The sequence below is a fragment of the Sorghum bicolor genome, chromosome 3 (assembly GCF_000003195.3).
Source record: "Sorghum bicolor cultivar BTx623 chromosome 3, Sorghum_bicolor_NCBIv3, whole genome shotgun sequence".
Classification (NCBI taxonomy): domain Eukaryota; kingdom Viridiplantae; phylum Streptophyta; class Magnoliopsida; order Poales; family Poaceae; genus Sorghum; species Sorghum bicolor.
The window spans coordinates 10,958,750-11,014,688 of NC_012872.2; the positions used below are offsets into that span (position 1 = coordinate 10,958,750).

The 55,939-nt window shown below is 45.5% G+C and overlaps 4 protein-coding genes across 7 annotated transcripts; 2 read left to right on the plus strand and 2 right to left on the minus strand.

The window, feature by feature from the left end:
* Positions 1,106 to 2,710, plus strand: LOC8085822 (transmembrane protein 136). Its single transcript, XM_002455357.2, has 3 exons — positions 1,106 to 1,566; positions 1,812 to 1,952; positions 2,070 to 2,710. Exons 1-3 carry the CDS (start codon positions 1,294 to 1,296, stop codon positions 2,418 to 2,420), a joined length of 765 nt encoding a protein of 254 aa, XP_002455402.1. The 5' UTR covers positions 1,106 to 1,293; the 3' UTR covers positions 2,421 to 2,710.
* On the minus strand, positions 3,022 to 8,322 carry LOC110433885. Its single transcript, XM_021456844.1, has 7 exons — positions 7,954 to 8,322; positions 7,319 to 7,461; positions 5,848 to 6,119; positions 5,403 to 5,557; positions 5,045 to 5,307; positions 4,139 to 4,201; positions 3,022 to 3,425 (listed from the first exon to the last, which is right to left on the minus strand). Exons 1-7 carry the CDS (start codon positions 8,219 to 8,221, stop codon positions 3,168 to 3,170), a joined length of 1,422 nt encoding a protein of 473 aa, XP_021312519.1. The 5' UTR covers positions 8,222 to 8,322; the 3' UTR covers positions 3,022 to 3,167.
* On the plus strand, positions 13,315 to 34,896 carry LOC8085824. Of its 4 annotated transcripts, XM_021456743.1 has the most exons (19): positions 13,319 to 13,528; positions 14,430 to 14,495; positions 15,053 to 15,156; positions 15,244 to 15,282; positions 15,394 to 15,456; positions 16,196 to 16,273; positions 16,480 to 16,545; positions 16,660 to 16,702; positions 17,971 to 18,019; positions 20,646 to 20,739; positions 20,810 to 20,862; positions 21,923 to 22,007; positions 23,426 to 23,522; positions 23,605 to 23,697; positions 29,274 to 29,340; positions 29,657 to 29,723; positions 29,811 to 29,864; positions 29,976 to 30,118; positions 34,328 to 34,896. In XM_021456743.1, exons 2-18 carry the CDS (start codon positions 14,453 to 14,455, stop codon positions 30,108 to 30,110), a joined length of 1,230 nt encoding a protein of 409 aa, XP_021312418.1. In that variant the 5' UTR covers positions 13,319 to 13,528; positions 14,430 to 14,452; the 3' UTR covers positions 30,111 to 30,118; positions 34,328 to 34,896. The 4 variants fall into 4 exon arrangements, with proteins under 4 accessions (XP_021312421.1, XP_021312420.1, XP_021312418.1 ...); XM_021456745.1 differs by lacking the exon at positions 16,196 to 16,273 and having other exon boundaries at positions 13,318 to 13,528; XM_002455359.2 differs by lacking the exon at positions 14,430 to 14,495.
* LOC8085825 (peroxidase 9) lies at positions 31,458 to 33,736 on the minus strand. The gene is made up of 4 exons (XM_002457564.2): positions 33,243 to 33,736; positions 32,860 to 33,051; positions 32,487 to 32,652; positions 31,458 to 32,065 (listed from the first exon to the last, which is right to left on the minus strand). The coding sequence occupies exons 1-4, from the start codon at positions 33,504 to 33,506 to the stop codon at positions 31,644 to 31,646; spliced, it is 1,044 nt and encodes a 347-aa protein (XP_002457609.1). The 5' UTR covers positions 33,507 to 33,736; the 3' UTR covers positions 31,458 to 31,643.

Here is a 55,939-nt window from a genome sequence, read left to right on the forward strand (position 1 = left end):
TATGGGGATCAGATAAATACCGTACATCCGTATACCCAATTATGCTAAGATCTTGTTTTTTCCGAAAATACAATCCAAGATCAATAGTACCTAAGAATTCTTTATACACCACTCAAATGCCTTTTGGTTGGGGCCGAACTGAACCTTGCTAATAGGTTAACAACAAATGCAATTATGGACTCTGCTTCGTGCGATGACTATAAACGTCCCCACCTGTAAATGAGAAGGACTTGACAGGAAAATGGAAAAACGTAAATGGAACTGATTCGACGAAAGATTTCGTGGCAAGAAATTTTACCTTTTTATATTATTAGGAATAGATAAAATTCACTTAGTTTCATGTTTTGTGCATAATTAATTAGCAACTTTTATGTTTTATTTATGTAAAATAAAATTGCTAAATAACACATTTTACATTATATTTCTTTATTATAGCTTTTCATAGCTCCAGAACAAGACAACCGCTAAATATAATAGTTTAGCCCACTGTTGTATTTAAAATTTAAACTAGGTACATATGAATTATTTGCAACAGTGCATTTATGTTGCTATTCCAATTATTATTGTTTTTCTTGAAACTAAACTAGCCACACGTCGCTATCTGGGCCAGTGTTACAGATTACTAGCCATATATTAAAAAGAAAAAAAACTCCCGCTCGCAATAAATGGTTTTTATATAAATATAAAAAGGCATATGTTTTGCACGACTGCACGAGGGAAGAACAAGTGAGAGGTAATGACACGTCCAGTGCACCAACGAGAACCAAAACGAAATAAGAATTAATTGTTGCTTTCCTCTGATGTCTTAAATCACCTGCAGCTGCGTTGCGTATTTGCCGCTGAGGCCTTGTTTACTTCTGGTAAAAAGTTCTTGGTATTATAGTATTTTTATTTTTATTTAGTAATTTTTATCTAACTATAAATTAAATAGGTTCAAAAAGTTTATCTATAAATTATAAATAAACTGTATAAATAGTTATTTTTTTATTAATATTTAATATTGTAAAATTTGATATATAATAGAAAATCTTGAAAAAAAAATAGATTTAAAGAATGCCTCGGTCCGTCCTATACCATCCCGTACGTCCCCAACCGCCCCCATTGATGAATCCACCGGTGAATCTATCACTCCGCCACAGTCAGTGCCCCTATATAGCTCCACCGCTGCATCCATGTGTTCGAGTCTGTATACCTGTCAGCAGTCACGCTACCACCGTGATCGATCGTGTCACACAGTTCCTCCCAGATCCCTCTCTCGGTTAGGAGTAGGAGCTAGTAGGCGGGCAGCAGGCTATGGAGTCTGAGTCGTCGGCGGCCATGGCGATGGAGGAGCCGGGCGCCGTCGTCAACGGCAGCACCGTGGTGAGCTGGGTGGCGTCCGGGGTGGTGCTGTGGTCGACCGCCTTCTTGCTGGTGCGGGCACTGTTCCCCAAGCGCTCCTACGACTTCTGCAACCGCGCCGTCTCCACCATGCACGCCGTCGCCGCCGTCTGCCTCGCCTGCCTCTCCGTCGCCGACTGGTCCTGCCCCGTCTGCCCGCTCGCCGCCGCATCCTCCCCGCGCCAGGTATACCTTTTTTTTCAGTTCTTTTCCGTACATAATATATACGGTGTGCGAACGTACGTCGGTACGTGTACGCCCATACCGCCGGAGTGCCGGACGTACGCCCTGGCCTCCGCCTTCCTCCTGAACGAACACGGCGGCTGGCTGGCTGGCTGGCGGCCACAACCACCGCCGGCGATCTTTTTAACCCCTCATGATAATTAAGGCGATGACAGTGGCGTCTCACAATAGTAAATACTGACTGGCAGATGAAGGCGCTGGCGGTTACGCTCTCGTACATGGTGTACGACGCGGCGTGCTGCCACTTCAACGGCGACACGCGGCTGGACAACATCGTGCACCACCTCGTCAGCATCGTCGGCATCGGCGCCGGCCTCGCCTACCAGAGGGTGAGTGGCGACATGCAAGTCACACATGCATTTCGTCGTCGTCGGTAGGCCGCCGGCCGGCGGCGGTTTGTTGAGCTAACAGTAACTAACAACTAACGAGGCTGTGTGGCCGTGCAGTGCGGGACGGAGGAGGTGGCGTGCCTGTTCGTCACGGAGATCTCGAGCCCGCTGCTGCACCTCCGGGAGATGCTCAAGGAGTTCGGCGTCCGGGACACCGACCTCAACCTCCTCGTCGACGTGCTCTTCGCCGTCACCTTCTCCGTCGCCCGGATGGGCGCCGGGCCCTACATCACCTACGTCACTGTGACGGCCGACAACCCCGTCCTCATCAAGGCCATGGCGTCGGGGCTGCAGCTGGTGAGCGCCTACTGGTTCCTGCGGATCCTCAGGATGGTCAGGTACAAGCTCGGCAAGAAGAAGCAGCCGCTGCCACCACCGCCGGCCAAGCTCGCCGCCGCCGCCAACTGATGTCAAGTGACCGCGCCGGCGGCGACCTTCACGAGCTACGTATATTGTTATTGTATTCAAAAAGGCCCAAGCTGACAACGGAAGGGAGTTGAACTCGATCGAGACCGCGTTGTTCTTGCCTCTGATGAAGAAATTTCCATTGGCAAGGATGTCAGCAAAGGGGCGTGCATGTACTCTAGCAACTGTTATTAGCGTACCAATTGTGCAATGAATTCTGCTGAATCTAGCAGCTGCACCGCAAACAAAGTACTGTACAGCAGTAAATCGATTGATGTGTTGCACTGTAACCACGTCAAACCTCATCAACAGCATCGCCGCATCGCGCGAGCGCGCACCAACGAACGGTGAAGTCGTACAGGTACAGCAGTAAAAATATTTAAAGCGTCGGTCCTATCCCTAGTAGTAAACGAAGAGAAATGAATGTAAAGTGGACCTTGTTTAGTTCTAAAAAATTTTGCAAAACAGGCTGTTGGCAAATATTTTTCAATCATGCACTAACTAGACTCAAAAGATTTGTCTCGTCAATTTCGACCAAACTGTGCAATTAGTTTTTATTTTCGTCTATATTTGATACTCCATATATGCGTCTAAAGATTTGATGTGATGAGAAATGTGAAAAATTTTGCAAAATTTTCAGAAGCAAACAAAGCCTAGAACAACTGATGGAACAGACTGTGTAATCTACAGTGTACCTCCAGCCTGAACCACGTAGCCGGGTAAATTCTAGTTTAACATGTTACCGCAAGCTCAAGACCTAGAGCGTTCCTGTGATTTCTGCAGAACTTCCTTCAACACCGCCGCGATCCTCTCAGCCATGTGGTGCTCCATGAACATTTCCTTCACCCTGTCATAGCCCTTTTCCCCCATGGAGACCCTTTGCTCGGCATGGCTTGCGAGTCTCACAATGTTCTTTGCAAGAGGCGTCACGCCCTCCTTCCCAGCAGGATGCAGAAGGCCAGTCGAGCCGTCCAGGACGATTTCCGTGGTCCCTCCAGCAGCCGTGCCCTGATACAGCAAGGTGGTGGTGAGGTCATTAATCAAGTCAGGTCAAAAATTGACGGTGCGCGACTGAATGCAGGCCATAACAGCAGATGGCGGGCTGGCTTAATGTGAGCTCATGATTGTTTTCAGTGGCTCCATACTCAGGGCGTCCGCAATGGTGTTCAAATCGCTAGCTATTTGATCCTAGGAAGAATGTTATTGGCTCTCAATGATAATTTGCAAATAGCTAGCTTAAAAAGTCGCTAGCTATTAGAAAGTCACTAGCTATAGTGGAGAGTATTGTGAGAGAGTTATTTCTAGAAGATTGTGCTAGATTAGCAATTTATGAGTCGCTAGCTATTAGGAAGTCGCTAGCTATTTGATCTCTCTCCTCGATAGCCAATGAGAGTGCTACTTTTTTATTATTTTTATACATCATCTCGCTAGCTATTTGTAAAGTGCTATTGAGAGCCAATAAAATTCCTCCTAGCTAGCTATTTGATAACCATTGCGGATGACCTCATGATTCACAACAATAACTCTGGTCTTCATATTCAGAAGATCAGTGGTTGGCGTTTCAAAATGCTGCAGCATGGTTGGTTGCCTAGTAGAAAGATTGGCCATTGATACTCCAAAGAAGTGTACATGGCGCGCCCACTAGATGGCTTTGTCTGCCCCTGTCTGTCCCCTGTCTGTACTGACAAGCACAAGTGGAAGAGAGAGGAAGGAGGGTTTACCAATACTGGCAACTTGAATGCCATTGCTTCAATTGTTATCCTTCCGAAGCATTCTCCACGGGCCTAGGTAGAAAAAATAAACGCTATTAATGAAAGTCTGGAGCAGAAGGAAATTCATATGGGAACAAACATCTAACAGTCTATCACTACCTGCGTAGCAGCAATGATTGATCACTAGCATCCAATATGGCAAACTGAATCATTTACAGCAGGCATATACTAATCCAGGACTTCTACCAAAGTATACTAATTGGAAAGAACACCTGATTTGCACAACAGTGTTTGCATTCCCTAATCTAAGCATTTTTAGCCAGTACCAGAAGGTACCAACTGGATTCTTGGCCTGTTCTTAGGCAAGCTGCAGACCAAGATAAGGAAATTTCAGCCGAGTGTTGGTACAAGTAACTATGGTAACAAGCCTGAACGGGATAAGTGGTCAATTAAACAGAAACAGCATTACTACCGTGCATCATTTAAATTATGTTTAAACGGGCTAAACGACCGTTTAGGAGAACATTGAGTCCTGATAAATTTTAAGCCATGACCTTAGATGAGATGACAAAAGTAAAAGAAAGTAAAAAAATCTCAACTAAACAATACACTAACTTAAGGATAAGCCCTTTTACATTCTTTCCCTAGCTACCGAAAGCTTCTCTATGACATAAAGAACTTATGTTGTGAAATAAAGTGTGGTACCATGATGAACACATAGGCTGCATTAATTATTAAAAATTGGCATTAGAATACAGGCAGGCAGACTAAACTAGAGAACTGACTGAATCAGTTCATTATTAACTAGACCTTGCATACTATAAACATGCCCCAGGAAAATCAATTAACAGAGACTGAGTTGTGAGGAGAAAAAAAAAAGACCATAGGTAAGGAGCCTCCACAGTTATGACTCACCTGGGAATTCTGAACAAGCACATCAATTGCTGCCAAATAAGGTGCCACTGCCAATGTCTTGTTCACAAAATGGACACGGTCATGAATCGCATTCTTCACCACAAAGTCACGTAACTGAGTCTCAAATTTGGTCTGAGCATTCATATCACTTCCCACAACTATAGCATGCATTGTAGGCACTTTTAGTTTCTGGTGTTGGATGAGCTGCAAACCCTGATAAAATGCTTGAAGAAATAAGTCTTGTCCCTTCCCTCGTGATACACCTGTAGATTACAGGATATTTAAGAAAGGAAAATGCAACCAAGAACATAAAGAATCCATACAAACCAAAGAACATAATTGGAAATTGGAGACTTACTGTTTATTATTGCAAACAGGAGATCTTCACTCCGTACTCCAAGGGATTCACGAATATGTTCCCGTAGGACTCTTCTTGCGACATTATCTTCAGCAACTTCCATTAGTTCTTTACTATTCCCCAGGTGAACAACATAAGTTTGTGGCATCTGTATTCTTTATACAAAGCAATTACAGGTGTACAATCATGAATTAGATACTCAACAAGTAAGAAAATGCAAGAAATAGCTGATCCATACATAGCAGAAAAATCAGAAAAATATATATAGCCAGTCAGTTTTACTATCAACAGAGAAGCAGGGGACAGATATATTCTCTCCTGGATAGGTTGTTCAGATAAGTAGTAAGGAGTCAAACTACGATACCATCCTCTTCAATGTTATATACAAAACCCAGTAATTAATACTACAGAAAAGACCAGAGAGTATCAATAATTCTACACATACTTTAGGCGGTCGCTAGTCCTGCTCTTCCAATATTCAGCCGTTGTATGAGAATCAATCATGGCTCCAGCAACAAAGGGAAGATGTTTGACATATTCAACCTTAAAGTAATGCCCTCGCATTTCATGGATCCACCACAAAATCTTCGGAAGGACTTTAGGAACATGATCTTTCAGAACAGGATCAAGCCACTTGCCAGCAACAGCAGTGTTTAAGATAACCAGATCAGCTTTTAGAGCAATATCAACTGCCTCCTGTCCCCTAGCTGGTAAAACCTGTGAAACAAGCAGTTTGGAGTATCAAAGTAAACAAGGATTAACTTACATTTCGATGCATTTCAGCTGAGATAGTTTGTGTAGCCATCTTTCCTTTTGCACTTCATTAAATTATGCTCAATATTAACATAGTAAAACCAAATGAGGTGCACAAACAAGAAAAATACAACTGAGTGATTCAAAGGTTTTGCTCACCCAACATTTTAAGTGCCACCTTTCATCATGCTAGAGGTATTAATCCCAATACCCTCCCCAACTCCAATGAGGGCTCTGAAGATGTTAGGGTTTGTGGTTTCAGGTGGGGGGTCTTCACGAGGGAAAAGGTGGTGAGCTTAGAGGGAAGGCCACTAGCAGCAAGCTTGACCAGCAGTTATGGTGGTACAACTGCACAAGGGTGGTGCGATAAGGTGGCGCTGGCGCCGCCTACCAGGGAAGTGGTGGACAGGCAATGGATATGGTCGGGACGTAGTCAATGATGATGGCAGTAATGGCAGGCCGCATAGGAGGCAGCATAGATTGGTTGCCATTGGCAGGGCAGAGGCAGGATTAGGAAGCGAGGGAGAGGAGAGCGGTTGGAAGTGTATGGCAGCAGAAGTGATGTTTGGAGGAAGAAGAACTCAAGAAAGAATGGAAGGCAGAAATGCACGTTGGTTTCCAATCAGTCAACCCAAAAATTGTGCATTTCCAGCCACTGAATCACTGAAACGAGCTATAGAGAAGCCCTTAAAAATACAAGATAGTCTCTGATTTTGCTATGTTTTTTCATGCCCCCAAAAAACCTCTATCTATCGGCCTAATGATCAATTTCTATCCACAAGATCATTTAGTACAATGCCCTAGAGTACACACAACATTCAAGAGAACTAACAAACCTGATCAAGGCTTCGAATGAGGGTAACAGTGTGCCATGGCGCTTGGTTATGGAAAATCCTAGAAAGACTTGTATTTAAGAACAAGAGCACAACCCTTCCAGAAAATTTAATACAGTTAAGTCGTCAACGAGTCCAAACCTCATGACCTATGTTTATCAGATGGTAGTTATCACCCTCTGCTATTGTGTTTTCTCAAAATTCGATTACACTTCTAGGAATTAAGAGCTTTGCCTTGTAAATTTACCACATTGGCACATCTGAACCCACGCTACATGCATAAATGTAGCACCAAAATGCCAAGCTACACATCTGCAGGAGCATTCATACCTGCACTCCATGGCTCAACATCCTATGCTCCAAGCTATATGTGACATCATTTGTTTCTTCTGATCTCTGGTTTGTTATCCACACCACTTCCGAACCAACATGCCTCAGAAGAAATGCCAATTCCATCAGTAAAAGTGGGCCACCTGCATCAATTAGGAGTACTTCCACTAAGATTGATTGGTCATTAAAATGGATGCCAGCAACAAACAACCGATGCTTTGGGTTTTGGAGACTCTTTCAACAGCATTTCAGAACTCAAATACTCCAACTTAGCACATGAACGTTGTTAAGTACTCAACAGCTTCTGAGTATATGCTACGAGTAATCAGATAACTATTTCTGCTAGCATCTCATCACTCTGATTGTCCTCATTACTAGCTTTCTCAGAAATCTTCTCATATTCAACAGTCAACACTGGAAGTAGAAATCTCACTCCATCTCTGTTTGGTTTCTCGGTAACTTAAATGAAAGATAGTAATTAGAGTTACCAATCACCAGTGCAAAGAGCACAATGCACCGTCACATGTTCCAATAAGCTGCCAATAACGGGATGCTCAAACCAGCAAACGCTAATGGCACGGCTCCGGAATGTATGAGCTACGAAGTGAAGCGAACCACTAAGTGAGCAAAATTACCCGAAAGGGAGAGCTCGTGGGAGACGAGGAGCACGAGTTTGGACCTCATGAACCCGAGGGGACTCCCCGCGGCGACGGCGGTGTTGAGGGCGGCGGGGTCTCCACGGCCGTCGCAGGGGTCTCGCAGGGCACCGCGGAGGAGGAACCCCGCTGTGGATGCGGAGGCGGCGACGGCCACGAGGAGGACGAGGAGGAGCCGGGTCCGGTTGTGAACCGGGCCGCGGCCTCCGGCGGCGGCCGCCGCCGCGGACGACGGGGGCTTCGCCATCGCCGGGCGGACGCGGCGGGCCCGAGGAGAGACTGTGAGCACGGATCAAATCAAATCAAACCGGGGAATGCATTTGGCGAGCCAAATTGGGTGCCTCTTTCTTCCGGCTGTGTTTTTTTTTTCTCTTTTCTTTTTTCTTAGGTATTGTTTAGTTTCAAAAACTACAAAAAATTTTCAAGATTCTCCGTCACATCGAATGTTGCGGCACATGAATATAAATAAAAATTAATTACACAGTTTAACTGTAAATCATAAGATGAATCTTTTAAACTGAGTTACTCCATGAGTGGACAATATTTGACAAATAAAAACGAAAATGCTATAGGACCTGAAAAAAAAAATTGAGAACTGAACAAGGCATAGTCGCTAGAATAACAAAAAGAAAAAAAAAGTGGGTTCTAACACGTGTCATGATAAGCCTATTCACTTGTCTAGAAAGTCATCGCTAAAAATATTATTTGCTGAATTTTATGAGAAAAAACTATTGAATGACCGGTCGATTTAGGCATTGTTTAGTTCATCCCAAAAACCAAAAACTTTTCAAGATTCCCCGTCACATCGAATCTTGCGGCACATATGCATAGATCATTAAATATAGATAAAAACAAAAACTAATTGCATAATTTACGTGTAAATCGCGAGACGATTTTTTTAAGCCTAGTTACTCCATGATTGGACAATGTTTATCAAATAAAAATAAAAGTGCTACAATGTGAAAATCCAAAAAAATTCGCATCTAAACAAGGCCTTAACAGATAAGCTCAAAGCTCAAGCAAACAGGCTCAGAGTTTACTTGTAATTGCTTACTTAGTCTTGGTGAGAGTTTTATGTGACTTTCATTTGCATTAAATAAAATACTACGTATATATTTTTATGACATGACAACGTGTTTAAGAAGAAAGAGATAAATGAGTTTTTTTGGTAATTACCAACTCTTTATAAGTCATAAAATTAAATGCCTATGAAACTTTAGAATGAAATTCTTGAGTGTTTCATCCAAGTTTTTTTTAATTTTACATGGCATGACAGTCTTGTAAATAACACCATAAAATCTTTCACTATGACCGGCCTTACATTATATTAAAGGTTATACTCTCTCTATCCCATAATACTGGACGTTGTAGCATTTAAAATCTATCTTAGCCACTCATAAGTATCCTGGCCTAAGCTAGACATCCTATAAGCCCATCCATTCCCTTTTTGTTGGCTACTCTTTTCATCACTTGAGGGTGAATAAAAAACAGAGAGGTGAGTGGTTCTATAGTGGTGATTTGGTCATCTCAAATCAGAAGCGTAGCAAGATGTAAGGGTAATGCAAGTATTTATGTTTCACATTGATCTATGTGACTAACTCTATATGGGACAACTTAAGCTATGCTAGCACAAGTGAATATAGTTTGTTATTATTTGGTTAAATTGTATTACTCTATTGCGTTATTTGTACCTCTATTTTGTCAAATGCATAGCAGCAAACTGCATCTACTACATTAATCATTTGAGGCTCTTGCAAACTCCTTCTATCCTAAGGGGCTAGAGGGGTAATAACAATTTACTCTAGCTCTACTTTTACCACTAGCAAGCCACCTGCATAATGCTAGTCACAATGATCTCTACGTCAATATCACACAATCAAGTATGTTACGTCACTAAAGCTACTACAACTAGTATGAGCTATCAAGGAAACTAGTTACAACTATTTACACTAACCTACTCGACTAGCTTGGCAAGTATACTAGCAACTATCACAAAGACAAGTATATCAAAGAATTTAAAAGAAGTGGAGTAGTGATCGATATTGAACGGGGCAAGTGTCCAATGAAAAATCTAATGAGACAATGGGACACAATATTTGCCCCCTGGTCCAGTTGATTTTCCGGCAACAACTCTACGTTGTGGCGATACACTCACTTAGTAGCTAACGCACTAATAAGCATCACATCCCTAGACCTACACAAGGGTGCCGTATGAACCAACACGAGAGAAAGATCCACAACCCACGAGCAATCCACTAGAGTTGCCTTTCAAGATCTCTTATGGGGAATATGCACAAGAACCCCTCATAAATCACCGATCGGACAATCATCACCCTTCACACAACAATCACCGTTGTTCTAAGTCGTCTAGGTTGCGACAACCACCAAAAGTAACAAGAAAACCCGCAGCAACACGATCATAAGTGTCACTAGATACCTCAACTCTAAGCAAATGCATTTGGATGTTCCCCTAATATCACTATGATGGTGCATTTGGATGCTCCCCTAAGGGCACTCACAATGCAAGACTCTATCACAGAGTCCAAGACAATTAATTACATATTATTTATGGTATTTTGCTGATGTGGCACCATATTTATTGAAGAAAGATGTAGAAAAAATAAGACTCTAAGTCCACATTATTCGAGGTAATAAATAACTTTAGACTCTATGATAGAGTCTGCATTGTGAGTGCACTAAGAAAACACACATTAATAGGCATCACATGCCTAGCCCTACGTCATGTGTAATTAACAATTTGAATGTGACCATTGGTGCCTTATGGCTCTCTCCGCGCGTCGAGTGGCTTAATTATACCATCATCTGATGTCTTACAAAGAAGTTCAAGAGCCGTTGAATTTATATCGAACCTGTCTAATGCCTTTTATCAAACAAAACACCAGCATTCGATGTGGTGTTGACTTCGTGGTCGCCAAATGAACAGTGTTCCACTTGCGTCCGATGTAGTGCCTCAACTTCGTCTGATGCTACTGCCGAGTCGTCCGAAGAAATATTTTCTAAGATAAAGAGTGACCAATTCACATCGGACACTAGATGATTTTGTCCGATGCCTCTTTGTGTCAACGTTCGATGCACTCTGTTGCCACGTGCCTAAGCCAGGTTTTAGCATCGGACCAAGAGGAGAGGCCTAGCATATATATAAGGAGATATGCATGAGGGAAGGTCATAGTACCCACCGCACTCGCACCCTCCACGATGAACCCAACACTTGTAGAATCATCACTACCTTGCTCACCGCACTGCGCTCTATCGCCGCCTCCTCGCCCGCCGTGCATGAAGTGCTCGATGAAATGACAATGAGAAGAGAAATGAGGAGATATGGTGGTAAGATTGGTGTAGGTAACTGTAGGGTATGTACAACAGACAGACAGCTGCTGTCTGTAAGTTCTTGAAATTTATAACACATATAACTTAACAGACAGCTTATACAACCCATAGACAGCTACTGTCTATCTGGTTCTCCACAAATTGGTTAATGCTTGTATGTAGCCATGATCAAATATGAATATTATTTATATATATTATTATGTTGCTAATTGATACTATACAAAACAATTTCTTCAAAGTATATATGAAATATATATTTCATAAATCAAATATAACATAAATCTTCTTTCTCATAAATCAAATATTAAACTAGATATCCGTAACCGAAAATATTCAATAACTAGAATTGAAGGTTCCATATATGGCATGTTTAATTGGTTCCGATCACAAGCAAAAATTACTTAGGGCACTCACAATGTAGACTCTATCATAGAGTCTAAAGTTATTTATTACCTCGAACAATGTGGACTTGGAGTCTAAATAAGACTTGAAGTCTTATTTTTTCTACCTCTTTCTTTAATAAATATGCTGTCACATCAGCAAAAACACCATAAATAATATGTAATTAAGTATCTTGGACTCTGTGATAGAGTCTTGCATTGTGAGTGCCCTTAGGGCAGTCCCAACGGACGAAACTACACACGTTTTCCATAGTTGCCACGTCAACGAAAAATCATCTATAGAAACTATCTCATACAGTGGAGGTTTCCTCGTCTAATAAATGCTGTCTTTTTTGCTTTCTCTTTCAATGGTCTTTTTCCTAGCCACCATGCGTGAGCTCGTGCTCATGATGAAGTAGCCTGCCCAGATGACAAGCATAAAAGGAGACTAGCCTGGACGACGAGCATAGAGGATAGCAGCCTACACGGACAACAAGCATACATGAGCCTCATGATGGAGCAACCTGCACATGGACGACGAGCATGGAGGGCTGCGTGCTCGCTCCTGTCATCACCGTGGAGCTGGGCCTTGGCTAGAGAGCAGCGTCAAGTGCGGTGGTCGGCGTCAAGAGCGGCGGCGTGGATGAGCGAGCGCAGCAGTCGGCAAGCCAGCGCAACGGCACAGGTGAGCGAGCACAGTGTGCAATGGCTGGTAGCCTGGTAGGCCAGCGCGGTAGCACCGACAAGCAAGCAGTGCGGACGTGCGCAGCGGCCAGCAAGCAAGCTAGCAATGAGGATGAGCGCGGCGGCGCATGCGATGCGAGTATGCAACTACGGGAGCGCGGCTAGCGCAAGCAAGCGTGGTCGGCGCGGTTGAACTCGACCGGTACGCGAGCGCGGCGGCACAGGCAAACACATGCGGGGGCCACCACATAGACACCGGTGGTTTCTTCCCAACGCAGAATACGTGGTTTCTTCGTTCATTGGGTTTAGCGAAGACGTGGTTTCTTGTATAGGAAACGATTTCTTCATTTTCTCTTCTCTTTCCTCATTTATTAGACTGCCACATCAGTATTTTGCTTAGTTGTCAAGTTATTCAATAGGGATAGAAACTATCATTAATGTGCCATTGGGACTGCCCTTATAGAACTAGCACTATCAAAGTATTAAGTGATGCATGGTTCATGCTTGTTGCCTGTATAGTGTTGGTATAATTGTATTCTAGGTGTATTTCTTCTTTTATTTTTCTATAGAAAAACAGCAAGGTGACATTGGTGGACGTTGGCCACAGCTAATCTCCACGCACACCGCCCAGATGAGACGTCCCTTGGAGCACGCGCCGCTGCTGTCGACTCATAAGACGCCGGCTCTTCTCTCTCAGTTCATTTAATACCATCGGAAGTGGTGTTTTTTTTTAAATATACATCCATATAGACGGCACTCCGGCGACTGTTGTACGTGCTCTAATTTGTAAATAAAGTGAAATAAACACGATATCTGATTAACCGAACTTATTCTTGACTGTGAAACAACACGAGGTTGCACCGTAAAAGCTGTGCTCGAGGCCTCGAGTCAAGCTGATGAGGGCTAGGCGCCTAGGCCAGCCAGCCGGCTGGCTGGGTAGATCAGCCAAACAAACACGCGCCCCCGTCCCGCACACGGCCGCAACGCCGCGTGCCTGGGCTGGGCCCACTCTATGGGAAGAAGCGCCATCCCGCCCGCCGGCCGCCGTGCTCGCCGCCCCCATTCAGAAATCTGAAGCCGTCGCTCTCTCTCGCCGAAGGCCGGCATCCCGCTCGGTGACTGTACAGTTCATTGCCGCCGCGGTGAGTTATCCGCGCCCTTCTTCTACCGTCGAATCTGTGTGCTTCTCGGCTCCTCCACTCCGGCCGTTCGTCCGGTGCCGCTGCGCCAATACCTGGCAAACAGTAGACGTTTGTAGTGCGAAATCCTCCAATTCCGTTTTGCCGAAGCTAGAAGCTAGCTTAGCTCTCATGGTGAGTGCTAGTCTGTAGTCTCACTCGCCCCTCGACGCCAACGGGGCCGACAGCGACGCCGACGCCCTGCGGTCCGCGTCCGCCGGTCTTGCGCGCTATTCCCGTAGCCCTCCCCTCTCCTTCCAAATTCTGCAGCCTCTCCCCTTCCCTCTCAATCCTGCAGGCTGCAGGCCCTCCCCTTCTCCTTCGATTTTGCAGCTCCAGGCGAACGAGCCTCTAGGCAGCGCGCTTGCCGTTGACCGACGTCGCCGGCGGCATGGACGGCCATGTCCTTGCGCAACGCCCCATATTGATACATCCGTGCATGGACTCAACACTCCAACCCCCAGGCGCTGACGAGCACCGCCGCCCCCGTGCGAAGCTCCACCTCTGCACGCTCGATTTCTCCTCTTGTTTTGCTGTGTCCTTTTGACCGGTCAGTTATGTCAAGACTCAAGACTAAGACTGAAACGGAACTGACCGAGAACGAATGCTCACCCATGACCGCCCTGCACGGACGTTTTTGGCTTCAATGATCTATATATTCTAACACAACTACACAAGTACACAACACCCGTCAAATGCTTTCCTATTGTTACAGTAAGTGTTCTTTTATCTATTTGTCACACTGATTCCCTGAAATGTGAAAAGTGTAGTTATGCATGTCGGGCAATTATCTATGACTGACCTTGTCATACAATGCTTTCAGTACACATATCTAACAGGGAACCACTTTCAAACTTGAATATAGGGGCACTGCTATAGTGGAGTAACATGGCCTCCTGCACTACGCATACCATTCAGCTGTGCGTCATAGGTACTTTTCATCTGCTGTTTGACAATAGGATCACCATCTGTAGTAATTGCATTACGATTTTAGTAGTTGTTTGTTAAGAAGACATACCTGGGTGTACATAATGAGCTAGACTGTCATAATTTTGATTAGGATTCGAAACTTGTTTCCTTAATTATTTGGTTTAAAAAGCCATAGCAATCAAAGTATTTTTCAAATATGGATGCACTTGTTATTCTGAGCAGCTTTTATACAATCAAAAAGCTTTCTTGTAAAACATGTCCTGGCAGTTCAGCAATGGACACACTTATGTAATTGGCATGGCTCCTACTGTTTTCAGTATCATCTATGCTTCGTGTATAAGTATATGACTTCCTGTGTTTGATAATTTAGAGAATGTTTTTTGTTAACTTCTATCTGCCATGATTCTCCCTTTTAGTTTCGAGATTATGACCCTGGGTTCTATAATTAAACTGATACCCTTTTTATAGAATTTCTGTGTTTGAATCAGCATGCTATTCCCTGCGCTATGAGAACTATTGTGCCATGTAGTTCCTTATGATTTTTGTTATTTTCTGCAGTTTTGTTGGCAGTCACCTACATGCATGTACCAGCTACTGCTATCATCGTTGTTCCAAGTTCTAATTGCTATACATTTGACAATGAAAGCCGCCTTGTTGATTTTGTATCCATACAATCATGCTCTTCGCTATGCCATGTACTTTGAAACTAGACGAAATTCTTTCATGTTGCTCTCCTAAGCAGCTTTCAGACGCATCTGGTTGGAAAGGTTTTTGAATATAAGGAACAGGTGACTATCTGAAATCCATTGTAAATGTTAAATTATCTTTTAGACAATGTATTGTTTTCTCATAGTGCATTTGAATATAGCCCAACGACTCTTTTTTATTGTAATTATCAGGGCTCACTGCCCTCTGATTTGGTTGTCGAGTTCTGCAAAGATGTGCAGAAAAGATCTCAAGAGGTAAGGAAGTATGATATATTGACATGCCATTTTTTCTAGTCCTAATTGGCAATTTACGATGTTATCTCCATTTAATTTTAAGGTCATGAACTCATTAAGTCATTATGTTCTTAAAAGGTATGGTACTAGTACCATGTTTGTATATTTTTACAATTGCAGTCATATCCTAAGGTGCCAGTGTGTATTCCAAGGGTTTAGGCAGTTTTTTTTATTTTTTTTTATTTTTTTTTGCAGTCTGAAGACTGTACTTAGGGTTGTAGTGGTGCTGACTGCCAACAAAACCATTGGAATTGGATTATAGTGATTGTTCATAATGCACCACCCTTTTACGCTGAACAAGTTACCAACTATTACCATTTCATCAGTTAATACAGACATATGGAAAGATAAGAAACCGAATATTCCTGGAACGTATAGTAAAGAGAAACCCAGGCCTTATTGCTGAAGATTAGTAAGCACAGTGTAGCAGCCTTTTAGTTCCAACATCAATCATCATTTGTTCCAACATATTTAGCAATAACACAATAAATCATCTGTTTGTCTAACCTTTCTTTTTAACCTAATTGTTCTATATACAAAATGTATTTAAAAATTCTGTTTTTCCTTTTTGGAAGCACATATATTGGGCTTTGGCCAATTTTATGTTTGATCATTTTAACCTACATGGTCCTTGGTAGATGTTGAAATTTGTGACATGTCACCATCTGGATAATACTATGCATTTGTTCATTCTGTTCAGGGTGGTTACCTTGAATTTGGACGCTTTGTTAGTTTTCGCTCTTTTCTAACTGGTTCAGATCCTATTGACTACATTCAGGTAACACTTTCGTACTTCAAATTGATTGTATATGATAAAAAGAGTGCATGCCTTTTGTGTTGAAAATTGTTGACTTACGATTTTTTATCATATAGTAGATGTTGTTTAGGTTGCGTTGAAATTAGAGTGCTAGCCGTTCTTGCTAGGGAGTTCTCTACCTTCGTAGCTCAACAGTACATTTTCTAATTTCTCACATGCAATTTCAGAAAATGCATAATGGAGATTTAGTGCACTGTGAAACTACATTCAAAAAGATGGGTCGCACAGCACAGGTTTGTGTCTAATTTCTGGTGAGATTCTTTGTTACCGTGACTAATGTTGTTATTTCTTATTTTATACCAAGACTATTTTAAAGTGATGGACTAATATTTTTGAACATATTTCAGGTAAACATCATATGTGGACATTGCTCAAATAAAGTGTGCAAAGGTTGTTACCTATTGAGTTTTCTTATTCCATGTGTCCAATTTAAATACTTTTTTGCATGTTACTGACCAAATAAAAAAGATCACTATTCATTTTCTCAAAGACACCTTAGGGGGTGGAAAGACTACTTCCTGCTGCATAGATTTAGTATGAAGTAGCCTTCTTACTTGCACACAGATTTGTTTTCACTTTCCAGCTATGGTTATCTTATTTTTTTCTCAGACATGCAGGAGAGCTGCATATCATTACATCAAGAAGATAAAAAGAATCAAAGAGATTCATACAAGCGCTCTGGTGTACAAGCATCGGTCACTGAAGAATACTAGATGACCAACAGACACCCACACAACCAGGCTATGGCCAAATGTGCCTGAGGCCTTTGACCCCTGCCATACACCACATTTTTGCCTCATATCTAATCTCTTGCACTACAGTGCTAGAATTAGGAGCCCCCCTCCCCAACCCTCCAAAGACACATATATTCCTAATTTCCTATGCCTCCAAATCTATCAAATGACCAACACCACTAAAGAATTTAAACCCTTTTGGTGTTGTTTATCTAGTTGCTGCAAAACTTGTCGCCATCAAGCAATTAAGGGCATGTTTGGATGCCGGCCTCAAGCTGCCAGGCCAAACATTGGTCGTTGACTGGATGCAAACCTACCGTTTGGATGATAGCCAAACTTTGGCTGGCCCCAGTTCAGACATAGGCGGCTTAGTTCATTTTTACGGCCAATCTCTGGCTGATCCTGGGCAGCCGATATGTGCGCCAAAATTTGGCCGGCCCAAGCTTTGGTGACTACCGTCAGCAACCAAACATGCTCTAATTCATAATCAGTAGGCCCAGGTGCTTGGTGCTGCATATATTTATCAGTAGATTTGGTTTCCTGTTTTCTCTGGGACTCTAACGCTTCGAAAAAAAATGTTGACTAGTTTGGCGTGATTAAACTTCATTCTCTCCCCTTTGCAAGAGAATTGAACGAAGTTCTTTTTTTTGTTCTCAAGTCCTAGTTACATTTTTTCCCTGCAAGTATGATGGAAATTGGCACATTAGTTAAAAGAACCATTCTTATCCAACATTGGGCATCATGTAGATGCTCTGTATATATTGGTGTGCATATGCCATATACGGTTGGCAAGCACTATTCATGTCGTTACTAGGATGATAATTGGTGAAATGATTATTAAAAGGTCAATTTCTTGCTGGTTTTGAATACTATCTTAGCCACATGCTCATGGGAAAGCATATGCTGATATTGAAAACCGTGCAGATGAACAAGGATGCATTTGCAGCATATCTTACCATGAACGGATGTGCAGGTAATCATGAAATATTCGATTTATTTACATTTTAAGTGAAGATTTTTCTGTCTAATGATTGGTGTGAATGCTGGAGATGTCCACATCAGATAAAACCAGAACTACAAAGATGTAGATGTTTCTGACATAACTGTGAATATGAAACCTGATTCAAAAAAATAAATTGTGATGACTTTAAATACATCTTAGTGTCTTTTTTTTATTGAACACGTAGGAGACAAAAGCAAATCACACTACACCAGCACAAGGGCGATGAGGTAGGAGATACCCCTAGCCCAGGCCAAACCCCAAATATGCATCTCCTCGCCAGCGAGCAGTAAGGCTCTAGCCAAGCTTGGAGGAACACCACCAAACACACACTTGTTACGAACTTACGATGAATTCACAAGGTCCACATGCCAAGGGTGACAAGGGAATTGAGGCCTTTCTGTAGTGATACCCAGCCTTCAAATTGATTCTTGCCCAATGCCCACCAATCATCAAAGAACTCCTCCCCGATCTGTGTGGCAAGGAACTGCAGTCCGACTCTTTGTAGAAGTTTGGACCAGAACATTCTTGCAAAAACACAAGACAGGAGCAAATTGTTGATAGATTCTTCAGCGTGATCACAGTGAGGACAACTTTTTTTTTTGAGCATAAGGTACAGCAGGGGGGCCCACTGTAGAATTTTATTAAGATAAAGAGAAGTGTACATAAGCCAACACATTCAATAATTGGCTGCACATGCACCTTTGTTAGCTTCCTCAGAGAAATTGGAAATTCGGAGGTAATTGCAAGGGAACTTTTACAAATGTTTCCAAAATGAAGAATGTATGAGGATACATTTTTGCTAGATTGATGGAAGGACACCAGCCTATTAGACAACAGAACCCCTTTTTTTCATTTATAAGCGCTGTCATGGAAATGCACATGATACAGCATTTTGATATTATCAATAACTGAACCAACGAATAAGAGAAAAAAGTAGATCTGGAATCTAGTTGGCTATCGGTTCAGCTGCTCCGTTTAGTCTAGGTTTCAACTCCAACAGTCTGTAAATTTTACAAAGTTCTAAGCTAGGCTGAGCTGGTAACGAGTGATTTATCCCCTGGGAAGCAGGTATACAGGCAATACGGAAAATGGGAACTGTCTACATGGAAATACAGAATACTTCCCTAACACATCATACTAGTTGAAGGCCCATCCATTGCTATGCAGTAAAAAAATCAGGGTGGCTTAACACATCCAGCCACTACTGTGAGCTCTGATTGTCCTGTGCAGTGCCATCTACTCTTTTGAGGCTCTTAGAACTCTATTTTAGTCCATTATGTGGGGTTTGGGCAAAAATAAAAGTTTTAGTGGGAAGGAGAGGGGAGGTGAAAAAGCGGTAACATGAAATTAGTTTGGATTTATGAGATGAATGTTTGGCTTGATGAGATAAATTTTGTTAGAGTTTCCTAGGAGTTGTTTGAGGAAGCGTATTGATTCCTAGAGTTGAGGGAGACATATAATTTGATTTACAATTACTTAGATGTATCAGTTTCCTTGTTTTCTAAACTTTTACTCTTAATTTTCAAGTGATGAGGGGCTTTGTTTTTGTTGTTGTTTCAAGTGGTGAGAGGGGAACCTAGAACACAGAACGGACGCCACGTTTCATCTTAGTAGGAAAGATAAATATTAGGCAGGGTGCAGGCGAGGTCAACCCAATTTTGAAAAGCTTACTTAATCGATTTAATATGAACTGAAGGTATTTCTCGGATGATTTTTGTGTATATCCTTTTCTTGATATGTAGAAAATGTGATTGAGGTGTATGGATCTGCTTTTTTTTTCTCGAACACGCAGGAGAGCTATGTATCATTGTATTAAGAAGAAGGAAAAAATGGGTATAGAACCCTTACAAACAACAATCAACACGAGCCAAGACTAATCCCCACTAGGGATCCAAGAAGTAGGAAAAACCTAAACTGCAAAAAACTGACAAAGACCAGTCCCAACAACCCTGACCCCTCAGTGCTAGGGCAATGAGGTAGGAAATACCACGTGCCCCAGCCAAACCCCAAAATTTCAGCTCATCTCTAACCAGGACCATGATCAAGGAAAGACTTGGTGAGACTCCATAAAAAACCACAACGGTTGCTGAGGTTCCAAATAGACCAATCACCCAAGATGATCAATGAATTGAGGCCCTGCCTGACCTCCCGTTCTACCCTGGAATTCGCATCAGACCACCAATTGTCAAAGGATGGGGCTGTAGGCTGTGGAGAAAGGCTCTGCAACCCAACCCCTCAGAGCAACAAGAACCAGAAAACTTGGGCAAACACACAATCCACTAGCAAATGGTTCATCGTTTCAGGCTCCTGGTCACACAGGGGGGCAGCAGGTTAGGTGTGGTAATCCTTTTCAAGTTTATCAGCTGTCCAACATTTGTTGTGAGCCACCACCACCACCACCACCAACAACAACAAAGCCTATTAGTCCCAAGCAAGTTGGGGTAGGCTAGAGTTGAAACCCAACATGAGCCCATGATCTCCAAATTCTCTCGCAGGGACCAAAAAGGATGGCCCTGCTTATTGCTATTCTATTTTTTAAATATATAACTGTGGCATTGTTTTATTCCGTCATCATACATGTTTTTTTTCCCATCAGGGTGATTGTTGAACTAGCTATTCCTTGTGTTAAAAGTGGTCCCAGAGTATTTAAGGGTTTCACGGTGGGCTTCCATCCCCGGTCATCAGAAATTGTAAGTTCCTCTCAGTTTGTTTGTTAATTATTGCTTAAGCTAGTATTACAAGTCTCTTTGGTCTTCTTAGGTTTATAATGGATTCACTCAGTTCGGATTCGAGCAACCTCATCATGGATTTAGGTACTATTTTCTATCAAAGTACTGTTCAAATTTAATGAGCCGAAGCTTGAGGTTATCTTTATAAGTCTGTGCAAATGCGAAATGGAAATATTAATTGTGTTCATGCAAGTAATCTTCAAACTGTAACTTTCAGCTTTGTAGAAGGCCTCACTTTGTTTTATAAGAGTTTCTGTAATATGTAAATCTATAAGTGTTATACCAATTCTGTGGTTATCACAGCTTATCCACCAAGATGCTTTTATAACTTCTAGTTAATCATTCAGAATGTGGAAGAACTACAGGATCCTAATTAGTGGCTTTAGCTAAGCTACAATTGTAATACAGTAGGATAGGTGTTATTAGAATGCAGTCTCAAAAGGGGCCTAGACAATAAGACTGATAGGCAACCTCTGGATAACAAGACTTGTCTGTCTTCAATTAATTGCTAAAGTAAATGCTATTTCTCACAACTTCATCTACACGAACTTCAAACATAAGCCTCATGCACTTTCTTCTGACTATTACTTTTTTCTATAATATATTCTTTAAAATTCTTCAACTTTATGAGATTTTACAAGTATTTTTCTTTTTTCAATATAATTCTACACCTATACTTACATGTTTTCAAATTTATAATTTAAAAGTTATTGATATTTGTAGTTTTTAAGGTTTGATTAAATCTTCTCCTAAAGAACAGGTTTTTTATGAACACAGGGAGTTTATAGGCTAGATGTCCCTGTCACCTTTTGAGCATGATATTTCTATATGAACAGGATGCTGCTAGTTTATGTGAGTAGGCGCTAGGACATCTATGTGAATTAGTTAGCAAGCAAATTTTTATGCAGTATCTGCATTATTTTGAAACAAAAATTTGGAATTATGGATCACTTATGTGACTATGAGTTTTTCTTGGGATCCTATTCCAATACCTGCAAAACTTTAACTTTACTCCTAGAATTTCTACTCCAGATTGTAGTCCTTGCACTTTTAATAATTATATATCTGATTATATCCCATATTAGAAAATAGAAACCTGTACTATTTCTACACTAATTTCATCAATATTCTGTTTCCCATGCAGCTTCCAGACCGAGCAGATTCATGTGTCTCTGTATCTTAGTGCCAAGTCCTCACTCTCAGGCCTTATTGGAAAACCGACCTTCAAGGTAAAATGTGAAACAGATTTGGGGCTGTCAAAATATGACGGGGCAATTGTATGGTTGCCCCTGTTTTGAACTCCAACTACCCATTTGGCCTCATTTTTCAGACCTCGGGTCATTGGCCCTAATTTTTTAAATTGAAATTTTGCTTTAATCTACCTCCATTTAGTCTACTTAACTGTATTAAGTCAACATCCAAAAAACATTTCTGTGCCATCACTGTTCCAGCATTACCCTGCTCGTTTCCAGCCACCCATGCACGCTGCTTCCGTGGTTGCCTACCTATGCGGCCACCCACCTCTGCCCACCCGCAGCGCTCCTGGAGCTGCTTGCCTGCGCACACAGCCAAATGCCTCTGCCTGCATGCAGCTGACTGCCTCTAACCATAAACAGGCACACAACATACCACTTTTGCTCGATTTAGTTGGAGGGAATTCCATTTTGGAGGTGTGTGGGATGAATTGAGTTGAAACCAGCAAGCTACTCAATTTGGTTGGAGGGCACTTGATTTTTCTACTGAGGTGCTCAATCTATAGATTGAGATTTCAGAGGATCCCAATTCCTGGCATTTTGAGCTCACGACCAGGCATGTGGAACTAGCACAGGTCTTTGACTTTGAGCTCTGCCTGGTATTGATGACCATGGGGGTGAAGAGGAGTGGTGGGAGAGATGTGTCAGTGGGAAAGAAGCACACGCTCCTCCCCACGCTGCTCCCAGCCTAGCCGCGCACACACCACTAGCCCACCCTGAGACTGCTCCCTCGCTCTGGATTGTGCTGGCGCAAGGAACCAAGCCGTAAAAGATTGGCCTGGAGTTGCAAGAATAACACAAGCCATGCTTATTTTAATTTCTTCCCCTCCCTCCCCATTTTCATCTGTTTTCATTAATTTATTTTAACTGGAAAATACGCCTGCCCCAGTGTAACAAAGAGGGACAAACAGCGTGCCCCAGATTCAAATAACAGGAGGAATCATGCATATTTAGAAAAGGAAGGAAAATCTACAATTGAACTCCAAACTAAGTGCAAGATTACAATTGCCCCAAATATGAGATAAATATCTTTATGATTTCGTCCATTATAGTTAAGGGACCTTTTCCATCAGGTTTAATGCTGTTATGCATGTGACGTATGTTTCTTTTTTTGTTTTGCATTAATTGTTCTAGGCATTTCTATTAGAGCATCTAACTAGTTTCTTTCTGAAACAAATTATCAATTAACAACAATGCTAACTTTTGTTCATTCACTCATTTGTTCAATGATATATTGGTGACCAAATATTCACTTACATATGCATATTATTTTTAATTAATGCATAACTTTTGCAAATGAGTGCACTGCTGTCAAAATAAATTCAAGACTGTTGCCATATTAGTGCTAATTACAAGGCCAGTTGCACAGTATTGTAAAGCTCTATTTGTCACAGGTTAATCCAGTGAAAGGGCTTGGTGTTACACTTGTAGGATTCAATGGTGCCATGCCTAGTACCCTATCTCCTACAGTTTTGAATGTGAATTGGAGATGTTAGTTTCTTCCTTGTCCATTGTGAATTTGTGATGCCTTATACAACTTCAATAAATGAACTCTGTTTTCTATGTTTTGTAGGTGAAATTGCCCGAACCAATCCTTATGAGGTCAATATTTTTATCCCAGTGGAGGGCTATGATCCAATTGAATTTACACTAACGAAAAAATGTGGTTAGTCCTAGCCATAGAATCATCAACTGTGCCTATGGATTTTTGTTCATTGGAGATTCTGCATTAGCTTCATTAGATCTTTATTCAGGAAAACACAAAAGATTGGTCTTATGCAATGTTCAGTTGAGATAATTCACACTTAAAGTAGGTGTACTTTTAGACACTGCAACTATTTTTCTCGAACATGCAGGAGAGCTGCTTATCATTGTATTAAGAAGAAGAAGAAAAGGAGTCTAAGAAGACTCAAAACACAAAACAAGCCCATTAGGGCATGGGTTTACATGAGTGATTAGCCAGGAATACAAGAAGCTTTGACTAGCAACCTAAACTCCACAGCACATTACGGCCTAATATGCCTAAGACCTTTAGCCCCAGCCATACACCACAAATTTGCATCATCCCTAATTTCTTGCATAAGTGCGTTAACATTAGGTGAGGCTCCTTCAGAAACTGTTAGACTAACTGAATTGATTATTGGGCCAACCCTAGAAGGGTGGCTGTATAGCAGTCATACATGGGCCTAATACATAGGGGCACATGGGCCAATACACACATACTCCAACACCCCCCGCAGTCTGAACTACTGGCGCAACGGAGTTACAGACTGGAGACAAAAAGAAGCACACACACGAGCCCCCCCACAGACGCAACTAGCCACCAGTGATGTTGAGGCTGGAGCGAAACTCGGTGAAGGTCGAGGATGGGAGACCCTTGGTGAAGATGTCGGCGATGGTCGGGACATGGAGGACCCGAACATCGCCGATGGCGACCCGATCACGGACGAAGTGGAGATCGATCTCCACATGCTTGGTCCTTTGGTGCTGGACCGGGTTGGTGGAGAGGCACACCACACTGACGTTGTCGCAGTAGACCAGCGCGCTTTGGGAGAGAGGGCTATGGAGCTCGGCGAGGAGCTGCCGGAGCCAGGAAGCCTCAGCCACGCAGTTAGCAACAACGCGGTACTCCGCCTCGGCATTGGAGCGGGAGACGACCGGCTGGCGCATGGACGACCAGGACACTAGGTTGCCGCCTAGGAAGACGGCGTAGCCATAGGTAGAGCGGCGAGTGTCAGGACACTCGGCCTAGTCAGCGTCAGTGTAGACGACAAGCTCGGTGGAGGAGGACCATCGGTGAAGGAGGAGGCCGAAGTCGACGGTGCCGTGGAAGTAGCGAAGGATCCGTTTGAGAGTAGTGAGGTGTGGCTCCCAGGGATCATGCATATGTAGACAAATCTGCTGAACTGTATAGGTGATGTCAGGCCGCGTGAAGGTGAGGTACTGAAGTGCGCCGGCAAGACTCCGATATGCAGTGGGATCTGTCACTGGGGTGCTCCCAGTCTCTGAGAGCTTGCCCTGTGTGTCAACCGGAGTGGAGCAGGGCTTGCAGACTGTCATCCCAGCTCTCTCTAGGATATCAAGAGTGTACCGCCGCTGGTGAAGGAGTAACCCGACAGGATAAGGCTCAACAGTGACCCCCGAGGAAGTGATGGAGTGCACCCAGATCCTTCATAGCAAACTCTTGCTGAAGAGAAGTGATGATCTGGTGAAGAAGTGACTCATTGGAGGTTGCGAGGACAATGTCATCAACATAGAGCAGCAGGTACGCAGTCTTAGCGCCATGGTGATAGATGAACAGAGAAGTATCTAACTTTGCCTCCACAAACCCCAGGGTCAGTAGGAAGGCAGCGAACCGATGGTTCCACGCCCGGGGGCCTACTTGAGGCTATAGAGAGACTTTTTGAGTCGACACACCATGTCTGGACGAGAAGAGTCAACAAACCCCGCCGGCTGGTTGCAGTAGACTGTCTCAATGAGAACGCCATGCAGGAAGGCATTCTTCACGTCCAGCTGATGCACGGGCCACTCGCGAGTGAGAGCCAGCGAGAGCACGGTGCGGACGGTAGCCGGCTTCACCTCTGGGTTGAAAGTCTCGTCGTAGTCGACACCCGGGCGTTGAGTAAAGCCCCAGAGAACCCAGTGAGCCTTGTACCGCTCAAGAGTGCCGTTAGCCTGGCGCTTGTGAGTCCAGATCCACTTGCCGGTGACGATGTTGGAGCCCGGTGGACAAGGTACTAGATCCCATGTCTGGTTGGCGAGGAGCGACGTCTACTCCTCTTCCATCGCGCGGCGCCAGTGAGGGTCCAGCAAAGCCTCGCGGACAGAAGAGGGTACCGGGGAGACCTGCGAGTCCCCGGCATCGCCGCAAGAGCCCGGGGCTGCAGGGTACCAGCCGCGTGTCACATCACAGTAGGGTGAACATGACGCGGGTGTCGGTGAAGAAGCGGCGGGTGGTACCGACGTCGCAACACGGGTAGCAGGGGGCCTCGGCGGCGGTGTCGGTGTCGTCGGCGGAGAGGATCCCGCCGGTGGCAGAGGTGACCCCGACGAAGAGGGGGCCACCGGTGCCGACGGAGGCAGCGACGGTAGCCGGGCTCGTCGCTGGTAGACGCGCACCTGCTGGGCGAAGCGCGCTGGTCCGGGGCCCGCATCGTGGGCACGTCGCTGGTAGACGCGCACCGGCTGGGCGAAGCGTGCCGGTAGGGTCGGAGGTGGAGTCGCCGACCCGGGAGGTGACCCCTCGAGGCCCGGGCCGGGTACAGGCCCCGTGGTGTCACGGGCGGCCGGCGGACTAGAGCATGACCCCGACGAGGGGCACGGCGTAGCAGGACCTGCAGGAAACATTGACAAAGGTGGCTCGACCACCGGGTCAGTGTTAAGAATAGAGGATAGGTCAAGGTTCGGGGTGGAGGTAGGAGTGGTGGTGGTGGAAAAGGGGAAGACAGACTCATCGAACACCACACGGCGGCCGCCACGGCCTCCCACCCCCGCTCGGCCCGAGGGAAGGAAGACCAAGGAGAGACGACGAAGACGGACAGGCGCGGTGGGGGAGTAGCAGCGAGAGCAGTCGAGGAGGTCGATGACCCTGGCGCGGAGGCTGAAGTGACCTGAACTCCCTGCTGGAGCTCCTCTGAAGGAAGGTGGGGAAGGGCCGCTGACGGGCGATCCACGTCCGGAGATGGGCGTAGCGATCACTTAGGCCGCGGAGGATGTTGAGGACCAGGATACGGTCCTCCACGGGCCAACCAAGGTCGCCGAGAGAGTCCGCCATGCCCTTCATCTTGCGGCAGAACTCGCTGACGGAGAGGTCGCCCTGAACGAACGTTCGGAAGCTCGCGTCGAAACGCAGAGCCCGGGCCTTAGCGTTGCCCAGAAACTGACCCTCGAGCGCCAACCAGGCCCCGCGAGCGTTTGTAGTGTTGCGGACGAGGTCGTGGAGGTCCTTGGAGATCGTCCCCAGGATCCAGGAGAGGACGATGCTGTCGAGGCGGAGCCACGAGGCGGGCTGGACCATGCCCACGGCGTCGAGGAGGACGTGGTCGTCGAGGCGTAGCGACGAAGGGTGAGGAGGACCAGGTCCCGCCACTGGGCGTAGGAGGGCGACTCCGGCTCAAGGACGACCGGGACCGGGAGCCGGATGTTCTGGACACCCCCGGCCTGGTAGTGGAGCTGTGCCACGAGCGGATTGGCCGGATCGTGCCAGATGATCGCGGTGTGACACGCTGGGTCCGGCCGATCCAGAGGATGTGGCTCCGACGTTGGCCGAGGCAGGGAGGCCGAGAAGCTGATCCGCTTCGGCGATCTGGCGGGCCAAGGCATCGGCCGCATCGCGCTCGTGCTCCCAAGCGAGGGCTGCCTCATGCACGTGGGCCCGGCCCTCCGCAGCTGTGGCACGAGCAGCGATGAGAGCGGCGGCGAGGGCGGAGGTAGGCCGGGACAGGGGCGGGGGCGGTGCAGGGAAGGGTGCCCCAAGCAGAGCAGCCGTGCCACCCGCGCCCGCGGCCTCTCTGGGCTGAGCACCCGCATTCACAGCCTCCCTGGACAGAGCAGCCGTGCCTGCAGGGGCCGCCCCTCCGGGCAGAGGAGCTGTAGGCGGAGGCATGCTAAGACCGGTTGCGACGGCGGCAGCAACAGCTCTGGCGTAGGCGGCCGTGGCTGGCGGATCTCCGGCGTGCGCGCCCGGGAGGACAGGGTCTTCAGCACCCGCGGCGTCGGCGCCTGTGCCGGGTGCGGCGTCAGCCATCAGCAGGGACGCGGCGGCTTTGCGGGCGGCCTGGCCGGCGGCGCGAGGCGCGACGCGGGGTTCCTGACCGGCGGCGCAGGCCATCGCTTCCTGGCCGGCAGCAGAGTGGGCGGCCGTCACCTGCGTCCAGGAGGAGCTAGAGAGGGGAGGGAAGGAGTGGACATAGGTGGAGGGAGGAGGGGGAGGAACTGCCATGGTGGCTGGCCGGCCGGCGGCGGCGGCTTGCCTGCCGGCGGCTGGTGGCTGGGCTGGGGAGGGAGGGAGAAGGGAAGGAAACCCTAGCTTGATACCATGTTGGACTAACTGAATTGATTATTGGGCCAACCCTAGAAGGGTGGCTGTATAGCAGTCATACATGGGCCTCATGGGCCTAATACACAGGGCCCCATGGGCCTAATACACACATACTCTAACAGAAACACAAGCATTCCTATGTTTCCAAATCCACCTTGCTACCAACACCACTAATGAATTGAATCAGAAATTCTAAAGGTGTATGATTATTTTGACTTTATGGTACCATTCAAATATTCAATTTAATTATTTGCGTGGAGTGAAAAAGTATTTTGATGTTAGACTCAAGAGTTTGAGATGCTACACAGCAAATTGTTAAAACCGTTTGTCATTAAATGTTCCCTTATCTTTATTGATTCACATTTACTTAATAGTGATAGTCACAGGAAATGGGGATCAAAGGTAGCATTCCACGACCCAGGAACGCAGTGATATTTTTGTCCCTGCCTTGTAAAAGCCTCGCGAAAGTAGTGTACCCTGTGACACCATTTACCCTGGAACTTTGTGACTAAGAGTGAGATTATATCACAGCATGACATACTCTGATAGAGATGGTAATTGTGTTTTCTCGAACACACAGGTGAGTTACGTATATTTGTATTAAAGAAGAGGAAATAGTAGAAACCCTGTTTCACACCCACACCCACACTCACACGGCCACACCCACACCCTGTAGTTCTCAAAGTACATTTGCGCCTGTGACAAAAATAAACTCGACCGCAACAAGTGACCTAATCACTAGGTGCTAGAACACTCAAGTGGGAGAGACCCCGCACACCAGCCATGCCCCAAAGCTTGCTTCTTCGGCAAGCAGCAAGTCACCCACCATACTTGTGGCAGTGCTATCAAACACACAGCATTCTGATGCTTCCAAAGAGTCCAAGCCCCCTGCCCCCAGAATGATAAGAGAGCTGAGACCTTTTGCAACAGGCTGTTTTTTGCCTCACTAGCACTGCCTACCAGTCACCAAAGAACAAAATTCAGATATGGCAATTATTATATTTATCATAGAAGACAAATAGCTTCTGCAAATCATGTGATATAAGCAAAGTGCATCATGGTTGTGAACAGTCTTGCAATTTTCACTATTTTTGTTCTTGAATACTGCATATGTCATTGTGCATTCTTTTCCTCATTTTGTATACCAGTATCTAGATGTAGCCTAGTTATATGAATTTGTTTGTATATCTCCCTCCCTGTAGGTTACATACAAGAAAAAGAGAGTGATCCCATGAAAGGCTGGGCAATATTTGGAATTGTTTCTTGCATGTATGTGTTTCTTTAACTTAAAAAGTCACCTTCTCAGTGATGGAAAATTCTATTATGGATTGTAACAATCTTTTTTTTCTCTAAAGTTAGTATTTCCCTGATTGGCAATTTGTTTTTTTGCACATATGAATAATTTTCATGGTAATTGTAGTTTCTTTCATGAGTTGTTACTGCTTACTGAAGTTCACTTTTCCCTGGTAGTACTTGCTATCCCTGGTAGCACAACTATTACTACCATTCTTTTTTGTTGCTCTTGCTGCAATTTTGTTGCCATATTAGTGTTTACTATTCTGACTGCTGTTCTGTCTGTGTGTAGGTTCATTGTCTTGTCAAGCCTACTTTGTTGCGGAGGGTTCATCTACAAAACTCGCGCGGAGCATTTGGTATTTTTAAATTTATTATTTGAACAACAGATCAATACTAGTCAGAGTTGGCTTGAAAGCATTTGATATTTCCCCCCTCCACTTCAGTACGGTTTAGATGCGCTGCCTGGTATTGCCGTCTTGTCAGCCTTTTTGGATGCTGTGAGTGTTCACTTTGCCTTTACTGTTTTGTTGGCTCATTAAAGTTTTTATGATCATGCTAGTCGATACATGGTACTATTTACTCACTTATGTGTCTTGATCATTCATCAGGTTGGTAGACCAAGAGGCTACTTGCCTGCAGATAATCCTAGTGAAAATCATGCAAGCCATACATCTTGGGAGCACGCGGCTGGTACCACACAAGTAGCACAAAGGACAAATGATATGGCATATGGGACAACGTGAACTAATGGGTATATTCTGAGGACCATTTCTTGTTTTTGGACATTAAATACAGCAGGGGAGGCCCCCACTGTAGAGATTTTTATTAAGAGAGGCAAAAAAAAAAAAGTTGTACAAACCTGTCTGGCAAGATGGCAAACAGCAGGAGCTGGACTAAAAAGGCCAAAAGAAAAACAAAACAGAAGTAAACAAGAAGCTCTACACAAAAAAGAAAAGCAGCTCGTTTGGCCTCATCAAGAAATCTCTGAGCCTGAAGTTTAGCCTCAAGAAAGAGAACCTAGGACCATTTCTTGTAGGTTTGCATTCTTTTCTCAATTAATCTAGGCTCTTTTTTATCAGACATAAGACATGGATACAACCCACCATCAGCCTATCCAAGAATTTTCCCTCTGCTACTAGCAAGTGAGCTTATGGAGTGTTGCTAATTATCTCCCCCTCTTCTAAATTAGGCCAGTTCATCCAACTACTTCTGGTCTCTGTGCCATATGTGGAAATGCTCTCTGTGCCATATGTACTATGGCACTATTAGTGTTGCTTTTGTGCACAAGTTCTTTACATGTTCAAAAACTTAGTCACCGGGATCGCGGGTCGACGCGGCGATCCTCGTTCCCGGGAATGTCGTCCCAAATCGCGGAACGGGAACGCGCCGGGACGGCTGCCGGAACGCCGGCGGAACTCGACCCCGCCGCCGCCCGCGGGAACTCTCTGCGCCACCGCAGGAACTTGACCGCGCCGCTGTGGGAACTCGATGGCGCCGCCGCGGGAACGGAAGGCCAAGCGCCGCATCGGGAAGAACAAGAAGTCGTGCGGCGTGTCTGCTGCATCGGGGCAAGGTGAGGGAGGCGAAGCGCAAGCGGTCAGCAGCCCCCATTAATCAACATCGGGAAGGTGGAAGGAGCCGAGCATCTGCAGGAACGTCGTCCCTCGTTCCTTCTCGTCCCTCGTTCCTTCTCGTCGTTCCGGGAACGTCGTCCCAAATTAACTTGGATCACAGTTCATGTTAATTTGGAACGTGCTGAAGCTGTATACTCGTCGTTCCGAACAGTATTGAAAATTGACGTACCACGTTCCTCGTCCCCGTTCCTCGACCCGGTCGACCCGGGAACACGGTGACTAAGTTCAAAAATGAAAAGCACATACACCGTCCTTGGTATCACGCTTTGTAGCATTCAATGTCTTATTATCTTGCAGTAGATAGGGTACAGCTACTCAAAAATTTTAATCGAACCCGTAGCGTAGAGCTTACATGTCATCAACCTCAGAAAAGTTAAAAAGTATAAAAGAAATCCATAGTCATGAACTTAGTAAACAGACTATTTTAGAAGGTAAGGACATGATTATGCAACGACGTAATAAACGACTATTTTAGAGCAAAAGAAGATGAGATACATTTCATTGAAGGTGGTGAGAAACTGAAAACACAGTTACATCTTATGCCATCACACATTAGCATGTTGACATTTAAACTGACATCATGTAAATCAAATTTTTCGTCATAAGCAAAGGAACCTGATTCAAACTGAAGCCTTTTGACGACTAGATATCCTGATTAACCCTATGGCAGTTCTTGCGGATTTCTCCATTGTAACCCATGAGGGGATTTATGTTCCCCATTTTGATTATTGAATTCACATAATGTTCAAAGAATAGTTGCTCGTTTTCTGCATAACTTTTTACTAGACCTGCTATTTCGGGGTCTTTTCCTGTCCACAAAACTTCATCTGAATTAAGGAGCCCTTTTCCCTCCAATATCAGCTTATAATAGCTGTTGTCAAATTGCGAAGGGCTGACAAAATCTAGGGACCTTATGTTGTCATCACCACCAGTGTGTGGGCACGCCGATGCCAATGTGTGATAGAAACTTTTTTCTAGTGTGTTGTCTGGTCTGTTATCTCTATGCTGATTGTAGAGTCGTTGTTTGAAACTCACACATCTGGCCTTTCCAATGGTGTGGCTTCCTGTCAGTGTAAAAATAAACTCTTTAGGAAGATAAGAATATGCAGACCCAATAGCAACATACTATTTATTTTCCATTGTTGTCTAACAGATATTCTTGCTGATGATAGTGATGCATTTATACTATGTCCTATACAATGTTTTTCTTGCTATACTTTCAGCCCTAAGCTTATAACAAGGAAAATCGAAGACATTCTGTACAACTGAACCAATTCCATTAACTATTTTATATCATATCAGTGTTTTTTTAGCATTGAATATATCAGTAGAGGTGTTGGTTGTTGTGTGTGTGTGCATGTGCCTTTTCGTTGTGTGGCCCTTTTGTATAAGGGTTTTCAATCTTCTCAATACAATGACACTCGGTTTCCCTACGTGTTTTTGAAAAAAAAATAATTTGAGCATTAAGATGTGCCAGTACTATACCTGATAATGCAACAAGGTCCACCTTGTCCAGTCCTTGCCTTTGGAAGAACTTGATAAGACGATGTAGTGTTGCATTTGGTGGAGGAAGGTTCTTGTTTGCTAGCTTCATGTTTGCTGTCTTTGAGTCCCTCCTTCCTAATGGAAGTTCCCAATATGGTCCACCACTCTGTCAGGTGATAAGATTATATTGATTATGTACCAAGTGGACCTAGATTAAGTTTTTTAGGGAAAATCTTAATTAAATTTTGCTTGAGACTACCAGCTTTTAGTCTTTTTATTAAAGAAAATAAAACAATTTTTTGTGAGAAATCCTGTATATTTTCTCTTCTGTAACTAGTGCAGGTTTTTGTCACTTGAATGTAGAGAAATTTACCAGTACTGTTGAACCTCTGGCTGCTAGGGCGATAGTGTCAGCACAAGACACTGTATTCGGACATGCTTCCTCAAGTGCAGCTTTGATCTCGTCTATAACCTCAAATCCCCTAATAGAATTCTTATTGGGAATAGCTTTTTTCTCACTTACAACTTCCTCAGCGTCATCCAAAAGAACTGATGCATCACATCCCTGCAATTTCATCACATAACTACATAAACCACGAGACAATTGAGATTATTGACTAGAGAACATGAAATCATGGTTCTTGCACTCAACAATGTTCAACTTCCAACACATGGGTGAACCATGCATGGTGGCTGACTGACGGATGACTTTTGTTTATTCTGGATGAAATTGAAATGAAATTGAACTGTGCTAACCTGAACAAAGCAGTCATGAAACAGGAGCCTGAGAAGGGAAGCAGCTATGCGTGGTTCCTTTGCAATAGCCTTCTTTAGTATGGGCACCACAATCTCATCGGCTTGTGGGCATGTGAACTTGTAGTAATCTGTAGAAAGACCTGAGATTGGACCATTTCCAATTGGATGGGCTCCCTCATCGTGACCAGGAGGGAAGGCAAGGGAGCCAGATAAGTAGAAGGAAGCAATGAAAATTGCACCAAGAACTATATTGATTGAAGCCATGATTTCTTGAATGCTGCTGTGCTTTAGTTTCGTGATTTCTGCTTCCTATTTATAGATGCTCATGTGATTCCACTGCATCACTCCATCCACTCCACTTGTGGAAAGCATCATCTGTTTGCATCAGGTGTACCTGATCTAGAGGTTGCTTTTGTGTATTTTGTTACTTATCTGTTGCCACTGTCGCATGTCCTATTATTGCCATGTGTGACCTGCCTAAACCCTTGGGATCATTAAGTTTCTTTTTGTAAGGTGCCTTCCATAGCAAGCTCCCTGTTGTTTTGTGTAGAGAGATCTTCAGCTTAGTTTGTGTGCTAAGTACATGCTGGAAACAGAAACTATTGGCCTCTGTTCAACATTCTTCTCTAATTAAATCCCGGTAATGTACAACATGAAGTGGTAGTAGTAGCTCCACCCACTCCAAATACATCCTTGTATAATTCAGTAGTAGGATGGACAGAGTTGTGCAGGAAGTATGAAGTAAGATGGGTACAACTAAACTCAATTGTGCATCTAGGTTAGCTCTTGGGATCTATCTTACGACACTGGACACTTTTGGTGGTTCAATTTTTGTGTGAAACATATCGTTAGATTTGGCATAATTGGAAACCTTTTGTTTCTTACAGCACTGGATTCCAGTAAAGTCGAACTTGTAATGGGCTTGGGCTCTTGGTTGTTTGGCTACTTGCACACCCATTTTTCTTTGACTTATTGTGTGCCTCTTAAGTTATAAGATGTACAAGTACCCACCACGTATACTCAGCCTATTCTCCTTTGCAAAAACAATATGCACAGTCTATTCTGATCCTGTTTGTTTTGTTCAGTAAAGCAGATGCTTGGTGGTTGGATGGTTCAGAATTCTGAAGATGCCAGCTTATGTTGTGGTTGGGTGCATAGACGACGCTTGGGAATCCAACTGCCACGAAGTCAGGTTTTCTGCAATCAACTACTAGGTTTTCTGCAACCGTGTGTATTTTTGTACCAGCATGCATTGACCTCCTACCACTACCATACCAGCTGCTAGTGGTTAGAGCAGTTAGTAGACCTTCTCCCGGACGGAATTTCTTGGCTACGATCGAACAGAATTCCGTTCTTTTAAGCGTGAGACTGATAGTACCTACCTGTCATTGCATAGTACGCCTGTGCTTGCAACTGCAGCGGAGTTGAAAGTGATTTGAAATCGTCGTACATGGCAGGCAGCCATAACAATCCTCCAGCAAGCAGCTATCTGGTAGTACTAGTAGTACCGACATATAAGCTGGTGTGCAGGTCAACGGTTTTTTGCAGTGTCCTCCTGGACTTGCATGTTATCCGGCAGAAAAAGCTTGTGGTTATGGTGAAAGAGTAAACTGTGCTCATGTTGTCAGGAATCCATAATCCATTGGCTAGCTTCGATCCAAACGGTGTCACCCTTAACAACAACTAGATGTAAAGCCTCTATAGTTCCGTCCAAGATTCAACTTTGCAAATGCTCAAATGCCGTACGCTTCGTAATGGTCTGAAGTCTGAAATTGCACGGCTACCAGCTGCTGCGGCTTCGATCTGGGTGCGAACACTAGCCACGGCATAGCAGTAGCAGCCTAGTAGAGTGGAGTAGGTCATCTGCGTCCGGCGTTTAAAGGCCGCGCCGGATTTTTCGGTCGCAGCTGCCGTACGCTTTGCTTTGCTAGCAACGGCTCTCGCAAGTCGCAATCAACTAGCCACGTAGCCGCCTTGGGCCGGCGTTGTCGGCATAGCCCTTTCGTAGCCTTGACCCGTGGAAGGAATGGACGAAAAAGGTCTCTCACTTGGCGTCACGCAAGGCAGCACATGATATATGCCCACACGCCTATGGCTAGCTAGGCTCATTGTTTGTTGCAGCTATCGCGTCGTGCATGTACGATCCCAGTGCATGGATTTAGGAGGACGCATGCATGCACCAGCAACTCACTGTTCGTGGAAAGGGATGCACGGAAAACACCAGCCACCTTAACTTGAGTGACGACGGTAGGCTGGCGAGTGAGTTTGTTAGCATGCGTGTAACTAACGGTAACGGGCTACTAGTCCTTCCTCTGTCTCTCTCTCTGGCCAATCACCTGAGGTTGATGTTTTTTGTATGGGCGGATTGGGGATTGGATTAGGCCTTGTTTAGTTCCTAAAAATTTTCAAGATTTTCCGTCGTATCGAATCTTTGGACGTATGCATGGAGTATTAAATATAGATAAAAGAAATAACTAAATCACACAGTTTGTCTGTAATTTGTCAGACGAATCTTTTAAGCCTAGTTAGTCTATTATTGGACAATAATTGTCAAATACAAACGAAAGTACTACAGTAACCAAAGCCAAAAATTTTCCCCATCTAAACAAGGCCTAGTTCATCTAAAACCTAAAAACTTTTCAAGATTTCCCATCATACTGAATTTTACGGCACATCTATAAAACATTAAATATAGATAAAAAGATAACTAATTGTAAAGTTTACTTGTAATTTGTGAGATGAATCTTTTAAGCTAGTTAGTTTATTATTAGTTAATAATTATCAAATAAAAATAAAAATGCTACATTACCAAAAAAAAATTTCACCTCTTCAGCTAAAAAGGCCTCGTGTATATATATGGCCGTCAGTCGCCGTCAAGGAAGCACGCGGCATCAGCATGATCCCGAGTCACGGACCAACAGAGTGTGGCAGCGAGATCCCTGTGTGTGTATGTTTTACGGCAGAGATCCCTGTTACCATCTGTAGGTCAAGCTAGCTACCCTCTAAAGATAGAATAACCAAAGGTTTCATTTTCTTACTGTTAAGGGCAAAATAGTCATTGTAATCTAGCCTATGCTTTGGGATTGCTCCTTATTGAGCCTGTTGAATATTAATCACGAAGAGGCCTTAGGCGCACAATAGAGATAATTAATAGGCAACAACTCTTTTATAAGGGTGTGTTTGTTAGGGATCTAGATTGTTCTTTTTTTTTGCTGAATCAGAATAACTTCATGGAACATATTGGCTAGCTCACTGGATTTTTGAAACTAGAGCTAGAATCATGAGAAACTAGGTTTTGAGTGTTTTTGTGTTTCTCTGGACTAAAAAAAAAGAGAATCGGTTCCAAGTAGTTCTTCATGAATTGTTTCTCTTCTTGTGGCGTTTGGCAGTGATTCTATTGAGAATCTGAAACGTTTTTTTCATTGTCAATCGTACCCTAATAAATTGTGCCAACAAAACATCCTCAAGTTCCTAATTTGTTCCACGCTCTCCATCACTAGATATATTACATATAGCCTAACAAGAAAAATGATGACCATCACATTCCATCCGTTAAATATCAAAGCATATCCGCTTGCAAAGTCTAATTTCGCATCGGAAACATGGAGTAAGATCATGCAAGTGCTAGCCAAATCAAGCAAAACTCGAAAGTAGATAGGTTCATATGATTGACGCCATCTCAAAAGTCGAGTGGTTGTCCAGATTCTCCGTGGCCAATGCTGATTAGTTGACTGCAGGGAGCAGGTGGAAAGGCCGTACGCATACTGCCAGATGGAAGCAAACGCAAGAGTTAGAGTTACGATAGGCAGACATGGCCCATGTAGTTGGGTGCTTTGAGTTTGCATTTTGGTATCTATATTTATTTCTTGGTTCTTGGGAATTTAGGTAATTAGGTTCATGGGAATTTAGATAGTTTTATATAGCTAGTAAGCTAGGTTGTGATTTGGATTAATAATATGGTGTTGATGATGGGTTTTAATTTTAATTATACTAGAAGATACCCCGCGCAGTGTTGTGGGTCTTTTAGGGAAAAATTCATTATATACATGTTCTCATATTCATTCTTATCAAAATTGGTTGTATTAAGAGGTTGAAAGTTAGTGAGATGAAATGACTAGTGTGAAATGACATGGTTGTTGCATGGTTATTAGTGCGAGATGATGTGAATAGTTATTCAAAGATGAAACAGATGACCTTCATGTTGAGATAGAACTTATAGTGAGAATTAGCTTAGAGATATAGAACATGTGCTTTAGTGGCTCGATGCATTTGATTGAGTTTGCTTTGCCTTGTTTTATACTCCATATGTTCCAATTGTAAGTCGTTCTAACTTTTTTGGATTTATATTTTTATTATGTATGTAGACATAATGTATATTATCTATATGCATAGAAAAAAATATGTACCTACAAAAATCAAAACAATTTAAAATAAAGGGAGTATATATTAATAAAAAGAGTGTTGCACTAAAACCAAGTGAGTTGAATATGGCATATAGGCTGCTGCTGGTGTATGTGTAGATCTAATTTCATCACATATATAGAAACATAAACATGCGTGCATCAGAGCATCTCCAACAGTTATGCAATTGAACTATGCATTCTAGAAATTTACTAAAAACCTTAAAAATTGCTCTATGCATTTTGGCAAACTTGACATTTGATGAACCAAACTTGGCATTTTTGCATAAGTACAATGGCTTGGCAATTTTGATATCCCGAGTTTCCCAGACTCCTTGTCATGCGCGACCTCCCCACGCGCTGCGGTAGTTTTCCACAAGGACTTCTCCTCCCCGCGTGAACTCTTCTTTCCCCGCGCCGCCGCCTCCTTTCTTCACGCCGCCTCTTTTCTTTCCCCGCGCGCAACTAGGAGATACGATCCATCACCGGTCTGGAGCAAGCAGCGATGTGGACTGGCTGGTGACCTCGAAGGCTTGGTGCGGAATGATGGGGAGAAGGCCGCAACGGACCTGGAGGCCACGTGCGACGTGAACTCTGCGACCTGCGACTTCGTGGACTACTGGCGCGCGACGGAACTCTGGCGAACTGCGACTTCGTGGACTAGCGGACCGGGAGGCAGCGATTCACAGGAACGGCGGTGACTTGCGACTTCGTGGACCGACGGCGACGGGCGACAGAAATTCCCGTGTAGAGGAAAAATTTTCCGCGAAGCGCGCTAAACAAAAATAGATCCCGGACAAAAATAGTTGGGTCCACTATTTTGGGAAATGCCAAGTCAAAAATGCCAAACACTTGGAGATGGACTTATTTTTCCTTTGGCAAAACGTTTAGGAACTTAGCAAATTCCAACAAATGGCAAATTCCAATTGCATAACTGTTGGAGATGCTCTTAATAGGGGTGAGTGTGTACGTGTTGTGAGTGTCTGTGTTAATACTATATAATTCACAAAAAAAGACACACCCAATCAATTGCTAAAGTACCAATAAGGATTTTAAGGATTTTGTTTCCAAAAGGACATTTGGGATGTAACAATGTAGTGAAAGAGCTGTTTACAACTTTCCATATTTTCATTTTCATTCTGATCCTTTTATTTGGTTATTAGTAGTGATCTCTTCTTCCCTAAGCTACTATATATATGTATGCCCTTTGTTTTGCTTTGTAACAAGGGTTTGCACAATGTTGTGCTACATCATCATTCACTCATCAATATAATGCCTCATTTCTCAACTTCTCTATGTGATAGTTCCTTTTATACCTTTCCTCTACAATTATGATGTCGCATAGCATGCTTGTAGTGTTCTGATGTTAATTGTACACTTCAGACTGGGTAGTAAAGTGCCGTTAATTTTCTAGAAGCCAAGAAACGCGAACCTCTGGTAAAAGCATGCATATGGATAAACTGAAATTAAGCTATCGCTTGGAAGCAAGGGCAGTCTCAAACAGTCAACAAAGCAGTATTTGACGATCCATCATGCACGGATGCACCATGCATGTACATACAACTAGCATGCCAAGGGACCACACATGCATATACTATCCAACTAGCTTGACATATGGTGGATCGACAAAGCCATCTCCCACATGGCATTGTTAGATTAACACTTGCTGCCTTTGGTGCCAAGGTGTGTTTCTGTTTCCCTACGGTGAAGTTTAGACATTTGTGAAAATGATAAAGTAGATTTGTATTGAAGGTTTTATAGAAGTGAACTGTTTATAAATATATTTTGTAACAAAAATTACTAGTCAAAGTTGTGTTTTGAAGATCGTGTCAATACACATTAAGGTCATTTATTTCATTATATATTTGTGAGTAGAGGGAGTAAATTAATATATATATATATATATATATATATATATATATATACTATATAACAGTAAATGGGAGGTGGGGGGGGGGGGGGGGACAGGAGACAAATGGCTCTGGTGTTTCATGGGGCTAAAAAAAAAGCCTTTCCCTTTTGTTTGTGCAATGGCAAGTTGGCTACATGCTAATTTGTAATCCTAGATTTCCTTCTATCTTTCTTACTTTTTCTGTTTCCTGAGTTTCTACTGTATGTGTAACTGTTGGGTCTCTTTTTTTAAAAAAGAAAACAGTAGGACAACCCCTCCTGTTTCTTAAATATAAAGAAAAACAAGAACAGGAGACAATTATGAAACATGAGGCTAATATATAGCAGAAGCAAAAAAAAAAAAAAAAAACCCGAGCAGGTACTCTTGTCCATGTCGCGTATACTTTTGTCTACTCCAGGGATGATGCTTTTGAGTTTTGAAGCATGTAACATGCATGCTACGGGTTGTTGCTAGCAAGGGATATAAAATGTTATTTTCATTATACGTACATTATTTTTATTTTCATTTTCAATGGATTCAGGGAAGACTATGTAGATGCACTGTGTGTATATACATGTGAAGTCTTTTGACAGGATCAAGCACGCGCTGCACATGTTGTTCCTTGAAGCAACGGGCAACGGCCAACAGCCAACTGATATACGTACGTGTTGCGCATAGACGAACAAAGTTTCTCGATCAACACCATTTTGGAAACTTGCTTTCAGACAACAACATCCAAGTTTTTCAAGTCCTTCCAGGAAGCTGTGCTCGCGCGTGACATGAATGTAGGCCACGCGCGCTGCGAGTACCTAACGCGAATCATCATCACACTCACACACACCGCTTGCACATCGGCGTAGCGTATTACCTGATCATCATCAAATATTCATATATAAACATGCGCGTGCATATGTTTACTGGACTGTAGGAGCTCGCGTACGTCCCCTGCATTATGGGCATGTTTAGTATCATCTAAAATGCAGAATTTATTGTCTTTTTATTATGGCTTCTTAAGGCTTTTTAGGTTTTTTTAACCTCTTGAGACCAAAAATCTAAAATGAAGAATAGCCATCTTTTTACCAAAATTTTTGTATGGTATTTAGTTTTATTATGCAAATGATAAACTAAAACTCAAAAATTTTTAAGATGAAAAGGAAACTAAACACCCCTATATATATTGATTGATTGATAAAGAGAGGATGGTCGGGGAGTATATATATGGAATAATGGCGACACACACATGCTCATAAATTCTTACACGTACGTATTTTCTCTGTATAGGATTTAGATGTCATTTTAAACAAGGTTAGGAATATAAATCATTAATAACTTTTAAATTATTGAGTTTGCAAATGTGAAAATTATATGAATAGATCTGTCTTCAAAAATAATTTCATAAGAGTATACGTATATCATGTTTTTCTAAATATTTTTATAAAAATAAGATATCAAATTTGTGTTTTGTAGACCATATCACTATCCTAAATGATATCTAAATCCTATACGAAGGGACGTTACCTTTTTTTTTAGGGTCAACGGGGGGAGGCGTTCCCCACCTGAAAAACTTTTATTTTAGCCCGAAAACGGCTCTCAAAGTCGTTTAGCATCATGCAAGAGGAGGAGGGGGGATAGGGATAGGGGAGGCGACGGAAAAGAACAGAGCGTGCAACAAAAGATGTTGCTAAAAGAAAGAAGCCCTTCTGCCTATCCCACTGAGAGTCTAGCCATTTCCAAGAAGGAACACCACCGGCTAACTGAAGAACGCTTTCGCCTTGGAAGCCTGAACTGCCACAATTCTGCTGTAGACTTGCAGTCCCGGAGGACGCGATCGACCGAGTGAGCATCATTGTTGAAGATTCTTGCATTTCTGGCTTTCTAGATTTCCCAGCAAACCAGAGCAGTGAAGGAAGGGAATTCAGGGATTGGGGCTGCTGTGTAGGCGGAGACAGTGTGGAGCTGTCTCATGTCCATGGAGATTATGGACTGCAGGCCTAAGCAGCGCTAGACTTCCTTGCCGAGGACGCAGCCATGGATGATATGCTCTGAGGTTTCCTCACTGACATTGCAGATTTCACAAGTAGCTGAGTCCACAATGTGCTTTTTTAGCAGAACTGTGCAGCACTTAATTCTCCTTTGGGTTAGAAGCCACATGAATAACTACACCCTTGGAGGAGCAAAGGATTTCCTGATGAAGCTGGCTTTCTGATCATTTGCTTGACCTCTTCCCTTGATCATCTTGTATAGCTGGCCACTGTCCAAAGAGTCATCAGGCCGAATGAACGGCGAGCATCTCTTGTCAGGTTGTTCACTGAGGTCAGTGTTGTCAAGTAGGTTCTGAACCTCGTGAAGTTCTTGTTCTGCCAACACTGAAAGTCTTGACACCAAGGAGGCATGGACGCCGAGCGCTTTGACCTCGCAAAGAGAAGCTGACTTGTTCGTGCAGTGTGACAGTAAAGAGGGGAACCGTTCAGCCATAGGTTTGTCACCGCACCAAACATCAAACCAGAAGGAACAGGCCTTTCCATCTCCAATCGAAACTGATGTGATCGCCCGGTAAAGCGGCAGAATAGATCTCAGGGTATGCCAATGCTCCCCATGTAGATCCCCCTGCAGTGAAGAAATTGAAGCTCTACTTTGAACCCAATGTGCCCATGCAGAAGATTCAGGGCAGTGTAGACGGTGGATTAGTTTGAGCAGAAGGCAAACATTTTGAGTTCCCAGGTCACGAACTCCTAGACCACCAAATTCTTTGGGGCAGCACAAGTCTTCCCAGGCAACGAGGCAGGCTCCAGGTGAGACGTGCCCCTCTCTGTCAGCAGACCAGAGGAAAGCCCTCCGCTTGCTGTCCATGGCCTTGATCGTCGTTTGGGGGAGCAGTAGGGAGCTCATGACGTAAACCAAGAGGGAGTCAAGGACAGAATTCACCATAACCGTTTTGCCCATCGGGTTTAGCAGATCTCCCTGCCAGGAACTTACGAATTTGTCTGTCTTATGAATGTATACGTTGAATGCAGAGACCGGCAGCTTGTAGGCAGAAAGAGGCAGGCCCAGGTATTGCTGAGGGAAGGCGCCTTCGGTGCAGCCAATGGTTTGGGTGCACTGAGCCACAAGCCCTTCATGGACATGAATGGGTACCAGAGTACTCTTGTCATAGTTTATGTGTAGTCCACTGAAGGCTGCGAACTGATCTAGGATTTGTCTTAGCCTTTCTGCGGCCACTAAGTCAGCCCTGAAGATTACCAACGTATCATCGGCATATTGCAATACCGCGCACGGCAACTCATCATCTGTCGGGTGTCTTATCTATGCTGCTGCAGTGATCATTCATTGCAGAGTTTCTGCCACCAGAAGGAAAAGGTATGGGGAGAGCGGGTCTCCTTGCCTCAGCCCTCCAGTTAATCCAAGGCCCTGGAGTGCCGTTAACTAAAACAGCCGACTTGGAAGTGCCCAAGAGCTTCAGCATCCACTGAATCCATCTCTGTTGGAACCCCCTAGCGCGCAGTACGTTCTGTAAGCCTTCCCAATTTACTGTGTCAAAAGCTTTGGCAAAGTCCAGTTTAAGCACAAACGTGGCCCTTCTTCTCTTTTGACAAGTCTGGACAAAGCTCGAGAGCATAAATGAAGGTTTCTAAAATGGATCTTCCTTTGACAAACCCAGTTTGGTGGATATTAATGAGCTTTGGGATTTCTGCCTGCAGCCTTGAGGTTAAGGCTTTGGAGATGATCTTGAGTGCACAGTTTTGAAGACAAATCGGTCTGAAGGCATGCACATCAACAGCTTCTGGTTTTTTGGGTATAAGGACCATATGAGACCGATTTATCCTGGCAAGGTCGGCTACCCCCGCATGAAAAGCCTCGGCAAAACGCATGATGGAGCTCTTGACTGAAGGCCAGGCCACCTTGAAGAAGGAAGTGCCAAACCCATCTGGCCCTGGCGCGCTGAGGCCATTCATAGCCCAGAGTGCTTGCTTCAGTTCTTGTTCACTGAACTCCCTAGTGAGGTCGCTGGCCGGAGGCTGAGAGTCTGCATAAAATTCTGTCAGATCCAACCCTGTGGCTTGTCCGGGGACGCCGATGATGGAGGTGAAAAAGTCGGTCAGCGCCTCTGTCTTTCCAGAATGGCTAACAAACTCTTGATCGCCCACTTTTACCATCCGAATGTATTTTCTTCTCATTTTGTGCGTTGCCTGAGCATGATGGTAGGCTGTGTTGCAATCCATTTCTCTTATCCTCCTTTCCTTGCTGTGTTGTCTCCAGTAATTAGCTCTGATCTTGATTTCTTCGTGCATTTTGTCCCTAGCTTTGTTCCTGACATGAAACTCCGACGTGGATAAGGCCTGAAATTCCTCAAAGTAATCGAACAACTGGATAATGAATTGACAATTATGGATGATTTGAGGGGGCGCCCTGAAACACCGTTTCCAAACCTTTGCCGCAGCTCTTGCCGCTTTGATGCGTGCCACCAGTTTCCCCGCCGCGTCACTACAAGTAGGGGTTTGCAGCCAGCCCTGGATAACCGAGGCTAGGAAGTTGTTGTTTTTGAGCAGGTAGTTGTCTAGTTTGAAGAAGTTTGACTTTGGGATGTTGGAGGAAAGGGAAAGCAGCAGGGGCGTATGGTCGGAAGTTGGCCTTGGAAGAGATGACAGTGATGTCATCGGGAAAACTAGGTCGAGCGCCACATTGGTGAAAACCCAGTCTAGCCTTGCAAGGATTGGGAAAGCCTGCTTGTTGGACCAAGTGAAAAGACGGTCAATGAGAGGGATTTCGCTGACCAGCAGTTGAAGAATTGTGTTGTTGAACTCGTCAGCAAGAGAGGCATTGAACTGGCCATTGCTTTTGTCGGCTGCGCATCGAGTTAGGTTGAAGTCCCCGATCAGGATCCAGGGGCCGTGAATTAGGTTGCGCATATCGCCTAGCGACTGAAGAAAGGGAGTGGAGAAACGGTGGTCTGACGGCTGAAGGGTCGAGATGGCGGACTAGAGGGGGGGTGAATAGTCCTTTCTAAAACTTATCGCGTCGTCTAACCGAAACAAATGCGGAATTAAAACTATCGGTCTAGCCAAGACTACACCCCTCTATCTAAGTTCTCTAGCACCTTGTAAAAGAGCCTAAACAAGCAAGTAAGGTGCTACCTTAGCAAGAGCTCACCTAACCAATTCTAGGAGCAAGGTCACACAAACCTATGCAACTAATACTTTACAAACCGAGGGAGCTCCTACACAAACTAGTGAGGCAAAGCGCACAAAGCCTAAGCTCACTAGCAAGCTCAATAACAAGGCAACTAATGCCAAATTAGAGAACGCAACTTACTTAGCTACACAAACTAAGCAATGTGACTAACAAGGTTACACAAACCAAATTAGTCATGCAAAGGGAACTACTTCTAGCCACACAAGCAAGAAGGTAACTAGCAAGCTACACAAGCTAACTAATTACAAGAGCAACTACACAAGCACAAATATATGAATGTAAATACAAGCTTGTGTTAGGGACTTGCAAACCAACGGGAAGAACAAAGTTGACACGATGATTTTCTCCCGAGGTTCACTTGGTTGCCACCAAGCTACGTCCCCGTTGAGACAAGCTCCAAGGTTGCCGCCGGTCCTCTTGCTAGTGGTGACCCGCAAGTCACACTCTCCCACGTGGAGTGCTTACCACAAGCTCTAGCACTTGACCCGGCCGGACCACTTGTCGCTCTTCACGTCTCGCTCAACTAGAGTTGCTCTTCGCGATCCCCGCGGGGTGAGCACCGTACCCCTCACAATCTCTTCTCCAGAGCACCGCACAATCTCCTTGCGTGCTTCGACGGAGTCACAAGCCACCAAGCCGTCTAGGAGGTGGCAACCTCCAAGAGTAACAAGCACCACCGGCTTGCAACACGAACACCTAGTGCCACTCGATGCAATCTCTCAATGCAACGCACTAGAATCGCTCACTCACACAATCGGATGATCACTATCAAGCATATGTGAGTTAGAGGCTTTACTAGCACTCCCCAAGCATGGACACTAAGTCCCAAGGGTGCTCAACACCGGCCAAGGCCGGCCACCACTTCTATTTATAGCCCCAAGGGCTAAACTAGCCGTTGCCCCTTCACTGGGCAAAACACGTGGGCACCAGACGCTCGCAAGGAGCCACCGGACGCTCAACCCCCAGCGTCTGGTGCTCAGGCGTCAGCCACGTGTCACTAGCCGTTTGAACTCGACCGTTGCCGCTAACGGCTACCTCGCGCTCGCGCCTGACACAGCACCACCGGACGCTCAACAAGTCCACACCGGACGCGTCCGGTGCACACCGGACTCGTGCGCAGAGAGCTCCGCAAACTCGCACGGTCACCGGACACAAGCCACCGGACGCACCCTGAGCGTCCGGTGCTCACCAGACTCATGCGCAGAGAGGGTCGCCTGTAACACCCTAGGTGTTAAGCATGCACTTAGTCTCACCAAAGCCATGCATAAGCATTCCATCAAGCATAAGCATCATGAGCATGACACTCTTGTCAAATTATGATTTGATGTGCTTCACTTCATGAGTTTAAATATGTTAAAAATATGATACTTGTTTCTAAAATAGTGAAATATTCAAATTAGGTTGCTTTAGGTGTAAGAAGAATTAAGAACATTTTTGTGCAGTTTTTGGAGCTATGGAAATTGAGAAATAGAATTTATACAAAAATATCCAAAAAGAATTTATTTAAAACCTAGAACTGAGTTTTAACTTGTAATTCAAATTCTGTTTGGAATTTCGTCTTGCTTGTTAAAGCAAAGTGGTAGAGTTTTTGTTTTGGAACAACTTTGTTTTTGGGAGCAAGAGGTGAAAATGATTTTAAATTGGTCCAAATGAATTTAGAAAGAATTTGGAGAAAAGAAATTTCAAAAAAAAAGGGAAAGGGGGCAGGCGCTGCTGGGCCGACCTGCCTCCCTTCTGGCCCAGCTGGGCAGCGCGGCCCGCTCCCCCTCCCCTCTCTCCCGCGCGCGCGGCGCCCGCCTTGCTCCACCCGGCGCCGGCCACGTGGCGGCCGTACGCCGGCGTTGGACGCGCCGCGGCCGGCCTCCAACCCCCCCTGGTCGGGACGCCGGCGTAGGCTCCCAGGCCACTCCCTCCATCCTGTCTCCCCCGCGCCCTCCTTCTCCTTCCTCCTCCGCTCGAACCGCGCCGCAGCAGCCACTCCTCCGCGCGCCATTGCCGGAGAGAGCTCCGCCGCTCGTCGCCGGCCACACCAGAGCCTCAAGCTCGACGCCGAGAGCACCAGGACACTCGCCGTCGCTAGGGTAAGCTCGTGCGAATGTTCTACCGAGGTGAGAGTCCGTCGAGCGCCATGAATCGCTCGCCGGAGTTACCCCGAGCTCGCCGGAGTACTCCGCCGCGGTGGATCTAGCGTTTCCCTGCGTCTTTTCGCTCGTTCTCTGTTGCGCTAGGTCGGTAGGAAGGTGAGGAAGCTCGGAGAGGCGTTTGCGCACGCTCTACCGCGCCGGAGCAGCCTGGCCACGGCGAGCAGCGCCGCCGTGCCGCCATGCATGCTCGCCGGAGGTGTTCCGGCCGTCCTCTGGTCGATCCAAGGGTACCGCTGGGTGCGTCTTGCTGCGGGGAGCACGTTGGTGCTCACCCCGTGGCCGGAGACCTCACCGCCGGCGAGATCCGCTCGTCGGAGGTGAGCTCCCTCTCGGTCTCGCTGACTGGTGGGGTCGGGGACCCACTGTCAGTCGCAGGGGTACCCCGGTGGGTGTAGATCTGGGTGAGCGTAGCGTTTTTCGTCGGTTTTCTTGAAAAAGTGTTTTCCACAAATTGATTTAAAGTTTGTAAAATCTATATCTTGAGTTCTACAGCTCCAAATTGAATGAAATAAATTTTGGTGTGCTCTATATTTCCAGATCTACAGTTTGATGTAATTGCATGTCATGTTGGAGCAACTTTTCTGTGTGAATATATTTTATCCATGATTTTGTTAAACTTGGAAAATGCATAGTAAATGAAATATGGCTTAGAAAAATGTGAAACTTGTTTTGCTGGCTCTGCATGTGTGTTTACTCACTGAGAAAATATTGTTACATATTATTTGGTGTATAAATGAATTTATGGTAATTTAAATGCTTGCATGGCAGTGCTTTATGATTTTTAATAATTAAATGGGTCATGCAATAAATCTGGAAAATTTTGTGGGTATTTCTTATGATATTAGATAAATTTTAAAAATATGAAATCTGTTGTTTGACACTTATATCACAGTAGGGTGATTATACTTGCCTTATTCATTAATCTTGTGATTTTTGTGGCTCAAAATAAGTAACCAAAAATTATGAAAAATTTACAGTAGACTTTATGATTAGCTAGTAGTCTCCTGTAATTTTTCTGGAATTTATTGATGAACAGAATTGCATGTGATTTTTAATGGGCTTAGAAATGAATAAAGAAAATTATGAATGGTTGTGTATGTGGGTTGAATGGACTAAGTTGGGTTTGGTGTATCTTTGAAGCATCATGTAGGTTGCTGATTTCATTTGAAAAATAATTATAGAAGAGAATGTAATAGATGTTTGATTCAAATGTTTATTCTTGGATGATGTTGACTACCTTGTAATAAGCATGACCAAGTGCATTACCTATGCATCATAACATGACTCCTTTGGTACTCCCTCATGTAAGCATCCACTCGGGCATCTCGCACTCCCCTCATGAGCATGTATGCATCATACAGGCTCGCAGGAGAACGAGGTGGGAACCGAGGAACCCGAGGAGCTTCAGGAGCAGGAACCTCCGGAAGCACAGGAACCCGGAGAGGAATTGCAGGAGTGTCCGGATCACCGACCCAGCACGTTTGAGAAAGGCAAGCCCCGGAGCATTCTAAGTCTCCCTATTCTCGCTAACTTATATAAAGTGTTATAGCTGTTCTACTGTATTGCATATTAAGTGATAGGAGTTGCCTGATACCGTTGCTGCATATGTACTCCTTGTTATCCCTGCTCGTTTATCTACCTTGTCCTATGTAGACAGGCGCGGAGTCTATGCTTAGCTTGCTTAGTCCGGTAGAAGTCAGGTGATGTCCTGTCACCTGCGAGATATAGGTGGATACCTGCTTGTTTAAGCAGTGGTTGCTTGGGGAAAGAAATAACCAAGTGTGGAATGTAATTGGAGACCGGGCAGGGTCTTATGGTGGGTTGACCATGGTGCCCCTGCCTGTGTCGATTAAGGACCGATCGTTGACGGCCCTCTTGTCATGTTGAACGCATGCCCCACACTTAGCTGGAAGGATAAGTCGTTCCGACCGCGAAGCCTGAACACTATCCGGGCCGGGAATCGAGCCGCCATGCGCTGTATTGGTGGTGGTTGAGGAGAACGACGAGGGCGCGGCGCGCAACCTTGGTATACCTTGGATACCTCGGTCGCCGGAACGGTCCTCGGGTACTGGCGGTGCCTGCCGAACCCGCGAATTGGTCCTGGATAGTGTAATACGGTGATCTGTAGCTCACTTGATCAGTGAGTGTGGTTTGTGTGGGGAATACCTCGCCAGCTGGTTAGAAATCGATTCGAATCGCCATCGCTCCTGGATAGTGAGCACTTGACATGAGCCCTGTCCTCGTAGTAAGGACTATGGAACACTTGGGTTATAATGAAACGGGTTTATGACTGCTGTGATGAGGTACTATCATAGTCTCATACTTGCTTGTAATAGCACAGGAGCAAACCTAGGTAATAGATAATGATACTTTCAACTTGAGCAGATTTAAAGAAGAAAGGATTTATGTAGGTTTGGGTAATAAAACCTTGCGGTCTTTGCAAAATGGTTGTCAGCTACCCCACTAAATAGCCTTCATGATCCTTGATGAGTCTTTATTTTAAGTTTATGATGGGTAAGTCTAGCTGAGTACCTTCTTGTACTCAGGGTTCTATTCCCATGTTGTTTTGCAGATGGTCAAATGTACTATGGTTATTGCATCCTCTGTCTGTACCCAGCTATGGGTGATGACTAGACCAAGGGCGATGGTCACTCCGTCTCTTCTTTTGCTTTTGTGGGAATGACCGAACTATGGCACTGTATCAGACTTATCGTGTGTGTTGTAATTTCAAACTATGAAGCTTCCGCTACTTGAAGAACTTGGTTTGTAATAACTTTAAGCACTCCGATGTATTTTATGAATGTTGTAATCTGGATGTGCTTGTGGATGGCGACCGCTAAACTTATTACGATCTTGGCTGTATATGTGATGTGTGGTTTGAAATCCTTCGAGATTTCACGGACTACCGGGATTATATGGGCTTAAGCGTGATCGTTCGACTATGCAAATGGTCACTATTAGGCTTAATCTCTTATAATTTGGTCGGTTCTGTTACATCGCCAAACCGCCCGCACACCGGACGCTGACCACCGGACTCTCTCCGGTGCGTCCGGTGCACTCTGCTGCACCCGACAGCACACCGGACGCTAAAGGCCAGCGTCCGGTGCCTCCGCGCAGAGCGTCCGGTGAGTGTTTCCTACTGAGAAACACTCCCGCGACTTTTCCAAATTTCCCACCGGCGCAAATGGAAAATATACACTTAATTTTCTCAAAAGCGCCGAATCCCACCTCGCAAGCTCGACGGGAGGGAGAGAGGAACCCACACCCCTCTCCACCCTAGGAACTCCACCTCCTTTGTAAATGTGCTAACACCACCAAGTGTACACCACCATGTGCAAGTGTGTTAGCTTTTCACAAACATTTTTCCCAAAGGAGTTAGCCTCTCAAACTTGCCACGCCACTCGATCCTAACACGTATGCAAAGTTAGATCGCTCAAGTGGCACTAGATGACCGATATGCAAACAAGTTTGCCCCTCTTGATAGTACGGCCATCTATCCTAAATCCGGTCATAAACTTCTCTACACACCTATGACCGGTGAAATGGAAATGCCCTAGGTTATACCTTTGCCTTGTGCTTTCCATTCCATCTCCTCCAATGTTGATGCAACACATGCACCAACCAATCACCAAATGATATGATCCACTTCATATCATCATGTGACCGTATTGGTTCATCGATCTTGACCTCACTTGCTCTTCACCGTTGCCTCAGTCCATCGGCGCCAAGTCTTGCTCAAGCTTCACCGTCACACGCGATCCCTTGCTTCAAAGCCTCCGACTTGCCCTTCACTCTTGCAACCGGTCCATCAAGCCAAGCCTCATCTTGATCTTCTCCACCTTGGTCACATGACTCCATGTCATGTCTCATATGCAATGAGCTCCTCCATCATCACATCATCACCTGTGGACTAATCTCATGTGTATCTCACATAAACACTATTAGTCCACCTAAGTTGTCACTCAATTACCAAAACCAAACAAGGACCTTTCAATGGCCCATAGACATTGGTAATGGATAGATCACAAGCAGAGGCATTGCAAGTAAAATACGTGGTTAGGCAATAGTTGTTTGACTGATGAGAGGTTAGGGAGAAAAGAGTAGGATCACACGCGGTGATTAGGCCACCCCTGGTCCCCTCTGCAGGTGCAGAAACGAAAGAGGAGGAGAAAGGCTGGGGTAAGAAGGTTTGAGCTTTGAAAAAGTTAAACTGAGCCAGCTTGGACTCTTGGATGCAAATAAAGGAGGGTTTGGCGTCAGAGAACACATTCCACACGACCTTGCACTTGTCCGAGTCTCCTAAACCTCGTACATTCCAAGACACAACGTGAAAGCAACGATTAACCGAGTTCGAGTTCGAAATAGTGCTCATAGATTACAACCGAAACACCAGGCATACAGCGTCAGCCTAACAGCATAACAACAGAAACTTGAAGGAAGGAAAGTAAATAAACCCAAGATACAAGCACCAAAGCCTCGGAGCCCCCAGCGGCCGTTGGGGTTTCGGTGCCAGCCGCCATGAAGAAGAGTGGGAGGTAGGCCTATCATGCAGCGGTGTCGGGCACCCCGGCGTCGAGGCCTGCGGCTGAAGCGAGCAGGCGCAGGTCCCTAGCGCCGATAGGAAGCTTGTTGCGGGACAGGATCCCACGCTTGGTGACGAACTTCTTTAGCGGCAGGGAGCAGGTGGAGAGGGAGTTGAGCAGCGCCTTACGCTGCATGTCCTGCGTAGTCATGTCGACGAAACCAGCTGGCGCCTTGGCGGCAAGGCGAGAGCTGGTGCGCCTGGCGAGGGCCGGCTTCGGCGCATCGCGTGTCGCCTTCGAGCGAAAGCGACGACGCTGATAGGTGATCAGGGGTTTGCTGCGGATGGCAGGTCCCCTAGTCGCCGTAGCCGTGGACGAAGACTGCACAGTCGTGGTAGGGAGCTCCTCGGGCAGCCTGGAGGCCGAGTGCTGAAGAAGCACCCTGGCCAGGAGAAGGGCGAAGACCAGGCCACGGGATGGCCTGGGGGCGTCGTTGACAACAACTGCAGGTGCCTCGCCAAGGGGGTCAAAAGGCCGCTGCCGGTCGCTTGCAAACCTAGACGTTGCATGCCGAGGGAATGCCAAGCTGTAAAAGTTGGGCTGTTGTCGAGTCTGCTGCTGGCCGCTTGAGGGCCCCAAGGGTCCTAGCGAAGGACCCTCGCTTGGCGGCTCCGGCGGCCCCAAGAAGGACGCCAGGTTCCCCCGGCTGTCAAGCTGGAACTCTCGTGGCCACACCCGGATGGGGACGATCCTTGCGACCGCACCGACCCTCCCGGCACTAGAGCGGCTGGCAATACGAAGTTCGACCGGCAGGTCCGAGCGGTCGTTGAGCTCGAGCAGGAGGAGCAGCGGACCGAAGTTCTCCCCAGTGAGGCACTCTAGGTCGATCTCGGTAACCTCAGCAAACCCTCGAAAGCAGTCCCTAATCTGCTCCTCGTACCAGTGCTCGTTCGGGAAGCCAATGACGAGGACGAAGGCGAGCCAGACAGGCACGCGGAAGAAACGGTTGGGGGTTTCCTCCGGCTTCTGAAGGTGAAGCAGCGACCCCCTAGGCGGACCGGGGTGAAGCGGTGCAGGCAGTCGCGAGCGGCCAAGGACTCACAGCGCAGGAGCATGGCTCCCAAAGACGAGGGGAGCAAGTCCACAGGCTGTAGCGGTGCCACCGTCCGCAGCGCGTCCCGGATGAAAGCGCTTACTTCGGACATGGGCACCGGGGGCTCGATGAAGGCGAAGAGTAGTCGCTCATTAAGGCTGTCGCGGCCAGGGGAGAGCCAGGCCTCGGCGTGCCTAGGGCGTCCCTCCTGCCAGGACGACCCGGAGCTATCGGACCCGTAGTCCAGCTCTCCGCTAGCGTACTCCTCAGCAGAAGACACAGTCAGGGTAGGCGCTGCTTGATCCCTTGCGAACCCTGCGTTGCCGAGGGCGTCGAGGAGCGGGGTAGAGGACGCCGTAGTGGTTCCTAGAGTCCCCATCGGCGCGAGGCGAGGAGACTCCGAGACGAACTTGTCGATGCACGGTTGGTCAAGCGGGGGCTGCTCGGAATGCTCCGAGCCGAGCACCTCAGGCTGAGACGCCCCCGAGGAAGACGAGGGCACCATGTTGTTGGGGAGGTAGGCCTCCTGGCAGGGAAAAGTGAAGTCGGTGGTAGGAATTTCGTTGAGGTCGAGCGTCGGCGCCGGGTCTTCAGCTCGCAGCAAGGGCGCAGAGACACCTTGGGGAGCCGACTGAGCGCGGGCTGCGCGAGCAGCAGCCGGAGTGCGTAGCTTGCGGGCCGCAGCACGTAGGATGCCATCGAGCTTCATCTTGCAGCGGATGCTTCTGTGGCCGGAGGCCCAGCAGCGACGGCAGCGCATGGGATCGCGGCAGGCGGCGACTTTGTGGTCGGAAGCTAAGCAGCGGAAATAGCCCTTGGCAGGGTCAAGCACTTTGCGCGTGGTGACTGAGGGAGGCTTGAGAACCGGGGTTGAAAGGGCAGCTTCAAGGTAGGACCGAGGCCGCTGCGCATTGACGCCGCGCGCAGCTGTCGCAGCAGTTGCGACAAGACAGGGCGCCACTCCCTCCGAACCCGGCAGAGCCAGGCAAGGCAGTGGCAAAGCACGTAAAAGATCTCTGGGCACAGTGCCCAGCCGGATATCCTCGAGAGAAGCAACACCGGGGGAGTCAACTGGAAGGATGCGGCGGAACGGGGACCCAGCGGCGGCGGGTGAACTGGTCGGCGACATCGCAGTGGCTCAAGGCTGGCAGCTCCGGCGGCGGACGGCCTTCAGGGGGCGGCTGGGAGGTGGGTGGGGGGGTGAATGGCGGTGGTGGAGGGGTGGCAGGTGGGGTGGACAGCGGCGGGCGCGGGGAAGGCGAGTCACCACCCCCGTCGCCGTCGCCGTCGCCTGGCTCTCTTTCGCTTGCCATCCCAACACCCACTTTGATGAAGCAAGGGTTCAGAAAACTGGACTGATGCTGCTATCTACTGTGCCACTTGCAGATTTTGTCTCCCTACTCACTAGGGATGAAAACGGATCGGATACGGACGGATATCACTCATATCATATTTGTTTTCATATTTCTGGTCGGATTCGGATTCGAATACGGATAATGTCAATCATGCCGGATAAGATACAATTGGATGTCGACATCATAAATATACGATTTAAATATTCGGATACGGATACGGTATCGGATGTTGAATATTCGAACTCGAATACGGACATATCTGAACCCTTCTAAACGAATTCGGTCTCGAATACGGTCGGAAAATATCCGTACCGTTTTCATCCCTACCACTCACCAATGTTTTCTTTTCGAAGGGACGTTACCTCTTGGTCCTTGAAAAGATTGATTAATTAAGAACGCACGGTGCTTTACCAAATGACACATGCATACACCATGTACACACACACTATTGGTATGATTACGTTTGTACTTTTATCCTCGAACACAGGGATACGGATACATGCCTACATGGTGATGATGATCACCGTACGTATACCAACCATTTAAAAGCAAGGAAAGCCCTGCATATGGTCGTCTCTTAATTAACAAACAAGTCGACAAGCAACTCCGCGCCGCGGCTAAACTCTACGAGCAGGAGTAAGTGTTAGAAATCTATAAATAAACTAGTAGCCACACAACCAGTTAAAACTGTTTGTTTTTGTCGTGTCCTGTTTCGAATAAAGTCGAATCATGGGCATTTTTCTTTATTTGGAAGATGTGTGTTGTATGCCTGTATCACATAGTAGCATATAGTTAGCAATTATTCATCATATCTTTTTTTTCAGTATAACGCACATTTTACTTCGATCCTGTTGAAGTAGCAGTCGCTGTTTTGATTGACATTCTACTTTTTTTAACGCAAGAAAGTTTACTTTCTGCCATTTACTTTCTGAGCGAGAAAAGGTCTTACCCGGACAAAAGAGTTCTCCACACACGTGTTGGGAGAAGACAAGCACAATATTGTACATCATGCATATATTTCCGCTAAGCATCAATTAATGGAACTACGGTGCAAATAAACAAGAAAAACACTGGAGTTAATGTTTCTTACTCCCTCCATTTCATTCTGTCTGTTTTAGTACATGGCTTTCACTATATAATAACTAGTATGCATTTAGGCATGGTATATATCTAATATTTAGTCATTAGCTGCATAGATAAACCTACGCACCTAGAAAAAACCTAAAATGGTTTATAATTTGGAACATTGGAAAAAGGCCTTCCATGAAAAATCACCTATCCTGAATATAATATACTCACTCCATCTGAGAAGTCAAATACTTTTAACTTTAACAAAAAATAGATAAAAAAGTATTAATATTTATAATGTATAATTAGTATCAATAGAGAACCGATGAAATTTTTTCATAATAAACATATTTAGAGATACAAGTATCGTTAATATTTTCTATAAATCTAGTCAAATAAAATAACTTTTGACTAGCACGAACCCTATAGCAACACCTTTTTTTGGACAGAGGGACCATTAGCACCGCGCTTGAATGCACGTCGTAGAGAGATCTGATGAAACCACTGTATGTATACATAGCCAACTAGGCCGCACAGCACGATACGAGCACAAGACGGTTGGGCACGGCACAACCAGGCACACGACACCATGCGGCACGGCAACTTAGCCGTGTCGTGCCTAACAGTGTCGCCGTGCCGAAGTTTCGGCCCAGGCACGACACTACGAAGGCTTAATCGTGTCGTGCTGTGCCGATGGGCACGATGGCCCGCCGTGACCTTGTTGGCCCGAGTTATCCCCACAAGAGGTATAGTGGCTGGGGAAGAAGATGTGCCATCACCGCCGCCGGTCACGCGCTGCTTCACCACTGCTATCGCCGCCCGTGTGCTGCTCTGCTGCCACTGTCCACACACTATGCTCAAATGTGTTGCCACCGGGCGTGCGCTCCTTCAATGCCGTCGGCTGGGGCATAGGGGAGGGAGGGAGAGGGGGTGTCGAGCAAGGCATGCGGTGGTGGGGTGGCGGTGGCCGAGGTGGAGGAAAGTGAGGCCGGAGAGGGCAACATCGCTCAGGACGGAGATGTGGCGGGGGAAA

Coding starts and splice junctions, on each gene's coding strand:
- LOC8085825 (XM_002457564.2), bottom strand. CDS start 33,506: ATGGCTTCAATCAATATAGTTCTTGGTGCAATTTTCATTGCTTCCTTC. Junction 33,052..33,242: donor TTCATGACTGCTTTGTTCAG/GTTAGCACAGTT, acceptor ATGAAATTGCAG/GGATGTGATGCATCAGTTCT. Junction 32,066..32,486: donor GGACCTTGTTGCATTATCAG/GTATAGTACTGG, acceptor TTACACTGACAG/GAAGCCACACCATTGGAAAG.
- LOC110433885 (XM_021456844.1), bottom strand. CDS start 8,221: ATGGCGAAGCCCCCGTCGTCCGCGGCGGCGGCCGCCGCCGGAGGCCGC. Junction 4,202..5,044: donor TGCTTGTTCAGAATTCCCAG/GTGAGTCATAAC, acceptor TTTTCTACCTAG/GCCCGTGGAGAATGCTTCGG. Junction 3,426..4,138: donor CATTCAAGTTGCCAGTATTG/GTAAACCCTCCT, acceptor TTGCTGTATCAG/GGCACGGCTGCTGGAGGGAC.
- LOC8085824 (XM_021456743.1), top strand. CDS start 14,453: ATGGCCTCCTGCACTACGCATACCATTCAGCTGTGCGTCATAG. Junction 15,157..15,243: donor AAAGCCGCCTTGTTGATTTT/GTATCCATACAA, acceptor AGCAGCTTTCAG/ACGCATCTGGTTGGAAAGGT. Junction 29,341..29,656: donor TTTGGAATTGTTTCTTGCAT/GTATGTGTTTCT, acceptor GTCTGTGTGTAG/GTTCATTGTCTTGTCAAGCC.
- LOC8085822 (XM_002455357.2), top strand. CDS start 1,294: ATGGAGTCTGAGTCGTCGGCGGCCATGGCGATGGAGGAGCCGGGCGCC. Junction 1,567..1,811: donor CCGCATCCTCCCCGCGCCAG/GTATACCTTTTT, acceptor ACTGACTGGCAG/ATGAAGGCGCTGGCGGTTAC. Junction 1,953..2,069: donor CCGGCCTCGCCTACCAGAGG/GTGAGTGGCGAC, acceptor GTGGCCGTGCAG/TGCGGGACGGAGGAGGTGGC.